At 43.1% G+C, this 72,089-nt stretch overlaps 1 protein-coding gene and 1 pseudogene across 1 annotated transcript; one reads left to right on the top strand and one right to left on the bottom strand.

Annotated features, from left to right (window-relative positions):
• Positions 1–46,037: 46,037 nt before the first annotated feature.
• On the top strand, positions 46,038–49,679 carry LOC114083960 (PDZ domain-containing protein 8 pseudogene; annotated as a pseudogene).
• Positions 49,680–51,801: 2,122 nt separating this feature from the next.
• LOC139705840 (butyrophilin-like protein 10) lies at positions 51,802–70,498 on the bottom strand. The gene is made up of 6 exons (XM_071612742.1): positions 70,387–70,498; positions 59,756–60,100; positions 57,010–57,291; positions 54,814–54,930; positions 53,610–53,630; positions 51,802–51,950 (listed from the first exon to the last, which is right to left on the bottom strand). The coding sequence occupies exons 1-6, from the start codon at positions 70,496–70,498 to the stop codon at positions 51,802–51,804; spliced, it is 1,026 nt and encodes a 341-aa protein (XP_071468843.1).
• Between the last annotated feature and the right edge of the window lie 1,591 nt (positions 70,499–72,089).

Raw genomic sequence — 72,089 nt, 5'->3', positions numbered from 1 at the left:
GAAAAGACAAGACACAGGACCCTGTGTGGTATCCAAAGGACACCTCTGCTCAGAGACTCTGCACAGGTGTTGTACCTGGGCAAGATAAAGAAATGCATAAGTGCTTTATAAACACAAAAACTCAAGTTCCAGGTAATTCCTCTTTGCTTTCCACTCGTGGGAAATCTTGGCCCACATTAAAAAAAAAAAAAAAAGAAAATCTTTAAAAGTGCTATTCATTAAAAGGTGAAACTACCACAATTAAAACACTATCTGGTCAGGTTTAGTGGCACATGCCTGCAATCCCAGTGCCTGGGGAGATGCAGGCAGGAGGATCCCGAATTCAAAGCCAGCCTCAGCAACCACAAGACACTAAGCAACTCAATGCGATCCTGTATATAAATAAAATACAAAATAGAGCTGGGGATGGGGCTCAGTGGCCAAGTGCCCAAGAGTTCAATCCCTGGAACCAAAAGAAAAAAGAAAAGGAAAAAGATAGCACTGTCTACTTGAACAGTAGGCTGTGGAGCAAATCGATGATAAAGTGCGCCCTGGAGAGTGCTGCCATCTGGGAATGCGGGCAGGGAACTGGAATTGTAGGGGTCTGCTGCCAACTCTAGCAGGAGCAAAGTTCCCAATGGAAAATGGATTTCATACCCAGCTTCTTGCACATTTAGGAGTATGTGTTGAAGGGTGCACAGGTTAATTCTGTGGAGAAAACAGGGACAGACCGGGACCCCCAAAGGCCAACTTCTCACTGACAGAACACACCTGAGTCCAGATTCCCTGTTACCCTCCCCTGCTCACCTCACACTCTGGGAGCGTCAGGCTGCGTGCTGCCTAGATATGACCCAGGGAGGTCACCAACAGGGAACAGAAGAGGGCAGGGACCAGCCCTGAGAGAGAGACCCAGGACGATTAGCCAGAGAGGACTGGGTCACCCTCTGCAGCTGAACTCGGGGACCTGCCACCCAACCCACTCCGCGGGACCACGGGGACAAGGTCCACCCGCCAGCAGGGTGACCTCGGGGACCTGCCACCAAGCACTTCCCACCCCGCGGGACTAGGGATAGGGCCCAGGGTCGTCCACCAGTGGCACTCTGGTCGCCAAAGCAAGTGCTCACCGGATCCCGCCAGTCCTGGCCACACTCACCGTTTGGGGACTCCAGGGTGACCCGCCGTCCTTTCTAGGGACCTCTGGTTTCCGAACTGCTCGGGGCCCCAGGTTACGCAGAGTCCCCGGGGATCCGGAGAAGAGGACAAAGGAGCAATGGAGGAAGGAGCTCAGCAAGGGAGAGGGAAAGCCTCGAGATTGCGAGAGCCCGCCCTTCACCTTCCTCTGCGCACCTGATTGGACAATTCCTGTCCTGCTCCGCCTCCAGGTACTGTAGCAGCCTTGAATGACAGCTATTCTAACCCAATCGTTGGCTGATACAGTCCAGATGACAGGCTCTTGGCCCAGCCCTTTTCAGGCAGGGCTTCCTTGGCGAGCTGGGACCTGAGCCTGGCGGGAAACGTTTATATTCATCCTGGTGTAGAAGGCAACAGGGGAAGAGGACTAAAGAATGTCAGCGATATGTACAAATAACTGTGCTGTTCACGATTGGGAGTAACTTGAGAATTTTATTACGATTTAAAATTGCATGACCTTCCTCACCTGTGTTCTTTTAGATGGCTCAGCCCCAGCTATGGAAAGGAAGGCCCTGTTTAATTGAAATGAAATGTGTTATGTATTTTTCTGAAAGCCACATAAAAACAAAAAAGAAACATGTAAAGTAGCTCAGGCATAACTCAGTGGTAGAGTGTTTTTGTAGCAAAGGCAAAGCCCTGTGTTCCATCCCCAGCAAAAATAAATAAATAAATAAATAAATAAATAAAGATTCAAAACGCGAGAGAGTCACAGGTGAAATGGTTGATTTCTTTAATGCAATATATGTAAAATATAATTATTTTTCTATGCAACCGATGCAATGAGGTATTACTGTAAGTGCATGGCCCACAAATGACTGAGGCAGGAGACAGCAACTCTTTAATGTCAGCAACTTTCCTTTATTCTGCAGGGAAGTCAATCCATCAGGCATAGGAGGGCTTATTTTCTGGGTATGGAAATGCCTCCCCAGGGTTACAGGAGTTTGGGTTTCATAGTTTACAATGAGGATGAATTAATCATTGGAGATTGTAGACATGCAGTTTGGCTGCTCAGGGACCTAGTAGTGCAAGCTAAAATTTTAACTCAGGAATGCAGTTGTAAAAAGTTTAAAACTTATTGTCATTGGGAAAAGCTCACAACCAGGTGTTCCCTACTTATCTCTGGGACCCATTGTTACTAGAGCATGACTATTTGCTTTTCTCCTTCCAGGACTCATCTGCAATGGGAAAGGATAAAAAGTCCAGACCCCAGTATTTTAGTATTTGCTTCCTTCCTTCAGGGCCAATTATGGTTGAGCAGGGGTAATGTCTGCTTTTGGTGGAAATGCTGGGGAAGAATCCAAGAAGGGATGAATTTTTGGTTTTTTCCCTCAGTGTCCATTGTAAATATTTACTAATTTTCCCTCCCTCCTCCCAAGGCACACTCTTTTCATTTTTCTTGGTGAGCTCTCATAGGAATGTTAATTTCCATAACCCTTCAATTACTATTAATTAACTACTTGTCTTTATGGTATGATTTCTTTAAAATATACTGTATTCTCTCAGTAGCTCAATGCAAACCAGCCACATTCCATGTGCTCAGGAGTCCAACCTAATCTTTGTGGCTGCCACATAGGTGCATCTGTGAGGTTTGTGACCCCCTGATGTCTCTCAGCAGAAAAGGACCTATAACATCCACCTACTTCTATGCGATAATGAGGGAACATCCCTTCCCTGCCAGTAGCTTGGCTCTAATCTGCAGGTTGTGGTTGTGTGTTTCCTCTTCACAGGAGGAGTGCCCTGTGACTACCAATCACATGTACAGATGTTCATATGCATACCTGTGTAACTCATCACCATCTAATAGGAAACCCAACCTTAAACAAGGGGAAGATAACTCAGTTCCTGTTGGCTTCCTGTTGTTGGCCAGTAACTCCCAGTGAATGTGTTGTTGAACCCTGGCCTCCCATCTGCACTGAGTCTATGTGTCACGTGGCTCTGACTGCAGAACAAATCACTCCATAAGGTACCAGCTCAAGGGTGACTGGTCAGCAATCTGGGCACAGTGGGGCCCACCGGGCCTGTGTTCTACGTCTTGACCAGGAAACTCTGCTTCTGGGGAGAACTGGCTGTTGGCTGGGGCACCTTGGTTCTCCTCCCCATTGTATCTCCTCCTCCATCAGCAACACAGTCTTTGCGCTCATGGAGAAAGAGGGTTCTACTAGGAAGACAAGAAGCACTCAAGACCTTTGGATCCAAGATGCACAATGATATACTGTCAAATTTGTTTTATTCTGTTGGATGCAGTAAATAAGGAATAACATGATCTTAACACTATTGAGTTTTGTTGTGCTTGAATATTAGCTACTTCCCATTTATTTATCTCTTTCTTGATTACTTTCAACTTTCTGTCTTACCTTTCTGGTCAATGGGTCTTAACCTTCTTCTGTTGTAAGATTTAATTTCCAAGTATTTTTTGTTTCATACAATTTTTAATAGAACTGCTTCTTGTTTTCATTTTGAGATTGTTCATTTCCAGTGTAAAAATCTTCTGTTTCTGTGTGTATTCCTCTTGTCATCTGCAACATTGCTGAGCTAATTGAGTTTGTGTTGTGTGTGCTCAAGTTTATGTGAATGCCTTAGAAATTTTCACATATGCTTCCAATATAGCTTCTCATTAGTTTCTCTTTGTTGTTCAATATCCAAACAGTTAAATGTCAAATACAAATAGCAAACTCAGACACACTTTTTTGGGGGAGGGGGTACCAGGTATTAAACTCAGGGGCACTGGACCACTGAGCCATATCCCCAGCCCTATTTTATATGCTATTTAGAGACAGGGTTTCACTGGGTTGCTTAGCACCTCACTTTTGCTGAGGTTAAGATCCTCCTGCCTCAGGCCCCTGAGCCACTGGGATTATAGACATGTGCCAGGCTGCCCAGCCTAGGTTTTGTATCATGTATACATTAATAAAAAGTGAATGAATTTATTACTTTGTAACATGGCTTCCCAATAGCTATTATCAAAACAATGATATTTGGGCTGGGGCTGTAGCTCTGTGGTAGAGCACTTGCCTCACATGTGAGACATTAGATTCAATACTGAGCACTACATAAAAATAAATGAATAAGCAGGCTGGGGTTGTGTCTCAGTTGTAGAACACAGGCCTAGCATGTGTGAGGTACTGGGTTTGATTCTCAGCAATGCATATAAATAAATGAATAAAATAAAGGTCCTCCAGGCTGAGGTTGTGGCTCAGAGGTAGAATGCTCCCTACCATGTGTGAAGCAATGGGTTTGATCCTCAGCATCATGTAAAAATAAAATATTGTGCCCACCAATAGCTAAAACTAAATATTTTTTAAATAAAGGTCCACCAGCATATAAACAAAATATTAAAAATATAAATGAATAAATATATTGTGTCTACCTACAAATAAAAATATATTTTAAAAACAGTGATATTTGTGAATGTAGTTACATAGCAATGTTTGCAATTCAATTATAATGTAAACTCTGGAACATCTGTGTTGTATTGATGTATATAACAATAGTGAAAAAATAAAAAGAATAAATATATTTAAAGTTCTGATTATTTGTTCTATGTTTCTAATAATTTACATGAAAAGGGTATGTAGGTTAATGATAGAATGCTTGACTACTGTGCTCAAGGTCCACCACGGTTCAATTGAAATGGCTCACACCCCCCAAAAATTCCATATCATGCTATGATTCCCTGAAGGGTCACTCCATGCTGAATGACTACAAATTACCTTTGATTTCTCCCAGAATTTTTGTTCTCCTCATCAATGTTCTGGTATTTGTATTTGCAGCCTAAAAGGCAGATCCAGTAAAATCATTTGAATTGCAATGAGCTACAAAAATTTTAGTGTACTTCTGCTGTATTGTGTTATGCTCTGAGTTAAATCAATACAAGTAATAGGTTATAGATTATAGATTATGAAATATAGATTAATGAAATAGCATGGATAATAGGATTATACAAGAAATGTTATAAAATTAGGGATGTTAAGTTACCTTGGTTTGCCCTAGTTATAAGATAGAAGAAGTAACAGTAAGATAGAAGAAGTACTCCAACTTTATGGTTCCTGTGTGAAACTATTATATGAGATATTTCTAAGATGATAAAAATGTGTATTTCTGCACTTTGTGCACCCCCCTGCACTTTTTGTGCCTGCAACTGTAAAGTCCCCCGGATGTGGTTGTCTGGACTTGCTCTGCTAACTGCATTTTCAGCCCCTGTACTCTACTTGCAATTTGCAAAATTAATAGGATGTGATTTTCTTTCTCAAACATTGCAACCACAGAGAGCCTGGCATGCTTCTTTCAGAGAGCTACTAGGGCTCTGTCAGAAGTGTGCCTAGGGCACTGGGGTTGTGGCTCAGTGGTAGAGCACTTGCCTAGCACAGGTGAGACACTGGGTTTGATTCTCAGCACCACATAAATAAACAAATAAAGGTATGGTGTCCACCTACAAATAAAAATATTTTTTAAAAAGTGTGCCTGGCCAGGATCAGATAGGTAAAATAAAAATTCTTTAATTAGCTTCAAATTCAGACTTTGTGTGTTTTCTGAGTGGTCTCCCACAGAATCATGACTCCTTTGTTTACTATACTATTACCTTTACATATTTCAAATTGAAGACATCAAAATAATTAAAAGCAAAGGCCCACATGTTCTCTATTGGACTGAGTAAAGAAATATCATGGAGACTTCTTACATCACATTTCTGTGGACATTCTTGTTCAATGGATCCAGCAAAACCCACTTCTCCTGGGTGAAAGAAGTTCATAGCCACATCCCCAAAGGCAACTGAGTTAAATATATCCCACAAATGTGTCGTTGAGGGCTGTGAGGTTGGCAGCTAATAAGAATCTATACTTGGGGGCTGGGGATGTGGCTCAAGCGGTAGCGCGCTCACCTGGCATGCGAGCAGCCCGGGTTGGATCCTCAACACCACATACAAAACAAAGATGTTGTGTCCGCCGAAAACTAAAAAATAAATATTCTTAACATAATGGTGTTCATATGACTCTGTGCTCTCCAAATACTTATTCTGTGATTTGGTCACCAAAACTCAGAACTCATCACACTCATTTCCTCCAATGCAGGTGTTCCTACACTAGAATTAATTTACACAAAAAAGCAGTACTAGAGCAAGAATACCCTTGTCACTGGAGAGTCCTGGGAGAAAGATATTACCCTGGGCCACCAAAATTTCCCTTTGCAGATTGTGCCTCAAATGCATCTAAAAACAAATTCCAACCATCTGCTTGCTAAGAAGAAAGGACTTCTTCCTATTAGCACTCGTGAACTCATATATCCTCAGAAAAGCCTGCACACAAACTTGAACCTTGCTGCCATATGGGAAATCAGGATTTGGATAGATTATACCACTCTAATGGTGAAGCGTGGCTCATTATTCCTAATGAATTTATATAAGCCAGACAGTATTTATTGGATTTCTTTTTTCCTTCTCAAACTCTACCATCTTGTCCCACTCTTACACCAGTGCTGAGGACATGAGCAGCTTCCCCGCTAGCCCATGCTCCAGGCAGAGTCTCTAACCAGCTGCCCAGAAGATCATATTTCAGATCATATTTCTACAAATAGTGATTTGTAGAAATCATCTCAAATTATTTGATTAGTAATAAACAAAAACATTTTGAAGGTAACAAGTGGCTTACTCCAGATAACATTTTGCCAAGTAGTAAATAAGAGTAATGATCAACAAACAGAACAACATGAAGCTGTCTATTAACTAAAGTTAAAACAGTGTGGGATAAGAGAAAATATAGCATGGATTTAGAAACAACTAATGTCAACAAGATGACACCTTCCAAGGGACACCCCTAGAAAGTTTCCTAAATCTCCAAATCACATTCTGTTAGTGCAGCTTTACCTTTCAGTGAGCTACACACTTTTTATATTTTTATTTTTAAATCTCACTACATTGTCCAGGCTGGCCTCAGCCCCTTGAGGAACTGAGATAACAAGTGAGTGCCACCATACCCAATGGCAAATTATCTACTGAAGAAAAAAGAGTAACAAAGAGCAACAAATTCAAATACACTAAAATTAAGGAAACTAATAAATGAACTCAGCAATGATGCAGAGCATAAAACTCAATCTGCAAAACTAAGGTACATTAACATACACTAATAATGAGTAATCTGAAAAGGAAAGAAAAAAAATACTATGAATAGAAGTTGGGAAATAACTTAGCCAAGAAGATTAAAGGCTTATACACTGAGAACTATAAAATGATCCTGAAAGAAATGAAAATATATACAAATAAAGGGAAAGACAGCTAGTATTCACATTTCCAAGGTCATAATATAATCAAAACTATCCAAAACTTACCTACAAAGTCAATGAAATCCTATCAAAAATCCCAATGGTATTTCTATGCAAAATAAAGGAAAAAAGAATCAACCTAAAATTGATATAGACAATCTCCAATAACTCTGTACTATCATCTGCATAGCTCTTAATTCAAAAACCAGTGAGGGGGGATTAGGAAAGATACACATTTAGAGAGAAATCTGGCATCAGGTGAAGCACTCATCTCTAATGGAGAAGTGACCCACAGCAGGCACAGCACGTGTATTATATAGTGTCTCATAATCAGGAAGTTAAAGACTATAGAGGCATTGTTCTTTGTGCATTAAAAAGTTACAAGACTAGAAACATTCTTGTAGCTATTCTACTGTTGTAAACCTAGGGGCATCCTGTTAACACCTAGGAAGCCCATGGCCAGAGTTTCTGCTAAGTGGGCAGGCGTAGAAGTCACAGCATGGGTGAAACATTGTGGCTTTGTCATATTCAGAATTCTCTATTCCTGGGAGGTGGTGTGTGATCTCAAGGTCAAGACTGATGTGACTCTGTGTCTCTTCACAGAGCCTCTTCAGGCAGGATGTCACCAGAGCAACTGGGCAAATCTTGATCTGGACTTTTACACAGGAATTTCCCAGGGCAAGTGCACCACAACCACAATGCAATCAGAGAACGTTACCTCTCTCCACATCTCCTCCTTTTTCATTTTTTGACCACAAATGTTTTGTTATTATTTGGAGCTGTCAGATTTCTTATCTGAAGATGTGACATCTTATCGTTATAACACAAATGAGAACTAGTAGCAAACACAAAATTCTAGAATTTACCATATTGTATGTTTTAACGTATTCCAAGGATTAAAACCATTGAAGTCATCAAGAATTTCTTTAACAAGCCATGTGGCATCCCCTGAATATCCTGGATGTAGTGAAGGAATTCCATAAGGTCTGGACTATCATAATTTTTCTGCCAAATGCCCATTAGATGACTTTTAACTTTTTCCTAATCCCCCACATTCAAAAAATAAAGTGAACCCATTACATAAAAGAGAACTTTGCTTCAAAATTTTTAATGAATTCTGAAGGACACATCAAGTGTCATAACTTTTTTACACCTACAATGTGCATACGTCAGCAGTTTTGACTCTTACTGCCTCCTGCCCATTGAGGAACAATCCGACATTCTACTTCAAGAGAAAAAGTCTTATTTCACCACACAACAGTCTTCTGTATTCATCAATTTCAATTTTCCTTACAAAAATCTGCTCACACTTAATTCCTCTCCACCTCTTTCCTACTTATGGCTTCCTTCCTGCTTTCCTTTTCCACTTCCCTCTCTTATGTTTTTAGGCTAAGAATTGTCATCAAGAGGCTGGGGCTGGGGCTCAGTGATAGTGCACTTGCCTAGCATGTGTGTAACCCAAGCAGAGCATCGACCCACTTGAGTGGATGAACTCTTGGTGACTGCAAGCATGTGAGGTGTGGCTGGGGGAGCTGGCTCACTGGGGGCTTTCCTGCAGGATTTATGTTTATTTTTGGTTAGCAGAGCTCTATTTCTGCTTTCTGTTGCCATGTCTGGAGCTGCTTTCTTCGGTCATCCATTCTGCTAGATGTTCTACTTCACCTTGGTCCCAGGGCAATGGACAGGAATGTCTATGAACTGAGACCTCTGAAACTGTGCCTGGGACAAACAATCCCCCCTCAGCATTGTTCTTGACAGGTCTTTTAGTCACAGCTGACAAAAAACTGACTAAAACAAGGCCCAATCAACCAGGCTGACCCCAGGCCAATGCCCCCTATACCCACCCATAAGCTTCTCATGTCCTTAACCTCTTGTGTTTTGCCTTCCTTTTCATCTTTTCCAAGATGCAAGAAGTTCGGCCACTGACTTTATGGGATTGGTCTTCATTCTCCATCACACATTTTATAGTTGCTTATTTTATTTGCTTGTTTTTTTTTTGTGTGTGTGTATATGTATGTGAGTGTGTGTATGTGTGTGTGTGTAAGTGTGTGTGTGTGTGTGTGTGTTTTCCTTTAGTACTGGGGATTGAACCCAGGGGTGTCTAATAACTGAACCACATCCCCAGTCCTTTTTTTTTTTTTAACTTTTTGAGAAAGGGTCTTGCTGAATTGCTTAGGGTCTAACTAATTTGCTGACACTGGCTTTCTACTCGCTATCCTCCTGCCTCGGCGTCACTATCTGCTGACATGTAGATGTGTGTCACTACACTCAGCTACAGTTGCTCTTTTATTGTTGTTTTGCTGTTGTGCAGTACTGGGGATTGAACACAAGTTCCTCTCCCATGTAAAGCAAGGGATCCATTGTGGAGTTACATACTCATCGCCTCTATGTTTTCTATTAAGAACTACAAGGGACAACTGCATTGGTCCAAGATGTCTAAATAGCCATCTACACCCTTCACACAGGAACTAGGACACTTGTTGAGACAGAGGCACAGGCAGTAGTGGCTGTGGCAGTACAACTGCTGGGTCTTGGGGAGCCAAGCCATCAGGTGCTGGGTTCCTAGATCTGATCACTGCACATGACACTTTTCCCTTCCCTACCCACAGGGATTTATGACGTTTTGGATTTCCACTGATGCAAACTTGCAGGTTTCCCCAGTACTGACTCCATCTGATCACTGCTAGTGCTCATGTGTGGCTAAGGTGAAGAGTTCAGAAGCCCAGTAACCCACACTGGAAGACACCACTTCAGCCTTCAGGTAATGAGACTTATTTCTGTGTGGGTTAATACCCACTTGCAGTAAGTCATTTTTCTAAGGCCAGCAAACCTTCTTCCATGAGACTTTAGCATGCTGACAAGCATTAGTGCTAAGGAAAACTCGCACACTGGTGAGGGGTTTTCTGAAGCATGAATGGTTGAGATACTCCTCCCAGGTTTCACGAGGAGCTAATGCCTCATGCATTACCTATCAGCACTTGGACCATCAAGCATCATGGATGTGCCCCTCAACAGAAGGGTGCACAGGGCTGTAAGGTAATTAGCACACAAGAGACAAGCAAGGCCCCTACTCTTGCCTGCTCCATGAAAACAACTTTGAGAAACTAGGTGATGTACTTAATTCTTCTCAAGGTGAGTATCCCCTTCTTTCTCGAATTTCACAAAAGACCATCCCTGAGTCTCTCCCAGGAGTATCCCAAGCAATTAGTGATGGTTCCCAAATTAAATGCAGGGTCCACAGAGCTTTAGCTTGTTTCTTGTTAATCAGGACTGAAGCATTTGTTGGGCAGCTATTCTTTCACTGCCTTGAGGGAGGAAGGCATTCAGTGGGTAAAGCCAGTGAACCATTATGTGTAGGGGATGTGAGTACTCATGTGAGGGGAGAAATGGCAACACCAGGTACAAATCAGTAACTGTGGGCCGACCAAGGTCAAACCCATCAAAAAGTGCAGGTGCTACTCAGGTGGTTTCATTGTGCCGTGGAACCAGTCACCAAGAGCAATTATTAAAAGCTGAGCAGCTGTTTTTATTCATGTTCACTCCATTCTGTTTATGCTGTAAAGGTTTCTAACAGCCTCCCATTCACACCACTACCTACAAATGAATTAGCACCCAGGGTGACTTCAACAAACATGTAACACCCCCACTGGACACATAAGAAAAATGGAAACACAGAGTTAAGCAGAGGAGGGCACAGGAAGCCATCCAGGACCACAGAGGGATTGCACTTGATTGCTGATGTAATAAGGGGCAAGGGGCAAAGCTTTGTAGTATCATCAAAGTGAGGTGCTCTTGGTTCCCTCAAAATTATGTGGTTTGGGATAGGGCTGGTAGGAGGAAACTGAAATACCTGATACTATGGATCAATAAGAATTTAATACTATACTATGATGCCATAAAATCCTAGATAATGCACATGGTGCTTAATTACATTATCTTATAAAATAGTATATATAATACACACTATTTACTTACAAAACTGTACTGATCCTATATAGCATACACACACGGATAAATGCACATATATATATTCTATGTACTAGATACTTCTATGCTACATATTAGTGTACAATTTTTTTTGCCTATAGATACAAAAATTCTCAACAAAACAATAGAAAACTATAAATAGAAAGACCTACAATGCAAGATGAGAGATTTAACCCAGAAAATCGATGTGTTTTCACACCTTAAAGTCGAGCTAACACGCACATCTTTTGGGTGCATCATCCTGCACCTCTGAATGTCACAGGGAGATGAAGGCATTCCCACTTTCCATGCACTCCTCGTCTTTCTCTCACTAATGAATTCTGTGTGTCTGAATGGACCTAGAACAACTGAAGGCCTGGAGGCATTTCTTCATTCATTTACCACATTTCATTACCACACATGAATCCTTCCTTCTTTTCAAAGAAAACTGGAAAATTGAAAGCATTACCAGATTTCTTAGTCATCAGGCATTTCTCTAATGTGAGTCCTGATTTGTCTTTGAAGGAAACTGAAAAGATGGGATACTCTTCACATTCTGTACTCCTAGGCACTGCCCTGCATGAGTTCTTTCATGTAACTCAAGTGCTGTAGCATGGACCTGGAATGTCCCCCAAAGCCACATGTGCTGGAGGCTAGGTCCCCAGCTGGTGGTGCTGTGGGTGGAGGACACTAGGAGGGGATGTCTACTTGCAGCAGGTGGACTACTCAGACATGACTTTGAAGGCTATATGTGGTTGGTGGCCCATTACTCCCTCTCTCTTTCCCCTTCTGGGTGCCATGAGCTCTGCTCTGCGCTTCCACCATGATGGTCCATTTCCCAGAGCAATGCGGCCACTCAATTATGGACAGAAACCTATGATCAAGTGAGCCAAAATAAATCATTCCTTCCTTAAGTTGATTTTTCTCATGTATTTTGTCACAGGGGTAGAAAGTGAACAAATGAGGAGAATTGGAACATTGGACACCTGCACCAGATATCATAACAAAAACCTGGGAAAACTGGACACTTCCCATATTCCTCACATTCTCAGGGCTTCTTTCCATAATAAGAAATCCGTGCAGAGGAAGGAAAAGGAACCAACACACATTCAGTTTTGTTTACCAGAGTGAATGAAATGGCTTTGAAGGCGACTGAGAACACTCAATGTCTTACCAACTATTGTTTACACTCAAAGAGGTTTTCTCTCATGTGAGCCCTTTCATGACTCTGAAGGTGATTGAAAGTATCAGATCATTTGCCATATTTTTTTTTTCTACATTCAATGGCTTTTTTCAAGCACAATGTCTTTCATATTTAAAAGGAAGCTCCAGTAATGGGAGGCATTTCCCATTGTTTTCATCCGCAGTGCTTCTCTCCAGTATGAGTTGTTTGATGTTTTCTGAGCATGACTTTAAGTGAAGGCTGTGCCACTCTGTTCACAATCATATGAGTTGTTTCTGCTTTTGAAGGTGAGAGGGCCAACTCCAGGCTTGTCCACGTCCTTTGCATTCATAGGCCTTCTTTCCGTCTGAGTTTGTTCATGTGCATGAAGGTGACCAGACTTAGTCTTCACTTGCATGAAGGTGACCACACTGTTTACATTCATAGGGCTTCTAAGTTATTCGATGTACTGTCAGGTAAGAACTGTAAATGATTTATCCCACTGTTTACCTTCGTAAGGTTTCTCTCCAATATGAGTACTTTTATGTGAGTGAAGATGAACAGAAACAGGGAAGGCTTCCCACAATCTTGACAATCTTGCTTCTCTCTGGTATGAATTGATCCAACTGTTGGAAGGGAACTGGATGTAGCAAAGGCTTTACCACACTGGTTGCATTGCAGTTGGGGATAATCAGAACTAGTGAGGGCTTTCCCAACACTGTTAACATTCATAGGGATTTTCTCCAGTAGGTGTTTTCAAATGGAACTGAAGTAAGCAAAGGCTTTTCCACATAGCTTACATTCCTAGGACTCTAATCCAGTGTGAGATGGTTCATGTTTTGAAAACTCTGGGAACAACTGAACCCTTTCCTACATACACATTCATAAGGTCCATTTCTAGTGTGCTTCATCACTTCCTTTGAATACTTGGGAGAGAAATGAGGGTTTTCTGTACTGCTGAGGTTCATATGTCTTCCCACCACACTTCTCATGTTCATCTGGTTTATAAGCAGACTGAAATATGATGTGCCTATTAAGAAATAATAGCGCCTGGTGCGGTGGCCCAAGCCTGTAATCCCAGCAGCTCAGGAGGCTGAGACATGATTATCTCAAGTTCAAATCCAGTCTCAACAAAAAGTGAGGCACTAAGCAACTCCCCGAGACCCTGTCTCTAAATAAAATACAAAATAGGGGTGAGGATGTAGCTTAGTGTGAGTGCCCGAGTAAAATTTCTAGCACCCCCACCTCCAAAAAAAGAATGGAAAATATGAAGACATTTCCAAATACACTACACTCACACTGATTTACTCAAGCAGATATGTCTTTTTTTAGGTTAAGATTTGGGATCTCACTAAAGGGTTTTCCACAATGAATATCTGTTTTAATTTTGGTAGAGTCTGTCATATGACTTCTGGAAAAATTAAAAGCACATATTTATTTTTGTTTTTCTAATTGTTTTTTTTTTCTTTAATAGATCTTAGACTCTCATTATTATAATACCAAAGAAAGCACAGATTTTGTCACGTCCAAATCATTTCAGAGTAAATGAATTGATTATGTTGAAAAATTGCTTGCATAGCTATTAAAAAAACAGTGATGCATGCCTGTAATTCCAAAGGCTCTGGAGGCTAAAGCAAGAGGATCGCAAGGTCAAAGCCAGCCTCAGCAAAAGCAAGGGGCCAAGCAATTCAATAAGACCTTGTCTCTAAATCAAATAAAAAGAAGTAGGGCTGGGGATGTGGCTCAGTGGTCAAGTGCCCCTGAGTTCAACCCCTGTTACCCCCTCAAAACAAAAACAGTGGTATCAAGAATGTGGTATCAGTACTGTCAGAAAATCAATTATTCTTTATACACTAAATATATATCTTCATTAAGCTTATATTTCTGGTGAAAAATTGCTAAGAATTCTATATTGTGCCTATGTCTTTTGTTTCCTTGCATGTAAACTTATAGGATGTGCTAGAATTCCCTCAAGGGACCCTGCTTCCTCTTTTGAGTAAAATTACCTTAGATTCCTCCATGGAGTTTTTGCTCTGATCTTCAATGTTCTGATCGTACTGTTTACTTCCTGAAAGGAAACCATAAAATCATTAGGAATTATGTATCATCAAAAATATCTAAATATTCTAAAATATCACACAAATGTGTGTTGGAGACCAGAAGAGATTGAAACCATGAGGGATCTCTTCTCTACACACAAGATATTCACATGATTTTGAGGTCTCCAATATTTACTCCATGATTTGTCCAGAAAAACTCAAACTGTCAGAACTTACTTCCGCAAACATATGCATTCCAATATTAGAAAGGAACTACTCAGAAAAGCAATAGAAAAACACCCTTCTCATGGAGTCTTTGTAGGGTGCATGTCTAATACATGGACTAATGAAGCCCTACTACCTCATGTGAAGAAGAGAACTAATATTAGTCCTCCTGACAGTGCACACCCTTAGAACGGCCTACTGACAAAGTTGAAAGTTTGCAGATAGGGAGACCTAAGGATTTGGGAGGGATCCTACCAAACTGAGCATTAACACTGAGTTATAGTATAGTTATAGTTATAGCAGGGAAACAACATGCTATATACTAGATTTCTGCTTTCCTTCAGAAAGCCTATTATTTAGTTATTTTCTTAGGATAAGACCTTAAAGGATCAGGTCCCTGTCCCTCAACTCCTGCCACCCCCTCAAAAAATAAATAAATAAATAAAAATAATTCCTTTGGACAGGCACAGACTCTCTGATAGACAATATTTCATCCAGGTGGTCACAATGTGTTAACTGGGGATTGAGCTCATCCTGTGGGACTACACCAAGAGAACCATTGGTTGTTTGAAACAGATTTACTGAAGGCCTAATGATCAACACACAGAACAAGTTGATACTTTCTTTAAGTTGATGTCAAAACAGAATGGGATAAGTAGAAAGCTACCATGAATAAAAAAAAAAAAAAATCAATATCCCTAAGATGTCATTCTTCCATGTGATATCCATATATAATTTGATATAATCTCAATAACACTTAGAAGTAGTCAATGGATGCTACTTTTCCAAGTGTAATAAGAATAATTAATGTGTAAATGCAGCAGACTGTTGGCTTATATAGTCTACAGTCATGTGCCTCATAATAACGTTTTGCTCAAAGGTGTTTTGGGTTAATAATAGGTCATTATTATTATATTATTAATATATACTAAAGTTGTCTGTAGTAAAGGGACTCCTTGTGTGTGCACAGTGCTGCTGGTATAAACAAACCTAATGTACTGTTAACTACAGTATTTCATAAAGCAAAATGCTGTGGAGATTTTTATCCCAGGAAACATTGAGACCATAAAGCCTAGGTGTGCAAGAGGCTGTGCCATCCAGGATTTGGGGAATACAGAAAGATGTTTGTGCAATGGTGAGGCAGCCTAAAAATGCTCCTCCAGAATGTATCCCTGTATTTATGTGACATATGAATGTACATAAAGGACTTTCTAATTATGACACTCAGAATTATTGTTTCATTCTTACTCTATCTGCTGATTCTGTGCTATCAGACAGAGTAAGAATGAAGCAAGACAGAAACAAATTTTCAGGGGGCTGACAATTATAGGAAGAGCTTAATAATGACATAAAAGGTATTTGAGAGGGAAAAATAAATCACAAACAATGTGAAATGGGACCAAAACTAACTGGTATCTAATTGCAAACATACACTGTTTTCCTCTCTAATCCATAGACTATTGTTCATTAGAGATTCTGATGTGAAAAACAAAACTAAACACTTTCAGATGTGTATAAGAAATGTCTTACAGAATCCAAAACTCTTTTTCACAAAGAGTAAACATTGAAAGAGTAAATATTGAAAAAAATGAGAAATTCAAATACATTAAATAAAGGGAATTAAAAGATAAAAATGGAGGAGAAACCTGTAATACGTGCAACACCACAGAGCAAGATCACAGAGTGAGAGTAATAAATGCACAACTGAAATGGAACACCAGGACGTGGAGCAGAAGGTGAAAGCCACGTGTGGAGAGAGGACCACCTCAGTGAAGAAGAAGGCCCAGGAGAACGGCAAGCACATGGCGTTGACACCCACTGCAGGCCCAGGACCCCTGGGTCAGGACGGAGGACTGGGGAGAGCAGGAGGCTGCCCCTGCAGCAGTATTGTCTCTTGTGAAATTTACCACGACCTGCAGCCCATGGGTTTTCCTGACTATTCCTACAAATTTATAATGTTTTTTCCCCAGAGACACTGACAGTATATCACAGTGAAGATTCTCTCCCTCTCTCTCCCTCTCTCCCTCCTTCACTAGCTCCCTTATGACCTTGTATGCATGCATGCTTACATCTTGCCCCACCTCAAGCTCACTGGTTAAGGCATGGGGACAAGAAAGAGGACATTTTCTACTATTCCCAGAGAACCCATCCTTCCTGAGCCCTACATTCTGAAGAAGCTCTTTCCAAAGGCTCACTCACCTGAGACGTTCTCAGCCAACACGTCTGGGGAAAGAGAACCCCCAGCCCATCTTCCCCTACTCTTCCTGCATAGATCAGGAGGAGGAAGGGCTGAGAAGTGCTCATGAAGAATGGCCCTGGGAGGCCTGAGTGTCCTGAAGACCAGGGCAAGGCCCAGTCAAGAGAATGCCCCTGAAAAGACACCGCACCACCAGCAGAATACCTCCATCACAACAGCATGGCTGAAGGAACCGTAGGTCACACCTCAGTTAACAAGTCCCCAGGTACAACAGATGGAGTGACACAGAGGAAGTGGACAGAAGTCGAGAAACACACCATATACAGAAGAAAGAGAAAATATGAACAGTTCTAGACATGGACAGAGTGAATTAGCCTCAGTGAATGAAAACCCAGGAGCAGCAGTTCACTGCTGAAATCTCCCCCAAATTCACCACAATTAATACATATCTTCTTCAAATTCTTTCTGAAAACTGAAAAGGGGAAAGCACTTCCACAATCACTCCTTGAGGCCAAAATTGTGCTGATTATGTATAAAAAATTGCACATAACTGTCTTTCATGAATACCTATGCAAAAATCTTCAAATAAATACCAATAAACCGTCTGAGGAGATTCATTTAAGGAATACACATAAAGACCAAGGAACTGTATTCTTGAACTGCAAGATGGTCTCACACTTGAAAATCAATTGGTGTGACACAGGATTTGCAACATGACTGAAACACAGAGCCATCTCACTTGGTGCAGAAAAAAAACATTTGAAAAAGACAACACACTTGTACAATAAACAGCAGAACAAATTTGGTCAAGAAAGGGGTTACTTCAACATAATTAAGTAATACCTGGAAAGCAGAGAGGACCATCATGACCTATGGTGAAAAAAAAAAAAAAAAAAAGCTTTCCCCTAGGATTAGAACATAAGATGTAAATCTCATCAATTCCCACAAGAACATGCAGAGCACAAGTCTCACAACACTAGATTTGGAAATGGTTTCTGGGATGTTGTACCATCCATGAGATTAATGAAAGCATAACAGATCAATTTGATTTCACCAAAAACACCTTTCAGTCCTGTCATTTGCAGCACTGAGGCTGGGACTATGGCACCAAGTTCAGAGAAAGAAAGCAGCACACAAGGCCCTTGTGTGTCCCCCTCACAGGGTGAGCTACAGAGTGATTTCACAGAAAGTACAAGATTGTCACCAGAGGGAGGACAGGGTGGGAAGACAGGTGGGACTCACCCACAGAGACAGCATCCACAGGCCCCAAGATGGAAGGAGTCAGAGCAGCCTCTGCACCCATCACCTCTCTCCATCATCCACAGCAACCAGCTCACACAATGTGCATTTGACTTATTTCTGGCTTCCCGCTCCCTAGAGTCTCTACTGCAAAAGAACAGGGACATTTGAGGTTGCTCCTTCACTGCTGCTCCTACCAGAAAGCCTGCTCACAGCGGGAGATCAGAACCTGAGAATTTGTGGGGCTCCAGCACACCCACACATACACAGAGGCCTCACACAAACCTCCTCACAGGGCCATGACCACTCAACTTTCAAAGGCTGAAGTGATCATCTGCATGTCATATGTCACAGTGGTGGTTCCTGGACCCCAAGCCATTTCCCAAAGTTGATGTATCCCAAATGAGTCCACATGTAGGTCCTCGTGCACGCTGCACTGCAAAACTTACAGCAACAGGACAAGTGGTGCTTAAAACCTGGAAGCACCCAATAAATAGGAAGATGTGTGCTCAAGGCCAGCAGTGAAAAAGTAAGACACAAAACTCAATAAAAATCAATTAAAAGGGGCTGGGGTTTGTAGCTCAGTTGGTAGAAAAAGAAAAGAAAAAAATTCCTCAATAAAAATGAATTCATAATAAAAAATCAACTTCTATATATGAAATAAAATACTGAAATGAAATTAAGACAAAATTTCATTTATAAAAGAATCCCAAAAACAAATATGGAACAATAATAAAAGCAATAATATATAGTACATAATATATATGCTTAATACATGCATGATAATATAGAAGACAGCAGTCTGAGTATTACAGCTTGGATGTGAGGTGTCCCCCAAAAGTTCATGTGTGAGACAATGCAAGAAGGTTTGAAGGAAAAATGATTGTGTTATTTACTTTAACCTAATTGGTGAATTAGTCCCTGATGGGATTAACTGGGTGGTGACTGGAGGCAGCTGGGGTGTGGCTGGAGGAAGAGGTTCATTGGGTGTGGCTATGGGGGATATATTGTATCTGGTGAGTGGAAACCTCTATCTCTGCTTCCTGATCACCACACAATCTTCCCCCATGATGTTCTGCCTCACCTTGAGCCCCAAGACCCAATGCTGAGCACTGGCTGCCCTCCAGGCTCAGTTCTGCAGAGAACTGAGGCTGGAGGGGTACGAACAGCATGACCATGTGTTAAAGCAGCAGCCCCAGCACAAATGTCCACAGGCCCTGGAGGAGCTGAGCTCTTGATGTTTCTTCTGTTTTCTTTCCAGCTATTTCCTCACGGAATTCTGTCAAAACTCAGGCTCAAAAAAAGCTGAGAGAGACCCTCTGAGTACACTGAGCAACTAAACTACTGTCTCCAAAAATACTCTGGAAAGTCACTATACATAATAGCAAACAAGAGCAAACTTTGAATAGAGGGAAAAACTAATTTCAGAGGAACCATTATAATATTCATATACCCACTTTTTGAAAGCAACAAAATAAAAAAACACACAATAGGAAAATACATCTCATCAGTGGAAAAAATGCTTGAATTAAACCACTATTGAGGGGTGGGGATATAGCTCAGTTGGTGAAGTGCTTGCCTTGCATGCACAAGGCCCAGGGTTCATTCCCCAGCACCAAAAAAAAAAAAAAAAAAAAAAAAAATTACTGACACTAGACTCATTAAAAAGACTTAAAACCCACTACCTTGATCATTTAGATGCATGACCTACAACAGTTCAAAACACCTGATAAACAACTGAGAGACTCACAAGGAAACATGGCGATAGCAATCATCTAACAGTGAGTGACAGATGGAGCACACAGGAGAGCACTCAAGATGACAGTCTGACTCAACATCACACCCACTACAGTGTTTTCATGGACACATCTAGGGCACTTCAACCAAGAGCAGCAGAGCACACATCCTTCTCAACATCACAGGAGAGTCGCTAAGACCAGACACTCTAAGCCCCAACAGGCGTTAGTACAGAAGGCTACCAAATCCCAACATGGCACCAGGAACACTGGAATTACCATGGCATCAGTAACAGAAACACAGCTGGGGGACCACCAGATATCTGCAGGTCAAATCCCAAAGTTCTAAACAGCACATGGGTCAAGGGTGTCTCAGGATCAGTCTGAATATTTTAATGGAAAAGAACTGAAACTGCATCTTAGGAAACTTTGTGGAACAGAGCACAGGCAGGGCTTAGGGGGGATTAAAGGTGCTGAAGGCTTACATTAGAAAAGAAGAACTAAAATCAACTATTAAAACTTCCACTTTAGGAACTAAAGAACAAAGAACAAGGTGAACATACATCTGATGCTAGCATATAAGACACCAATGAAACTGCAATCTTGAAATCAATAGAATAAAAATCAAAAGCGGGTTCATCATGAATATCCTTGTAATGACACACAACAGCAAAGTAAAGAAAAAGATAAAAATTAACTCAGTAGAAAAGAAACTCAGTAGACTATTATTAATCCTACAGAGAGCAAAAGAACCATAAAGGAATATTATTAAGAACTGTGTGGCCACAATTTGTGAACTCAGATATACTGGACTGATGGAGTGCTTTAAGTCTCAAGACATGTGGAAGGTTAACATCCTCCGAACTCTTGGCACACCAGAGCAAGCAAGAACAGCACACTATTCTCAGGACACACTCTGCTGACGTGATCAGACTTGCCACAAGTTCCTCTTAAGACTGAGTCTTGCTTTACGCGTACTCTGTGGTTAAAATTATTTTGGGGAATATTCATGTTAACTTGTTCCCCTTAAGTTGTGATTAATCATTGGACTTAGATCTAAGACAGAGATTAAAGAAGTAGCTTGTGAACATTGCATTATTTTAATGTTATTCTTGGTATCTTGCTTATGGTAACCTCAAACAACTTGCTTAACTCTAACACAAGGGATATATAATGTCTGGGTTGCTTAAAATAAACATCCTTAGCTTTCCACAGCTCTGGGTCCCCTGTGTACTGTTTCTGGTCTCGCTCAATTCCTGATCTTCATCACTGGACCAATTCTTGGAGAGAAACAATCTACCACAAGTCACACAGAAGGAGGAACACACAACATGGACAGGCTAATGAAGTGATAACTAACCATCATCAGAGGAAAGGCCTGGCCCAGTAATGTCATGGTGGATTCTGCACCACACTAAGGAGGAAATGAAAACTACCCTTAATTCCCTCTAAAAGGAAGCAGGTAACACTTCCAACTCATTCCTCAAGGCGTTGTAGCCTATGTGATATGCCATGATGTGAACAGTTTCTGGCAGCCAAGCCACAGAACCTGCCTAGACCACAGATGGCTGGATTCGGCAGACACAGGAAATAAGAAACAAGAGAAATGAAGAAATGAATTGCATGCATTTTGATCAAAGTGTGGAGAAGCAGCTTTTTTGTTTCTCTAGCTTCATTTCTTAAATTCTGTGAAATCCAAGACCAGGATGGCTTTGTTGAGGAAATTCAGAAAACTACTTCTACAAGTGGAAAGAGTAGACGAATATCTAAGAGTAGCCAAATGTCCAGAAGTCTCCAACACCTTGTAGAGAACACCATCAGGTAGTATTATAGTCAGAAGGTCCATGCAAACCCCAAAATTCACAAGGTGCAAGGTGAACTCCAAGTGGAATGGTATTAGGAAGGGGCATCTGGGAGGGACATGGAATTAGATGAAATCATGAAGGATGCTCATGAATTATTAGTGTTCTCATGTAAACATGTTCTGTGCACGCAGCAGAGATGTCATTTAATAACAATTTTCATGATACTGAATCAATTTGTAAACAATGATTATATTTTGATATTTCAGGCAACTGCCATGTTTGCCTCATAAAATTTATTGTTAATCTTCCAAGTTCAGAAAACAGGAAACAAAACAGACTCTCCACCATCAGGAATTCTTAACTGTACAAAGGAACCAATATTCTCATGGATCCTTGTAGTCTGAATTTACCTACTAAGGTTTTGTGAATATCTAATCACTTTCTTCAGCAAAAATGACAGATGGATCTTTTTTTCTAGTACTATTCCTGAGTCTAAGACCTGTAATTCCATTTGAAATCAAATTATTAAAAAATTGAGGTCTCTAGATATTTCTATACATGCTCAGAAGAAGCAGAAAGATAAGAAAGAATTTGTATCAAATAAAACATTAGGTTTTTTTTTTTTTTTTTTTTTTTTTAAATCTACTTCTTTTTACCTCTTTAGAATATTTTACCATGCTCAGCTCTGAATACATACATTTCACGTTTAAGGGAAACCTAGGTCTCTAATAGGTGAGCAAATTATTTCAAAGTGATAAACACAGAAAGGGCTGGTGCTGAGGGAGCACAGATGTGTCAGGCTGAAGGGGCAACGAAGGTTCCCTGAGAACTGGACATCCTCCTACCTGGTCTCGATCACAAAACACTCCATGATCACCCTCCCAAGAGACCTGGACCATGACTCCAGTCTTTGAGATTTTTCAGGTTTGCACAGCACTGCACTGGGGTTTTCCTCCTACACAACTGTGAGAGAATGCAAGGGCAGGAATCACTCCTGACCTGGCCCCTCAGCACCACCATCCACAGGCTCACTGTCCACCTGTCTCCAAAGAATGGGGATAGGGCTTGGGAGACAAAGTCAGAAGGAGGAAGCTCTTTAGTTGGGGCCTGTTCAAGGAGATTCCTCAGCCCCAGGGGTTTCAGCTGCTCCCCTGAGAGTCAACACCCCACACCTCAGGCTGTCCTCTAGGAAGGCTGACCCAGGGCCTGAATTTGCCTGCTTCCTGCAGGACACAAGGTAGCTGTGGGCACCTTTGGACAGCCCCAAGAAAGGACAGGAAAGTAGTTGAGGACACAGGACCCTGTGAAGAGTCAAAGGAAATTTCTACCCAAAGATTTTACATTGTCTGTGCTTGGGGAAGATAAAGGAAGACAGGAACAAAGTCTTTTAACAGTGGAGTTCCAGCTGACTGTCCTCTGCTCTCACCACATGGCAAATTCAGAAACAGAAAACAAATCTTTCATGCTGTGCCGCTGGAATGCAGTATGAGGAGCAAGGAATTGATAATGCTGTGAAGAGGAGGGGGAGATACATTCTGGAAATGTGAGGAGAGGTTAGGAATATTAAGGTTGTGCCAACAACCCTATCAGGGGCTGGGTGGGGAAAGCAAGGTGACTCCTGGGGAGAAGGAGCACAAATCCTCAGATCAGCATCCTCCACACAGGAGCCCTACACCTGAAGCAGGATCCATGAGGCCCTCTGCTTTCACTACACACTGAGGGCCTAGGGCTGGGGTCCAGCTGGGCAGAGAGGGTTCTGCCAAAGTGGCTGCAGACCAGGCAGCATACTGAGAACCCACCTGCACCAGCCCACACCATGTCCTGAAGGCATCAAGGGCTGAGCTGTAGCAGCATCTGACTCAGGTCTGGGCTGGCTGGCTGACTCTGGGGCTGACAGTGGGAGGCCAGAGTCCAGCCACAGCTGGTTCCCACCAGTTCTAACCATCCCACTTCCCTGAGCAGTCCAGGCCCCACACACTCACCATTTCCTGCCTTCTGGGGAGTCCTGACATCCTCCCTGGAATCTCATAGCACCTGCAGGTCACAGGGAGATAAATCTAAGCCAGAGTCACTTGGGCCTCACACAGCAGAGAAGATACAGTCCTGGAGATGAATTCTGAGCTGCACAGGGTGAGAGATGAAGGCCTCTGACTGTGGAAGGCCACCTCCTCCCACCAGCTGCCTCTGACTGCCCAGGGTGCCACAAGACCCCTGCATACTCCAGCCCACATACATACCCTTTGGGACCCTAAGTGACAGGAGATGTATTAGACTCCTGGATAAATGAGGCCAGAAAGACACGGTCTTGGCAAAAGCACTTTTCAGGCAGGGTGTCCTTCCTGCAAGGGGACCTGCCCCACCAGGGGAACATTTCTACTTAGGCAGAACTGTCTTCCTGCCTTTCTGGGTACAGAGTCACAAGCCTATATGAGGAATTACAGCCTTGGTGTCCAATGCAGCCAACCCTGACCTCAGAGATGGTAAGTGCCAGGTCCGGCCTTACTGAAAAGGAGGGGACAGGCATCCATCACTTTAGAAGAGGCTGGTGCTACATGACCAAGGCCTCCAAATATTTTACCTCTCAGTCAACTCATTTTCAGTCAAAAAAATAAAAATATAATCAGGAAATACAATTATTAAATGCATGAAAAACTAATTATATGGTAATAATAGAAAGAATTCAATAAAAGGAAAAGCAAACACTTTAAGGCACCTGCTTCTCCCACAGTTCAGAATGAAAACCAACTTGTAGAAGGGTAAACACATTCCCAAGTTGGGAGCCACACAGTCTGACTGCTGAAATGTGGCCCCAGGAGGGCTCATTCCCTGCTGGCCAGGAGGGGACATGTAAGCATTTACCTCTGGAACCTCCTATACCCCTTGTCCTTTAGGTTTTCTTAATAAGATAAATTCAAAAGAAAGAGAATGATATAGTCACATCTATTAAAAGGGGGTCTCTCCATCAAACTGCAAGAGGAGGCAAAAAGGCTGCCCTACCTCAGGGCAGATGTCTGCGGTCTTTACAAAGAGAAATAAATTCATGTACAGAAAATATTAAAAGAAAAAATAAACAACCTCACAAATGAACTAAACATGAGAAAATGAGTGAAAACCATTTACAAGAACATGGAAATACACAGAAAAATGTTCATGCAAATGGTATTCAGTGAAAAACTATATCTAGTCACACAAAGTAAACACAGACAGACAGGTAAGAGGGATAAACACACATGGATGAATGGCCAGAGAGCTGTTCCACACACTGCACTGCAATTTATCCATAACCACGATTTTCCAATGTGTACATACTTATAAAGTGGGCCAACTTGGGGACCAAATTTAAAAATAGAATGAAATTGTAAAGAACATAAAAGTTACACTGGAAACAGGTGAGGTTCTGGAAGAAGGAACTTGGGAGGGACCTAGGAGACCCACGGCCTCAGACAGCAAAAGGAGTCTAGCCAACTGAGGCAGAGAACCCACACAATGCACGTTACAGCACCACAGTGGTAGAGCACTAATGGTTAACATTCAGTTACTGAAAACTCAAATCAGACAAAAACAAATAAAATTCTGCTTCCTCACAGCTGGTTAAAATACAAGGAATGACAGAAGGAACTGGCACTGTACCACCTCTCTGCACAGGTAGGGGGAGCAGGGAGAGAGAGAGAGGAAGCCTGCCCAGGGCCACGTTGTCCCTATTTAGACAGGGATATATGGGTTTACAGATTCTTACTAAACTAAGCATTAAAAAATTATTTCAAGACTTCTCTGTTCCTCTTTACATCAAATTACTCTATGCAAATAGTTGTTAACCGATGCCATAAAAATCTTTGATTCAATGAAGGAATGAAATTCTTTGCTGGGTACAGTGGAGCATTCCTGTTATCCATTCAAATTTAATATTTCAACAGGAAAATCTAGGTACTCCTTTTCAGACAATAAACATGTTATTTAATTGCTATATCCCAGATAATATTTGGTAACCATTCATCATATGTGACTTCTATTAGGAATTCCTAGTTCTGTCAATGTTATCAGTGTTAAACATTCACCTGCAGTTCACAGGGTACAGAACAGACCCATCCACTTCCAAAGCCCTGCAAACTACAGAGCTGATGTTTTGGTGAATTTTTGTAATGAACCAATTCATTTATCACAATGAATTGGGTTAATATACTCACTTTTTGCAACCATATTGGAAGAAATCTTCCCTGTTTCTTTTCCTAGGTAGCATTCCCAAAGCCAAGCCCTGGAATTCTATTTCAAACCACTCTCCCACCCCCACTTTCCCATAAAGAACACATCTGAAAGGAGAAAAGGGTACTGTGCAGGCCTGTAATCCCAGTGACTCCGGAGGATGATACAGAAGGAACATAACTTCAAAACCAGCCTCAGCAACTTAACAAGGCCCTCTTCAAATTAGTGAGGTTGAATCTTTGTAATAAAGAAACCGACCTCTCTACCACACTTTCTTCTGGGGCATTCATATCTGCAGCCACACTGAAACATAAGTTTTCCCTTTTTCTATTCCCAGGTAGCATTCCCAAAGCAAAGTCCTGGAATTCTATTTTAAATTAGCAACATCCACTCCTCTCCAAAAAAGAAGGCATCTGAGAAAGATGGTAAATTCACTCTTGGGAACAAAAACATTCATAAGTATTTTTAACTAAGGGAATATAAGGCCAAGTGTTTCTTTCTTTTCTGTTTCTAGCCTTCTTTTTTTCCCCCTGAATTGTATCTCTATCTTACCCTTTAGGGATACTTTCTAATCAGCTCTACTAATAAACTACATTTTACAGTTCATGAAAAACTGACACTAAAATAAGTGAGCCAGTCTTTCCAAGGCAACAAACCCAGGGAGCTGCAGCACCACTGGGCACTGACCTGTCAGACTCCAGCTTCAGGTCGGGCTTCTGTCACCAGGCACATCCTCCCACCCCCTCCTGCTGCTGAAAAGCTTTGTAGGGCTTTGCTCCACCTTGCTGGGGTCAGTTTCCCCTGCTCTTTAGGATAATTGTTCTTCCTTCAAAGCTATGAGCACATCTAGAGGGCAGGAACCATGTGTGTCATGTTCCCTCAACACCAGCATCTCACTGCCTGACCTGGGTATCTCTGACTGCTCCCCTGGGAGGCTGCTCCCCACACCTCAGGCTGTCCTCTAGGAGGAGCTGATGCAGAGCTTAAAATTGCCTGCACCCTGCAGGGCACAGGGAAGCTTAGGGCAACTTGCAGCAGCCCCAGGAAAAGACAGAACAATGACTGAGGACACAGGACCCTGTTCAATATCCAAAGAACTCCTCTGCCCAAAGGCACCGCACAGGTGTCTGGGTCTGGGCAAGATGAAGAGAGGAATAAGTACTTTTTAAACTCAACTCCCAGGTCATTCCTCTCTGCATTCCACTCCTGGGAAATGTTTGTGCATGTTAAAAAATAAATAAAATAAAATGTTTTTTTTGGTTTGTTTGTTTGTTTTGTTTTTAAATATCATTCATTAATAAGTGAAACTACCACAATTAAAACACTGTCTATTTGAATGTAGACTGGAACAAATGGCTGGCAAAGTGTGAACTGGAGGGTGCAGCTGGCATCTGGGAATGCGGGAGGGAACTAGAATTTCAGGTGTCTGCTGCCAGCCTTAGGAGGAGCCAGGTTCCAGAATGGAAAATGGATTTGATACCGTTTCCTGCACATTTAGCAGTATGTGTCTGTAGGACTCATAATCCTGGGGAGAAAAGAGGGACAGACGGGGACCCCTAAGGCCAAATGTCACAGTCAGAACACACCTTAGTCCAGAACCCTGATCCTCCCCTGCTCACCACGCACTCTGGGAGCATCAGGCCACATAAACTGCCCAGATTTGAACCAGGGAGGTCGCCAATAGGGAGCAGAAAAGAGGGCAGGGACCTGCTGCCCAGCTCACCCATGGGACAGGAGCCCAGGGCGACCCGCCAGAGAGGACTCAGCCATGCTCTGCAGCTGACCTGGGGAACCTGCCTCCCAACGCACCCAGCGGGAGGGACCAAGGGCCAAAGTCAAGGGCCACCCGCCAACAGAGACTCGGTAATACACTGTGCAGCTGACCTCGGAGACCCGGCATCTACCACCCCCGCCGCGGGACAGAGGGATAGGGCCCAGGGCCACCCGCCGGTGGGGACCCGCCCCAAGCTCCGCAGCTCACATGCACTCGGGTCCCCAAGGCAGATGGTGACCGGGTACCGCCAGTCCTGGCCACACGCTCGGCATGACTCGCTGACCTCCTGAGGATCTCCCGGTACCCGAGCTGGTGAGGACTCCGGCTATGCAGGGTCACCTGGGGATCCCGTAAGAAGACTCCGGAGCAGTGGAGGACGAGTTCAGCAAGGGAGAAAAAAAAAAAAGATGCGAGATTGTGAGAGCCCGCCCTTCCCCTCCGCCTACGCACCTGATTGGACAGTTCCTCCCCAGCGTCCCTGATTGTCCGCCTCCAGGCACAGACCCAGTCTTGAGTGACAGCTACCCTAGCCAATCAGTGGCTGAAACAGGCCAGAGTGACAGATCCAGGCTTTTAGGCTGGGCTTTCTTGGGACCTGACCTCGGCTGGAAACGTTTGTATTTAGCCTGGTGTAGAAGGCAACATCTAAAGAGGAGGACTTAGGAAGGTCAGCGATATCTAGAAACCGTGCTGTCCACGATTGGGAGCAACTTGAGAATTTTATTAAGGTTTCAAATTACATGACCTTCCTCACCTGTGTTCCTTTCAGTAGATGGCCCGAGCTATGGAAAGCAAGGCCCTGTTTAATTGAAAAGAAATTTGTGTCATGTATTTTTAAATTTTTCGGAAGCCGCACAAAAACGTTAAAGAAACAGGTAAAGGGGCTGGGGATGTGGCTCAAGTGGTAGCATGCTTGCCTAGCATGCGTGAGGCACTAGGTTCGATTCTCAGCACCACATAAAAATAAAATGGAGATATTGTGTCCACCTAAAACTAAAAAATAAATGTTTAAAAAAACCTACAAATTCAAATTTTTTTTTTTTTTTAAAAAAGAAATAGGTAAAATAACTCAGGCATAGCTCAGTGGTAGAGTGTTTTTGTAGCAAATGCAAGTCCCTGTGTTCCATCCCCTTCAAAAACACAAGATGATTCAAAAAGTGAGAGAAAGTCACAGATAAAATTGGTTGTGATTTCTTTAGTGCAATATTATGTAAAATAACATTGCTTTTCTATGCAATTGATGCAATGAGGTATTACTGTAAGCACAGAGCCCACAAATGACAGAGGTTGGAGAAGGGAAGCAAATCTCTTTATTCTGCAGGGAAGTCAATCCATCAGGCCTGGGTGGGTTCATTTTCTAGGTAGAGCAAATGGTCCCCGGGTTACAGAAGGACTTTGGGTTTTGTAGTTTACAATGAGGGTGAATATTAATTCATTAGAGACTGAGGTTGTGCACTTTGGACAGTCAGGGACCTAGTTATGCAAGTTAAAATTTTATCTCAGGAAGGCAGTTGTAAAAAGTTTAAAACTTGTTGTCACTGGGAAAAGCCCACACTGGGAAAAGCCCGCAGCCTGGAGCAAGAGAAGGGGACCCAGGAACGAGAAACGCCCCTCAAGGGTGGGCACCACATGACATTCTTCCTCCAATAGGTCCCATGTCCTGCCCATATCCTAAAGCGTCCATCACCTCTCAGTAACTCCAAATGCTAGGAATGAAATGTTCAGCACATCAGCCACTGGGGAAGATTCAAGGGTCAAAACACAACAGTAATCTTGAGGACTTGTGTATTTAGTGAAAGTATAAAATATAAATATTATTTTTTAAGATTCATATAAAGATATGGATACATATTGATAGCAGCAGTGAAGTGGAGGCAAGTTAGTCTGGATGCCTCCAAAGATGACTTTCTTTCTGTAAAGCTGCCCAATCCCAGTTCCTGGTACATAGAAGTGATAAATAGACATGTGTAAAATAACTCTGTGCACAAAGAAATGAATAAGCCATGTTACATCTAATGTAAATTTACATTTTGTGTTAGCCAGAAGGTACAAGGTAGAGAAGACCTCATGGGCAGAGGGCACACCTGTGTGATGGCAGAAGCCCAGGAGCAGCCCCCCTGTTAGGTCACGCCAGGAGAGCCCCCCCCCACCCCCCCCCAGCCGTATGCTAGGGGACCACAATAGCACAATTACTGAAAATCCAAGATTTTTAAAAAGTAGGAGTGGATGTAGCAGCAATGTAGTAATTTATGGATCTTACCGAAATCACGACCAGATTGTGAGGCATTAGGGAGAGAATTCTACAAAAATATATCCAGGAGGCTTATGACAACAGTTCTAGAGCAGAATTTTAAATACATAAAAAATAAAGAAAGGAATTGGGCACATTTTTATAATATAAAGGGAAGTGTCAGGTGAGTGATGAGCTAATGATGATGTGAAATCCTGCTGAAAATGAGGCCAGAGGGGATACATCAATGAGGGGGACAGGGAGGTGGCTAGGAGGAAGGACACTATTTATTCCACTCAACCATAAGATAGAAGGATAAGGAAATTGTTGATTGTGTCTGGGAGGAAATGAGGTCACTTAATGAGAGGTTATGTGGTGACATCAAGAAAGGCATTAATGAGCAGAGTTTCACATGGCGAATTGTGAGAAGGAATGTGGATAGGGAAATAGAGAATGCTTATCAGAAATAACTGACAACTCTGATGTCGCTGGAATGGATGGTGTTCCGTATCCCTATGTGCCTTGAATTCTCCATCAGTACCTGACAATCTGCTTGTAGGAAAAGGCAAGCCCACAGCTCACCCAGGGTTAAGGATTTGCCTTCAGTTCTGAAGAAAGAGCAAAACACCTGCTAGTTTTCACAAGGCCCTGTTTGAGGTCACAGGTGGAGATTTCTAAGCTTGGTGGAGATGAAAACGTAGACTGCACGTGGTGCTAGATAAGAAAGAAATCTAAGAGTCCGGGAATCGGGATTCTCTTAGCTGGCATTTAATTGGAGCAATTTCTAGAGGGGGAGCACCAGGGTGAGTAAAGCCCAGTAAAGTCGGTGTGACCAGAATGCAAAGCGTCTAGGCCTTCTGCACTTCAGGTCTCCTGCCCACAGCTCTTGCCTGGGATTCCCTGGTGACCGCACTGGCTGCAGGGGAGCGTCCAAGGAGTGGAGCGGAGAGTACCCTGGAAGACGATGAACAGCACCCGCCTTCAAGTCTCCGTGGCTTATCTTTATTTATTTGTTTTTACTAGCATTCTACTCAACTCCCAGAGCCTATTTTTTTCCAATTCTTTTCTGTTACAGTAAATGAGCATTGAGGGCTTGCAGATATGCCTGGCTGACATTCCTTCACACATATCCTCATTCTGGTTTATCTCTCCTAATCCTGCCATAGGAATATTCCTAAAATTCCTCTCAGTACATCACTCCCTCCTTTAAAATCCTTCAATGACCTCTTATGTTTGCATCACAAGACACATTTCGAAGTGTGGTCAGCTTGGAAACCTTCATGACATTTTCCTTTTCTCTTCTCCTAAAATGCCATATCCATGATGCTTAGGTACAAATCCTTCCTGTCCACCAAATTCCTTCATCATGTAAGCCCTCCCTCTAGGGAACAAGCATCTCTTTGTAAATATAGTTAAATTCCCAATGTTTCTCACTTGGAAGGCACTCGGTACACAGGAGCCAGGGAGGGTGTGCTGGAGCATGCCTGTCTATTTCCACTCCAGTTACTCAGAGTTCCAGAACACCCTCCCGTGAGCCACAGCTCCCTGAAGGGCATTCCTCCTGTAGAGGTCAACTTGCAAACTGCCTTGGGAGGCCTCTGTCACCCCTCAGTTACTGGTTACCCACTATTTTCTATTTTGGGGTCACTAGCAGGCCTGTGTTTTTTTTTTTTTTTTTTTTTTTTTTTTTTGTGTGTGTGTGTTGGTTGCTGGGGATTGAACCCAGGGCCTTGTGCATGTGATGTGAGGCAAGCATTCTATCAACTGAGCTATATCCCCAGCCCTCAGGCCTGGTCATCTGGTCATCAGCATTAGGTTCAAGGTTCCATTTAAGGGCCAATATCCTTCTAATTGTTTTATGACATTTACAATCCCTATGTTGTTATTTGGATATGGTTTAAGGTTCTGTAGAGATTCCATAAATAACATGAGCACTGAGACTTTAAACCTCTCACAACTCTCAAAAGCATTCTTCAGCATCAGTTTCAATTACTCATCTACTTAAAGAAATAAGGGGATGCTAATACTGGAACAATTTGCTTCATTGTAGTGACATTCTGACTGTGGCGAAAACCCACCCAGTTCTTTTCTATAATAAGCTATTGGTGCCTTAATCAGAGTGTGTTTGCCTTTCAAAGTGAAACAACAGAAACCAGAAATCCTAATTCCATTCATTTCAGCAAGTCTTTGTGAAATTTCCACCTTGAGCTTCAGCTTTTTATAACACACTTGCTGCTGTGATTCAAAGATTACTTTGCAAAAACCAATCCCTGCCGACATGAACCACCACAGGCCATGGGGAGCTGATGCTGGTGTGTACTGTTATTTTTTTCAGGGGAGTTGATCTAATTTGAGTGAACCCTCTCTGTCTTTACAAGATTTTTCTGAGGCACCTGGAAATAGAGTGGGAGGAAATAGCAGGGAAACTACATTTCCTCATAGAGGTTTTCAGTGGAATTTGCCCGGGGCCACCTGTGTCCTCAGGAGTGCTGACAACATTCCTGGCAATGATTAATGGTAAGGGTAGTGTGGGTGCACACACCCCAGGTGGCCATGCTCAGCTATGAGGAAGTTGATCTGCAGGTTCTGCCAAACAGGTGCATTGACCTGGGCATCAACAAACATTCCCAAGGGCAAAGTCTACACAGAAACACTTTGAACTGGAGTGGAATAAGAGCCATGGTAAGTCTGTGTGGGGAAGGTGCATGCGGCCTTTGACTCTTTACCTCCCAGGCAAATGGACTATGAGGTCATAACCTGACTCACAATCTCTGGTGTAGCTTCCATGTGGAGACTGGTTTCTTTCCAATATTCTTATCTGTAAAATGTTGCTGATAACATAGGTCGAATACATTTATTTTGAGAATAAATAACTAAATGATGACAGAGATCCTTCAGCTACCTCTCCCCATAGACCACTAAGATGAACAGTTTTCATGCACCCAACTATTAGTACAAGAGCTTAGAAAATCAGGCAAGAGACCATAATGCCTGATTTTAGTAGAGCACAATGAAAAAATGCATTGCAAGTGGTGTCAATGAGCCCCCTGCCCCAGCTCCATAACCCCAGGGCACAGAGGCTTCTCATCTGGGGGAGAACAATGGAATTCTGTCCACACCTTAGACTCAATACTCAGTACCAGGCCCATGCAGTGAAACCCAGTAAAAGGTAAGGACCAAAGAACCCCTAGTGCCAGGCCAATCATTCAGAACCAGTCACCAACAACAACAACATCAACAACGAAACTGCATATTAACACAGGTTTCCATAAAGCAAGAATGCATAAGAGTCATAGACATTTAGGCACCCCATAATACAGACCACCAAAATATATAAAACAAAGAAGACCAAAACGATGGAAGGAACAAAAGGTTCTACAATAATAGCTGCAGACTTCAGCATCTCATCTCAATAATGGACAGGATAGCTTCACAGCAGAAAAGTTGAGAAGCAGTGGACTCGGGCAGCACAGGAAATGAACGAGTTATGACACAATTTTCATTCTTTTCAAGTGTGCTTGGGATAATTCCTGGGACAGAGTGTATGTTAGACCACAAATTGAGTGTCCATTGATTTTAAAAGATATTAAATACACAAAGTATCTTCTACTAATACAACCTGATAAAGTTAGAAATCGATGATAAGTGGGGAGCAATGGTGGGTGTAGTCCCAGCATCACATGAGGCTCTGGCAAGAGGATCACGAGTTCAAAGCCAGCCTCAGCAGCTTAGTCTGACCCTAAGAAACTTAGTGAGACCCTGTCTCAAAGTAAAACATAAAAAAGGGCTGAGGATGTGGCTCAGTGGTTAAGCACCCCTGGGTTCTATTCCTGGTAAGAGGGAAATCCACAAAATTTTCAAAATTAACAGGTCTTTCTATAGAGGGGTGGTAAAGTTTCCAACTATAATTGTGGGGGTATCGACTTTTCCTTGCACTCTGTCAGCTTTTTCTGTGTCTTGGAGAGCAGAGCCTCTGGTCACTATGCATGGCTCTTCTGGCCCCTTCCATCTTGCCTCGCTTTGAGGTCTGCTATGTCTGAAACCAACATAGGTGTTGATGCTTCTGATTGGTGTCAGCATCACGAGTCTTTCTCAACCCTTTGATTTGAGCTGCATGAGATTTACATTGTAAATGGACTTCTTCCCAACATACACTTAGATCTTGCTTTCTGATCCATTCTGACAATTTTTGTGTGGATCTTTTCTTTCTTTCTTTCTTTTTTTTTTTTTTTGTGTGTGTGTGTATGTTTATTTTGTTGTTTTAGAGTTTTCTGTTGTCTGTCTTTCTTGCCACCATTTGGATAGCCTCTTTCTGGGCTGTATTTTTTTCTTTTATTTTATTAGCCATGCATTATAGTTACACTTAACATTAGGATTTATTTTGACATAAATATTCAAGCATGGAATATAATTTGCCCCAACTCAGTCCCCAGTACTTCCTTTTCCCTCCCCTCCTCCCTTTCCTATTCCCTTCCTCTACTCCCTTGGTCTTCCTTTTACTTACTTCTGTGTTTTATATGAAGGTGAATGCACTGTGGTGTATATTTTTTTAGGACAGTTTGTTGGATTTCATGGCCCTGTTCCTCCCTTTTCCCATCGGCCCCTCCACCTCAGTCCCCTTCCTCTACTTACTGATCTCTTCTATTTTCATGGGACACCCCTTTCAACCCCTTACTTTTCTCTGGCTTCCATGAATGAGGGACAACATCTGACCCTTGACTTTCCAAGTCTCCCTTATTTTACGTAGGTTGATGTCTCCAGTTCCATGTACCAGCAAATACCATGGTTTCATTCTTCTTCAGGGCTGAGTAGAACTCCAGTGTGTATATAAATGACATTTCTTTATCTATTCATCTGTTGATGGTCATCTGGGCATTTTTGTCTCTTAATTGATGTAATCAGAACATTGATGTTTGAGGTGACTGTGGGCATAGTTGGCAATGTCTACAGTAGTTAGCAGTGTCTCTATTTCTTGCTCTTGCTCTTTGCTTCTATTTTCGACTTTACTGTTTTTCTTGTTTTTGTGATTGGAATTCAGTATCTTACAATTTTGTTTTTTCTTGCCTTTGGCATGGGGGACCCAAAGCCCACAAAGTGTGTCCAGAAGTTTCCCAACTAAGTCTAGCCTCCAGATCCCACCTCTGACCTGTTGATTTCTGCCTCTGACTCTGTGTGCCCTGTGCTGTCCCAAAAAAGACTTCTGCGCTGGGTGAGCCTGCAGCCTTCTCCCTCCCACAGGGTCACTGCTGCAGAGGAGTCTGCCCAGGATGAACCACATCTTGAGCCTTACGCATCTGCCATTCAGATGACATTTAAAGGAGATTTTGGACTTGAAGTTGGTGCTGGGACACGTTGACCTTGGGAGACCATTGGAAAGAGATGAGGTATTTTGCATATGAGAAGGATGTCCGTTTTGGGGCCCAGGGGTGGAATACTATGGTTTGGACAGTTTCATCCCCATGAGCACACATGTTAGAATTTAATACACACTGTGTCCATTTCAAGGGTGGGGCTTTGGTGAGTGACTGGCAATGGGATAAACAGGACCTTGGGCCCCCTCCTTCTAAGCGACCTTTGCCCCCTCTTTAGATATGAGCACACAGTGTTCTTACAGTCTGGAAGACACAGACACAAGGCACCACCAGAGAGCAGAGACCAGGCCCTTACCAGATACCCAGCCTGTGGGCTCCTTGGACTTCCTGCCTCCTGAACTGTGAGAAATACACTTATATGTCTAAATAAATCATCCAGTCTGAGCCATGTTACTAGGGTGGTGTGAGTGTGTGAAGACAGAGGCTGTCCAGCGGGTCCTTTAGCCATGTCCCTGTCATACCCTGCCAGCTTGATTTTTGGGAGCAGAAAGAGGGCAGGCTCATGTTAAGCTTGACCTCTCTCTCCCAGAAGCTTCCTCTCCTCCAAAGACTCCTGTTTCCTCTAGTGGAGAAATACATTTAGAAATCCAGACCTGGTGACCAAGAGCAAGCACTGCATCCAGCTGTCTGAGCTTCCAGACCTTCCATTCAGACAATAGGCCCGTGCACTGTCACACGCACACACACACACACACACACACACATACACACACACAAGAGCGTGTGTTTATACTTAGGCCCATTGGTCTGTAGTTTATATTTGAATTTTGGTTCTTTCTGGGCGAGCAATATGTGATCCATGCCCTCTCCCAGCGCTAGGCAGGGGGGTGAGCCGCCCCTCGGTCAGCCCAGGGCCAGGCAGGCGAGCCCTCCACACCCCACGGTGCTTTCTGCTGCTGAGCAGGGGGGCTCAGAGGGCTGTGCATCCAGAGCACCTTGCACTTACCATGTGTTAGTCTGTGACGGCTGTTGGGACAAAATCCCAGTGCAAGGCGGGAGCACTGTGTGTGCACGTGTGGCCTTTACACCCTGCCTCGCTCTCCTCGCAGAGCTGTGGGTTGTGGGCAGCGCAGCCCCTTCCTGATGTGTACACGGGCAGCCGCTCTTTCTCACTGTGAGAAGCCTGAGTCTCTCCTTGTTCCTATCATCTATTCACTCATAGTTTAAAGACTAGAATGCATGAAACACATTTCAGAATGCTCGCCTCAACAGGGCAATGAGCACATCTACTAAGGGGAGCTCCTAGATCTGCTGTGAGCTCATACCATTCACGTACGATGGACATGAATCTGGTATTATTTGATCAATGCTGCATCACCAAACTTCAGAGACCACCCCCACTTTCTGCCAACTTTCTGTGGCTCAGGGTTGAGGAGTATGGCTGGGGACTGGCTGAGTCTCATAGGGTTGTTTGGAGTGGAATATCCACTTTAGAGGGTCACATCCCCATGCCCAGCAGGAGGCCTCTGCTCCTGTCCTCCTAGTCCTCTGCGCAGGACCACCTACAGGTCCTCACAAAGCCAGGACGAGGTCTGGGACAGGCCTTGGATGCTGTGTACTTCTTCTCTCCTGCAATCTCTAAGCCACAGCCTGTCATCCAGCAGGGGACATCCATGCAAGGGAATGATGCAGAAGGAAGGCAGAAGCCTGGGAGCTACCCTGGAGGAAGGCAGCCAGGCTGCAGGAGCTGGTGAAAGAGGTGCAAAGAGTGATTTCATCCCACCAATAGGTCCTCGAGACCTCCTCCAGAGACAACTGAACATTTTCCTACTTCAGGGTGTCCACTTAGCAACCCCCCTCAACAGTAGGCGGTCACCTGATTTCTTTTTTTTTAAGCTTTTAAAAAATATTTTATTAGTTTTTGATGGACATTTATTTACTTATATGTGGTGCTGAGAATCAAAGTCAGTGCCTTGCACATCACCTGATTTCTTTACCACAGACCTGCTTTTCCTCCTCAAGAATTTACAGAGAGGTCAACAGTATGCACTCTTTAGTGTCCATTTTCTTTTGCTGAGCACATGTTGGACCCTCATTCATATTTTCGTGTCAATGGTTCTTTTTAGCTGTCCAACACCATCCACTATATAAACACACATGGTCTATGTATGCATTTTTCTCCTTGAAGTTGTGTTCTCATAAACCACACTTAGGTTGATTTCCGTTTTTCATTATTCTTTATAAAGTTCCTATAAACACTCATGTGCAAGACACTAGACACCTGTACACTCAGTCCTGTAGAGGATGTCTCTCAGAGTGACACTGCTGATCACAGTTGTAAAGAAATGGCATTTTCCCAAAGCCACTGTACCAGAGATGTGAGTTTAGTTTCCTTTACAGCCTCATGTTCTTTACCTTTAATCAGCCAGACTGTGCAGTGCTGTGTATGTGTGGTGACACATGCTTCACAGCATGGACCAGGCAGAGGGGCATCGGCTGCATTTGGGACACACAGTTCAGAGCCATGTGACAGAGGATCTGAGGGGATACCACCGACAGAACCACAGGCAGCCTGCAAATGGGGAGACCACCTACAGCAGTGCAGGGGAGACCACATACAGCACCACAGGCCACCCGCAAACAGGGAGACCACCTACAACAGCTCAGGCCACCTGCAAATGGGGAGACCACCTACAGCCCCACAGGGGAGACCACCTACAGCACCGCAGGCCACCTGCAAAGGGTTAGTCTGTTGTTGACAGTACTCGGTTTTACTCGGTAATATTAAATGTGTTGTCATGTTCAAGATACTGATTCTGGTGTGGTGATGGCAATCAAAGTCATTAGCATGTGGTGTTGAAAAGTCCACAGCTTATCCTCAGTGACAGAGAAACACCTTCCAGTCTGTGTGTTGTGTGATGAGAAGTGCACAGCACTGATTCTGCTAAGGAATCTGCCAACTATTTTCAGAACTTCAAACTCAAATCCAGGAAGAAGTGGAGAACTTGTTATTTATTAAAGCCCAAAGAAATCACAGGAAAGGGGCTCAGGAGGGCCTGGGGACCAAGAGGATCAATGAAGATTGCCCCTAGTCTCCCACAAAGCTGAGAATGAGCATGCAGGACACTGCCAGCACCCTGCTCTTCAGAATCCAGGAGGGGCATGCCTGTGCACCACCGTGGTCCCTGTGGCTGGCCGCTGTGGCCTGGTGTAGTTGTGCTGTGGGGACCTGCAGGTAACCGCTCACACCTTCAGGATGCTAAGGCCATTCGTCTTTTCGGCACTGACAGTCCCAGGGTAGAAATAAGGCCTCAGTGGCTCGCTTTTGAAGTTGCTCTTGAAGGTGAAGAGAATGACAAACTCGGTGACATTGTAGAAAGAGATCAACCCTTTTTCATACTCCAGAAAAACCCCCAGCAGTGAGAGGGGTTCTCGGGTAACCACTGTGCGGGGTGTGGCAAAAGCTGAGCACTCGCCGTTCTGCAGGCGAAGAATCCAGAAGCCGGTTTCAGGACAGGCCTTGGTATACTGGCCCTTCCGCCTGACGGACTCCAAGCACAGCCCGACGGCCCACATGCTTTTGCCTGCCACTCCCACCTCCCAGTAGTGATCTCCACCAGAGAAGCGGTTCCAACCCAGCACACCCACCAGTGTGTCAAATCGCTCAGGGTTGTCGGGAACGTCCTGCCTCTCGGGCACATATGTCACACATTTCCCATCATCTGTCACGGCCAGGTAAGGGTGAGCGGTGGCTGCATCCAGTGTTATGTCTGCTGTAGGGGAAGAAAGTGTACCCATTAACTGTCAGGCAACTCAGAGAGCAGTGTGCCTGTGTGAAAGGGCCAAGCGCATGGCCTCGGAGGGTCCTTTAGAGATCCAAAGAGACAACACAGACCCCAGCAGTACACACTTGCCCGTGGTGTCTTCCATCCCCAAATCTCCTCCTGGGAGATGACATCTCCAGAGACCCCAACCTGAAAGGGATTTGCAGGGTTACCCTCAGGTGCAAGGGCAGGGCTGAGACTGGACACTGCTCTCACCTTGGGACCGGTCTTAAGCAACCTCAGAGTGCCTCTGCCATGTCTGCCCCAGGACTATTATGCCTGGCAGGGGTGTAGGCAAAGCAAAGCAGGAGAATAGGGATGTTTCAGAGGGACAATGCCAGGAGAAAGCCCAAAGAGCAGGACACTGGCCCTTGCCTCTGGAAGAGAGATCATGCTCGGGATCTTGGCCTTTTTCTGGATAAGAGGGAGAGAAATCAGAGAGTGGAAAATGGAGAGAGCGTGTATTCACAACTATTCAGGGAAGTGTTACTGTAAAGGAAAGGAAATGTGACAGGAGGCACCAAGGTGTTGCGTCAGGAGAGATCGTGGGTGAATCTCCTGCGTGTGTTTGTTTGCAGACAGGAGGAAATGGCACATGAGGATGTGGCAGAGGGGGTGTGGACGTGACAGGCGGAGGCTTTGAGAGCAGAGGGGACAGCGACCAAATCCCCACTGCATCAATCATCTCTGGCTCTGGAGGATCCGCGGTGGTGGTGTGGGTGGGATCAGGACAGTGAGGACTTTTTCTTGCCCAGATTTAGAAGCTGCGTTTCAGAATGAGGAGGTCCCACCACAACTCTGCTGGGCACACCTGGTGCATTTGTTTAAGGCAGTTTCCTAAATTGATCTTTCCCAGACAGTAATTTGGTTACTTACCATCAAGTTCATATTTCCAGAATCAAGTTATTTGAGAGTTGAAATGTGTCTTATGGATTATTTGAGCAAAATCTTTTTATCTTCTGAGGTAATTCAGAGAGGTTAGATGGCAAGGCAAAAGTCATCCTTGCCACACATTTTTCCCCCATCATATTTACCTGCAAATCTTTGAATCTTCTTTAGTTCTAAAATGAGATAGAGACATGCACAGTTAGTTGAGCCACTGGGCAGGGTGGGGGTACAGCAGGTCAGCAGTGAGGTCACTGGTCTTACTTACCAGCTTCCGCAAGGCGTTTTCTATGTGCTGCAAGAAATAACAGAGCAAGGTCAATGTCATGAGGGATGCCGGCTCGTTCTGAATTCAACCCACCAGAGAAACACAACTTACCGAGTTCTTTTTTGACTCTACCTAAAAAAGAAAGAGGTAAAAAAGTATGAATTTCTGAAATTCCCAGATGTTTAATCCTAGGTCATGGCTCTCTGGGTCTTGGAGGATGTTGGTGGACATCAGGTGAGAGCTCTGGAGTGTGAGGCCCAAAGACTGAAAGCCCACCATGTGCGGGGTCTCTGGCTGCACCCCACCTCACCACCTGCTCCTGAAGCCTACGTAGCGAGGCCTTCTCTTATCAGCCTTCAGTGACAGCTGCCTTGGTTCTGTTTCTAGTCATGGATCCCTGAGTTGATTCCAAAAGTTTCCTGCCCAACTAGCATGTTTTCCTGAGTCTCTGCATTAGATTGAGAGCGATTTCCTGTACTAGGGTCACTGGGATGAGGGTGACCATGTGTCCAGGTACAGGGAAACTGACCTGCAAGGTGCCAGCTGTAACTTCATGCCAGAGGCGGGTGCCCGGGGGAACAGAGGCGGCCTCTCCAGCACTTCTGCACAGGTTTTACTTCTTGATTAATTATAAATACGGGGTAGTATTGCTAAAGCAACAAGTGCTTATTTCATCAAAGAATTAGACAGAAAGTTAAGACAATCCCATGAGGTAGCCATCACCCTGACACAACCACGTTAAAATGTGTGGGTGTAAATGTATCCAGAGATTAATGAATTGCACTCCATGAGGGATCTCTTCACCATCTCTGTGGACACAACATCTGGTTGTGCAGCAGGAGGGAGACCCAGCGGCTCCTCTCCTGGCCCTCACTTGGTTGCCTGGGGCCTCCTGGCCTGCCTGGTCCTGGGTCTCAGAGGCTGGCATCCCCTCCCAACACCTCACCTCCTGCCTGTCTCCCTCATCTCTGTGGAGGATACTCCTCTGGTCTTCTGATGTCCTCTCTTGCTTGTGACAGTGTATTATATACCCAAGAGTCTGCATTTTGATTTTTCTAAAAAGTTCCATTTTCTGTATTTTAGGTTTACAATGTGATGCTATGAAATACATATAGACAACTAAAGAGTTGCTGTGGTGAAGCAAATCAGCAGACATATCGCAGTCACTTGTGAGAGCAACAGCTGAAATCAAGCCGTTTGGTGAACATTGCTAGCAGTTTGATTTTACCAGCCGGAGCTCCCTCACTGCAGGCCACATCTCTAGACGTGTGGGCTCTGCTCACCTGCTTCTTTTTCCTTTTACAAACATCCCCCGCCTCCTCTCTTCTCCCTGCTCCTCAAAACCTGTTTGGTTCTCTATCTGTGTAGTTGATGTCTCTGCTTTAGATTCCACATAGAAATGAGACCAGGCAGCACTTTCCTTCTGTCTACTCCATTCAGCCTAAAGTCCCCCGGTACTGCGGTCCACCTGGATCATGAGCATCAGATTCTCCTCTTTCAAGGCTGAATATCTCACTGCGCATATGTGCCAGCACAAGGGGAATGGTCACATCCTCTGCTAATGGACACCCAAATAGTCACCATATCCTGGCTGTTTTGAATCATGGGATAGCCTTAGGAGGTGGTGATGTCACCTCCTTAGGGTACAGACACAGAGGAGGGACAGCATAGTCACACACTAGACCCCCTCTTACCTATTGGAATCTCCATGGTGTCTTCACAATGGCCAATCCAGCAGTGGGGGGAGCACCCTGTCTCCACACTCTCCCCAAAATTGTTATGTATTTTCCATGATCATCACCCCAATGGTGGAAATGGAATTCCTGTGATTTCAGCAGATTCAGTCTCTCTTTATTCAGAATTCTTCCTTTTGTTCACCATCCAGGGGAAAAATGTGAGGATTTCATGCCCTGAGTGCTGTCTACCTCTCCTGACTCATCCCTTCTACTACTTCTTTAGCAATATCTTTGCTTGATTTTTTTTATCTTTCTGTTTTTCAGTGCTGGGGATCAAAGCCAGGGCCTTGTGCATGTCAGGCAAGAGCTGTACCACGGAGCTACAACCCAGCTGTTCTGTGGTCCAACTACAGTTAAGCACTAAAGTTAAATGCTTTGCTTCTTTAGTGGTCAGGTTTCTTGTTTTGTGATAGCAGAAGATCTGGTTCTTTGCATTGTTGGCAAAATCCATTAAAATATTTTCCTTATTTAAACCAGATATTAATTCATTTCTGCTCAGATCAGTTGAGCAGACAGACTGGAAATGTAAATGGATGTGGAGTTGTTTCTGGACTGGGGGCCTGAGGCGTATGTTGCACCAGGGGGACATGGGGCTTAGGCACATGTGATGAACTTCATTTGACAGATACCTTCTCTTAGTAAAAAAGAGAAAAACCTGAACAGGACTTTGCAGCCAGAGTGAGGTGTGCTGGGAAAACATCCAGGCCAAGATCATTTAATCTTAATTTCTCCTCAAGTCCAAGATGAGAAACACTGTGTGTGAGCCCTCAGGAATGTCCTGTGCTCTTTGTAATGCAGAAGTGCCCTCAAGGGCTGGAGGACACGGGAAGCACAGCTCTGGGAAAGCTGAGCATGGCACAAGCCGGGTGGACAGCCTCCTCCCTCCATGGGGTGGTGGCCTGGTGGGCAGTATCTGCCATCCGTAGGGTGGGAACTGGTGGGCAGCCTCCTTCCTCAATGGGATGGGGACCTTGTGGGCAGCCTCTTCCCTCTTATGTCCATGGGGTGGGTACCTAGGGAGAGGCCAGCTCTCTGTTTGGGCAGGGCATCGACTGAAGGGAAAATGTCTTGCCCCAGGGGCTCTAGTGAAGGGATGCTGCGCCTCGAGCTACTCTTCCCTGAAACTGTGATGTCCCCAGAACTGTGAATCGGCCACTGAGGGCAGAAGCACAGTTCATCCGGGTTCATCAGATCAGCCAATTTCCTGGGTAAATGTGAGATTGTCACGTTCATGGCTTACCTGTGGAGATACCTTCCTAAACACAATGAGCCAGTGAGACATAAAATGCCGAATAAGACTTACCACATTCTTCTTCTAATTTAGCTGAAAATAAAATAAGAAAAGAGAATTGGCAGACAATACTGATACTGTAACTTTAATATCAGATGATGCTTTTATTAGTCTACATGATAAGTTAAGGCTTTGGTCATATGACATTTGTGGTAGCCAAATATAATATTTTATGACTATTTCAGGTTCTGGCTGGGTCAGTGTACCTAGAGCAGGAAGGTGGGAAGAGGCCACCAGGCTGATGGTGCCTTGTGGTCTCATGACAGTCTGAACGGGGCGGCTCTGCTCTTTTCACAGGAAACTCAGTAGGTTCATTTTGGTTCCCAGGGTCCAGATACTGCCCAGGACAAGAACCTCTTCTCTCAGCTCAGCACCACGCCACTGAGGCTGGCCATAGCAACCACAGTGTCTGGAACTCTGTGGAGGTGTTTTGAGGCACATGTCCAACACTGAGAATGACCCTAGGTCACAGCTGACATTATTATAGCCACGTGACAGGTGGAAACTGTACCCCGGGAGGCTAAGCATCTGCACAGTCTTGGAACTTATTAGATATGGAGACATAATTTAAAGTATATTCTGATCCCATTATTCATCTAAAAAGAAAACAAGAGCCAAACTATCACTTACTTCTCTCGCTCTGAGTGAGAGTAAATGAAAGAGTGAGTGAATGAATAAGGAGTTGAAGTTAAAAAAAGAAAACTCGGCTCACACAGAAATTCTCTCTTGTACTGGAACTGTTTTCATTACTAAATACCAAACTATTAGATTTCTAAAAATAATAAAAATGAATGTATTGAGATTTTGAAGATGAAACACCAAAGCTACATTATTATTTCTTGACTCTCTAGAGCTATTTATTTAGATGAGAGCATGTCCCTAATTGGGTTCCTTCTTTTTTCTTTAAGATTGTAGCTGTTCAACATCTAACTTGTTCTCTACCAACAAGAAAAAATATGTTTAGTATTCAATATCTACTTGTGATAACACTTGCACGTGAGAACGTCAATGATTTGCTCATTTTCAAAGCCAATGTTCAAAATTCCATTCCTTGAGCACCTTTACACGTGGCCAGCAGGTGCTGTTTCCAACCACTACCCTCCTTACAGCCTGCCCTCAGTCTCTACGGTCAGATCACCTGGCTCACCTGTCCTCCTCACACCCTTCCCTGGGTTTCTGCAGCCAGATCACCTGGCTCAACAGTATTTCTCACAGCCTGTCCTGGGTCTCTGCAGTGAGATCACCTGGCCAGCAGGTCACCTAGCTCACCTGTCCTCCTCACAGCCTGCCCTGGGTCTCTGCAGTCAGATCACCTGGCTCACCTGTCCTCCTGACAGCCTGTCCTGGGTCTCTGCAGTGAGATCACCAGGCTCACCTGTCCTCCTCACAGGCTGCCCAAGGTCTCTGCAGTGAGCTCACCAGGCTCACCTGTCCTCCTCACAGCCTGCCCTGGGTCTCTGCAGCAGGATCCCTTGGCCACTTCTGGTCTGCACCTGTCACGGGCTCCGCCACACCTTGCTTCAGTTCATGTGCTATCCCCCTTTATCCGTCTATACCTAACAACTTTCATCATCCTACACATACTTATATGTATTTTTTGAAATATGGAAGAAAGATATTGTGGTTGTCTTAAAATACTATTTTAGGTCATTTGGTGTGTCTGCACATAAGGCTTTCTTGCTATAATAAAAGAACATCAAGTGTGGTATATTCTAATATTCCACAATTTATGAGTTAAATGGAGCTGTCACTTACCATTCTCGTCTTCTGTTTTCTCTGTACAAAGCAACAAAACACACAAAAACAATGCTATGTTAGAAAGGGTCCTAGGTTCCTATTCTCAGATAATCTACCCCAGCCAGTGGCATGAAGTGCAGGTCAATAGGAGATCAGTGAACATAAAGGAATGATCATGAACCCTGAAGTTCTGTTAAGTTCAGATGTTGTAAGACAGGTTAGCCCTGGACCAAGAAATTTAAAAGAGCTCAAGTCTCCTTGATATTCTCCTTGGTGTTCTGAAAAATAAAGAGCAAATAAAAGCAAACACAGCACACGCTGCAGAGAAGGCCACTCTTCCTTCTGCTGAGGGCTGTGCACCAGGCACCCTAAGCAGGGTGATCACTGGGACTCACAGGAAGAGGAGAGGGGTCCCACCTTCCACAGGTGCAGAGCTGCATGCAGTGGAAGTCCAGTGTCCACACAGCTCAGGGCCTGGAGGACACTCAGACCCCTCCCTTAGCTAGAAAGGGCCAGCATTATGGGGGAGCAGAGTGCACTTGGAAATGACCACAAAAGGGCATCTCCTGGGAAAGAGGACAAGTAGCAAGTGCAAAGTCCTGGAGGGCACTGGCTCACTAGACAAACACCCCCTGGAAGAACAAGGTTGAGAGACATCAAAACCCAAGCAAAACAAAGGCGAGTGCAAAGAAAAAAAAGTCGGGCTTGGGGGAGGCGCCGTCCCCGCCTCCTCCCGCCCTCGCCCCGCCGCCGCCGCGGCCGCGGTCTCACCGGCCGCCCCCGGAGAATCTGAGGAGGCGCGGGCCGCTGCAGGCTCAGGCGCCGCAGCGCGCGGGCCCAAGTCCCGGACGAGGCCCAGGGAGCCGCTCGCCCCGACCCCGCCGCCCCATGCCCTCAAGATGGAGGCAGCGGGGGCGGTGGCGTGAAGAAAGCGGCGCTGTGGGCGCGGGAGTAGGGGGCCCGGCGGCCCGGGCGGCGGCGGCGGGATGGGGCTGCTGCTCAGGATCCTGCCGTCGGCCGTGCTGGGCTCCTTCCTCACGCTGCTCACCCAGTTCCTGCTGCTGTACCGCAGACAGCCAGAGCCGCCGCCGGACGAGGCGGCCAGCGCAGGCGACGGCTTCCGCTACACCAAGCCGGTGCCGGGCCTGCCCCTGCGGGAGTACCTCTATGGCGGCGGCGGGGCTGAGGAGCCCTCCAGCGGGGCGCCCGAGGGCGGTGCGACCCCGGCCTCCGAGACCCCGCCCCGCCGACGCGGGAGACCTGCTACTTTCTCAACGCCACCATCCTGTTCCTGTTCCGGGAGCTGCGGGACACCGCGCTGACTCGCCGCTGGGTCACCAAGAAGATCAAGGTGGAGTTTGAGGAGCTGCTGCAGACCAAGACGGCAGGGCGCCTGCTGGAGGGGCTGAGCCTGCGGGACGTGTTCCTGGGCGAGACGGTGCCCTTCATCAAGACCATCCGGCTCGTGCGGCCCGTGGTAGCGTCGGCCACCGGGGAGCCCCATGGCCCCGAGGGGGAGGCGCTGCCCGCCTCCTGCCCGGAGGAGCTGGCCTTCGAGGCGGAGGTGGAGTACAGCGGGGGCTTCCACCTGGCCATCGACGTGGACCTGGTCTTTGGCAAGTCCGCCTACCTGTTCGTCAAACTGTCCCGAGTGGTGGGGAGGTTGCGCTTCGTCCTCACCCGCGTGCCCTTCACCCACTGGTTCTTCTCCTTCTTGGAGGACCCGCTGATCGACTTCGAGGTGCGCTCCCAGTTTGAAGGGCGGCCCATGCCCCAACTCACCTCCATCATCGTCAACCAGCTCAAGAAAATCATCAAGCGCAAACACACGCTGCCGAATTACAAGATCAGGTTCAAGCCGTTTTTTCCATATCAGACCTTGCAAGAATCTGAAGAAGATGAAGAGTATATCCATATACACCAGTGAGCACTTGCTGAAGGACGTCTTAAAGTTACGTTGTTAGAATGTAGCAGATTACTCATTTTTGGATCCTATGATAGAGAAGCAAATATTCATTGCACACTTGAGTTGAGCAGTGGTGTTTGGGAAGAAAAACAAAGGAGTTCTATTAAGACGGTTGAATTAATAAAAGGGAATTTACAAAGCGTTGGACTTACACTTCGTCTTGTTCAGTCAACTGATGGATATGCTGGGCATGTCATAATTGAAACTGTGGCCCCAAACTCACCTGCTGCAATTGCAGATCTTCAGCGGGGAGATCGACTCATTGCTATTGGAGGTGTAAAAATTACATCGACACTACAGGTGTTGAAGCTTATCAAGCAGGCTGGTGACCGAGTCTTGGTGTACTATGAAAGGCCTGTTGGCCAGAGCAATCAAGGTACTGTTCTGCAAGATAATTTTGGCCAGTTGGAAGAAAACTTTTTGTCAAGCTCATGCCAACCAAGTTATGAAGAGGAAGCTGCAGGACTTGCAGTGGATGCTGAAAATAGAGACCTTGATTCTGAATTTGAAGATTTGGCAAGTGATGTCAGAGTACAAAACGAGTTCAAAGATGAGGCACAGTCATTAAGTCATAGTCCCAAACGTACTCCAACAACACTTTCTATTAAACCTCTTGGCGCTATATCACCAGTTTTAAACGGTAAATTAGTTACAGGAAGTCACCCACTACCACCAAAAATTCCAGCCAAAGAAGGAAATAAACCGCCAGCCCTAAAAACTTCTGAGGTACTAGACCCAGCACAAGTGTCAAAACCCACCCAAGGATCCACTTTCAAACCACCTGTGCCACCACGACCACAATTAAAAGTTCCTTTGCCTTCTGCTGACACCCCAAATCAGGCTGAACCAGACATTCTTTGTTGAAAAGCCAGAGAAGGTGCTTCTTCCTCCTCCTCCTGCAGATAAATCTGAGAAGCAAGCAAAAAATGTGGATCACATAGAAGATGTGACTACATCTAAGCAGTTTATAGCAAAGCAAGAAATGACTAAAGATTTTACTTCAGAAGGTTCTTGCCCTACTAAAGACAGTTCGGATGACCATCAAATGTGGGAGTCATCAGAAATTCTTTATCGGAATAAGCTAGGAAAGTGGACAAAAACCAGAGCATCCTGTTTGTTTGATATAGAAGCCTGCCACAGATACCTGAATATTGCACTGTGGTGCAGGGATCCTTTCAAGTTGGGAGGTCTCATCTGTTTGGGGCACATTAGTTTAAAACTTGAAGAGGTGGCTTTAGGATGCTTAGCTACATCAAACATGGAATACCTTTCAAAATTCAGACTGGAAGCTCCTGCACCTAAGGCCATGGTCACTAGAACTGCTTTAAGGAATCTGAGTATGCAAAAGGGCTTCAATGACAAATTTTGCTATGGTGACATTACTATTCACTTCAAATATTTGAAGGAAGGAGAACCAGACCACCATGTAGTTACTAATTTAGAGAAAGAAAAAGAACTCCATTTGGTTGAAGAAGTTTCTATCCTGCCTAAAGAGGAGCACTTTGTTGGACAGATGGGTTCATCAGAAAGTAAACATAGTTTCCAGGATACTCAGTTCCAAAACCCAACTTGGTGTGATTACTGTAAAAAAAAAGTTTGGACAAAAGCAGCTTCCCAGTGTATGTTCTGTGCTTATGTTTGCCATAAAAAAATGTCAAGAAAAGTGTCTAGCTGAGACTCCTCTTTGTGGAGCAACTGAGAGACGAATAGACCGAACCCTGAAAAACCTTAGGCTAGAAGGACAGGAACCCCTCTTGGGCCTGGCTCCTCGTGTTGATGCCGAAGCTAACAAGTCAGTTAATAAAACGACAGGTTTGACAAGGCACATTATTAATACAAGCTCTCGTTTGCTAAATTTACGTCAAGTCTCTAAAACTCGCCTTTCTGAACCAGGAACCGATCTCGTAGAACCTTCACCAAAACACACACCCAACACGTCAGACAATGAAGGCAGTGACACAGAGGTCTGTGGTCCAAACAGTCCTTCCAAACGAGGAAGCAGCACAGGAATAAAGTTAGTGAGAAAAGAAGGTGGGCTGGATGACAGTGTTTTTATTGCAGTTAAAGAAATCGGCCGTGATCTGTACAGGGGCTTGCCTACAGAGGAGAGAATCCAGAAGCTGGAGTTTATGCTGGATAAACTACAGAATGAGATTGATCAGGAGTTGGAACACAATAATTCCCTTGTTTCTTTCAGCTGCTTTGGCTAAATCGGGTGAAAGACTACAAGCTCTCACACTTCTTATGATCCACTATAGGGCAGGCATTGAAGATATTGAAACTTTAGAAAGTCTATCATTAGACCAGCACTCCAAAAAAATAAGCAAGTACACAGAAGATACAGAAGAAGACCTTGATAGTGAAATAAGCCAACTGATAGACTCGCAGCCATTCAGCAGTATCTCAGATGACCTATTTGGTCCATCCGAGTCTGTGTAACCAACAGGCTGTGTCAGCTTTCAAATGACTGGGGAAAAGATGCATCTAAAGTACCATGGATACAGCCATGTTTCAGTTCTCTTATAATGCACCTCAGCCTGCTGCTCCAGTTATTTACTTGTATAAGAAAGAACAGGAATGAGTTTGTTTTCCAGTAAAAATATGACCAGCTCATTAATTGGTTGTTTTGGGTTGCATTTATAGCTATGCTTTTTTGGGGTTTATACTGGGAATTTATTTTTACTAATTTATTTTTAACTTTTTCTAATTATGTAAGCTAATTTGTCACATTTATGTATGTGTGGTGTCTCACTGTGTTATTTTTCCTTCAACTTAGTTTTTGAATTAGTGTTAAATAGGATATTGTCCAGACTCTTAATATTTTCATTTCCATCACGGTTATAACAACAGTTTTGCTGCATGCCCAAATTGACAACAGCAATCTTTGAGGGAACAGGTTTTGAATCTTTTTGTTTTGTTTTTTGTTTTGAAGTTTGTCATTTCTACTTGCTTGAGATTTTTGTTACTTTGGGGCTTTGGGGGGCTTTTTCTTTTGTTTTTGCCAAATATAACATGGAAGCAGATGCTGCAGTTTTAGTCTGTTATGCTGATTTAGTAAAATTATTTTTTACATATATTGCTTGCTATCTATGCTTCTGAGATTTTTGTCTAAAGCTTGTGTGCAGCTGAAGTATAGTAGATACACAGTGATGAATCTGAAGGGCTTGCATTGATAAACAAAATAGGGAATAATAGAATACAATTGGTCAAGAATTTTGTAGAAGATAACAAGATTACTGAAAATTAGTAGCCAGTAGGGTTTTGAAATATTTTTTCAAAATTTCAATTCTTTCCTTTTAAATGGAAGTCCTAAGCATTCATGATTTTTTTTTTTATCTTCAGTTCTCCCATAGGAAATAAAGCATGTACAAGGATATTTAAAGTTTCAGAGGACTGTTGTTAAATGACTATTGATAATTGGTTTTGTTTTAAAAACATTCTCATGTAGGAGTATATATTGTGAAGGAGAGGAGTTATGCAAAGTGTATTTATTGCTTCATCTATTTTACAGGCTTAAAGGAATAGTGATCATTCTGAATATTTCTGTAGTGCAGACTGTCATTCTTTTTTTTAGAAAGAAAAAAAAATAGACCATATACATAGGAATTGGAACCAGTTCTCTGAAAATGAAGATCTTCTCTGATACTGGTCCACTTATTGATGCCAGTAACACATCTGAGGGAAAATGTGTAAACTTGACCTCTGTTTGTATACCTTAATAGTTTGGGCCTATTATATGCCTACAAAATAAATATATATATTTTTCCCCTTTAAAAAAAAAAAAAAGAAAAAAAAGTCCCTGAATACAGAGAAACTGTCAACGTTATGCATGTCTTAGTACAAGTGTCTTAGTACAAGACATGTTCTTAGTACAAGTCAACATGTTCTGCCAAGAAACGAGAGACCCTTGGAGAAGTCAAATGCTGTCTGTGTATGTGGGTTGACAGCTTGTCACATAATACAACACCAGTTATGATTAATAGCAATGAAGAGTTAGAAGAAAAGAAGTGTGAAAATTAATCAAATTCTGGAGTTAGTTTATAAACAGAAGAAATGGTAGAACAAAAACTCATAAGTATACACAATTATCATTTATTCATGAAAATAAACCAATAAAACAAAAAACATATTAAAATTAATAAGAACTTTGAAAATAAAAACATATTTTCAAACCTGATAAAAGTTAGAACAAATGTGTCTCACTGTAACTAATTTAAAATGGAAAAAGTTTGTACAGTGTATAAATGATTATACTACCAAATATGAATTTTAGCTGATAAGTAATTATATAAAGACTAGTTTAGAATATTGATAGTTTATTCTATGGAAATCAATCATGAATATAGTTTTTAGTAGATCAAATATATTTTTCTATGACATTTTTCGCCAAAATGAAAGCAAACACCGCTCACCTCTTTGTTTTTTCAACAACTCTATAAAACAAAAACAAAAACAAAAAATGATAAATAATATGCAAAAATAAACGCACAACTTTCAAAATCAGTCAGGAGAAATTACCCAGGAAGCTTTTCTGCCTAATATCTTCCAAGGTGTCTCAGTAAAGAACTAGCCAGTCGTCTTAGATGGGGATGAGGGCCCGCCCAGGAGATAGGTGCTGGGATTGATCCCAGTGTCCCTAAAGCCCACGTGTAGAGCCTTTGTTGCCAGCCTGGCGCAATGTGGCATGTGGTGGTGGGTCCTTAAGAGGTGGGCCCAGTGAGGTCCTCAGGCCCCCCGGGGTGTGCCCCAATGGGGAATATGGGACAGGCCCCTCCCCTCCTCCGTCACATGGCCACCAGGTGGGTAGTCTTGCCATGAGGTGCTGCTTTGCCACAGGCCAACACAAAGGCAGCTGCCCAAGTGTGGACTGACCCCTCCCAGTCTGTGGGCCTGAAGCATCCTTTTCTGCTGGTAAGGTGACTACTTCGGGAGTCTGAGGAACACGTCAGGAGGCATGGATCTGTTGTGGGCTGAGCCTGGTGGTTACCAGTGACTCCAGAGCAGCTGGACTAGCCCACAGCAGCAGTACCACTCCACCTGGTCTAAGTCTAAGTAAGTCCCATTTGGTTATTGTGCAGAGCTCAGCGTGGAGCAGAGTTCAGCCTGGCTCTCTGCAGGGTGTGCACAGTGGAGACATGGACAGGGCCAGGGCTCGCAGGCTGAGGCAGGGGTCTAAGGAGACCAGCCTTCCCCGACTGCTGCAAGAAGAAACCCTAGGCTTTGCAGAGTCGTCCCTGAATGCTTTTCATGGATCAGCCTGATGACAACACAAACACCAGCCCCACAAGGTTGAGGGTCCAGCTGGGCCAGAAAGAAACCTACAAAGGCCAGGAAGAGGGAGGCGCTGCCCGAGCATCTGCACCTGCTCTCCTCCCTGTTGCTGGGAAGGCGGCCACAGGCCCAGGAGCAGAGCAACACACTACAGGCCAGCTTTAGTGGAGCTCTGGGTGGCGGCCAAGGCTCAGCTCCAAATCCTATTTTTAGTTTTCATTTTTTGGTACTGAGGATTGAACTCAGGGATGCTTCATCATTGAGCCATTTCTCCAGCATTCTTTATTTTTTATTTCGAGACAGGGACTCACTAAATTGCTTAGTGTCTCTCTAAGTTGCTGAGGCTGGCCTCAAAACTGCAAAACTGCCTCAGCCTCCCCAGTCACTGGGATTACAGGCATGTGCCACCACACCTGGCTGTGTTCTGAATTTTAAATGATGCACCATGTTCCTTTCCTGTATTTTTATGAGTTTACTGCAGCATTTGGCACTTTGATTACACATACTTCTCTGTGTAATCAAAATTTGGTATATTGTGGAGATAATGATCCAACAACATTCAGGAAGAGTGGCATCGACTAGTTAAACAAGAGAAACTCTGTGCATGTATGAAAAAGTAACAACAATCCCCATTATTGTGTATCACTGTGATGCACCAATAAAAAAGAAAAAAAAAAGAGACTCAGAATCTTTTCCTTTCCTCTCTCCTTCAAAATTGCCTGATCTTTTATATTATTATCAATCTTTGCATGAGGGAAAACACATGAATGACTTCTCATATTGTTGCTGGAGTTCACTTTCAAACCCCAAAGTAGACATTAAAAGATTAAATGTCCAAAACTTCTGTGGTTCATTTCCCCACAGCAGTGTAGACTGTGATCAAAATGAACTGAAAATTACCTACTTGACATGTGAGAGCCAAGAGCTTTAAGGCAGGGTCACTGGCAGAGAAATAGGAGGCCAATTCTTCCAAACTGTGAGTCCACACTGTGATTCAGAGGTCAGAGGCAGGGAACCCCCCCCCCCCAAGCCCCTCCAACAGCATGAGCAGCGCTGCATCCTGAGGGAGCCCAATGTGGCTTGTTGGATGTGTGGGGGTGGTTGTGAGTCACCTATACTGCAGTAGCCTGGGGACACCTTGAAGGCATAGGACCCTCTTCCACCATCTCCCACTGAATATTAATCCTCAGATGCATGATCAAGACCCAAGCAGCCTCTCCAGGCACTCAGCCTCCTGAGGGTCCCTGCAGGGTGCCCTGCACTGTGGCCCTGTCCCTACATGGAGCACAAGGCTCTCTGCCTAGCAGCTGGACCCACTCACCGTGCTGCTCCTTGAGCAAACCTGCAACAGACACAAACAGACCCATCAGTGAGACTTGTTTGCACTGAATCTTCTGAGTGGGTGGCGTGTGATTATATTAGATTGGCTAATTTATATTATATTAATTGGACAAATATTCTAAATGATTAGTCCATTTTTTCTGTTGTTCTATGCACTTCCAGTCTTGGCTTTGTATATTCCCATTTTTGCTGTTTCCTAACAGCCAGAAACCCAAATATGCCTTGACACAAGGAAAGTTCCCATATAAACAACAAACAAACAGACAAAAAGCCCTGTTTTCACAAAGTTTCCTGTGACCCATGGGCAGAGGAGGCTGCCTGGTAATTCTGGGGCGTCTGGGATGCTGACAACCACCCCCCCCAGTCAGCAGCAAGCAACTTCTCAGGAGGGCGCCTCTTCCCTCCCTGGCTTTGCTCCCTTGGATTAGCCCCCTGGCCCTTCCTAAGTCCTGCTGGCAGGGGAGTCACCCTCAACAGGCAGGACTCGCAAACACTAATCCAGCCAACTGAGAAAAGGACTGGACAGAATCACAGACCAACCCTCCAGGAGCCGCTGGGAATGGCTGGCTTCAGCTGTGCTCCAAGTAACTCCCAAGAAACACTCAGAAGTTAGAGGCAGCAGAACAGGTGACCCTAGTGAGTGGCTCTGCTTGGAGAGAAGCTACCCTGGAGAGGGGTGGTGCCTCAGGCAGGCCAGGCCCTGGGTGACAGTGGTCACTGGTAGTCTTGGTGCTCATTGTCAACCGCAGTCTTCCATGAGTCCCCAGGACACACAGAAAGCAGCAGTAGGGCCCTCCCATTGCCATTTCAGGAGGGTATATGACTGTGATAAGCCAGGGTTTCCATCCCAGGACATGCACAGAGCATTTCATCATCCCTGGGCACACTAATGAATACCTCAATAAATAAACTGGTCTCCAAATCTACCAATTTAAGGGTAGACCACAAAAGTTCTAAGCATATATGCTGTTTTTATGAAAGAGCTGATCTTGACCCCCAAACTTCATGTTCTGGTAACTATGCGAGGCGATAAGGTGATGATGGACTAACTCTTCCTTTTTACGGTGTTTCCTGCCAGTTCTCAGTGATGCAGGGGACCCACAGTCCACTCCTGACTTGTGGTGACTAGTGCCCTCTGCTTCCCAGGAACCTGAGCCACCCCTCCCCACACACTTCCCTGTTACTTTTGGCTCTTCTGGCCCGCATCAGCAGAGCACAGGTGACCACCAGGCTGACTTCCAGGAGGACCAGGAACACACACAGCCCCATCGTCCAGGACCAGTCCTTGGGAAACAAGGCACCTGAAACACACAATCATCAGACTGGAGTCCAGCTGGACAGCAGGGGACCTGGCTGTGGGGTGACTCTCCAGGAGCCTTCTCCAGACAGGAGGAGCTCAGAGACTCTGAGCACCCCTGCCCTCTGCTCCACTCCAGGGAATCAGGAATCCTGAAGGTGTTCCTCCTTCACAGCATGGGGCAGAGACCAGAGGTCATGTAAGGGATTATGAAGATGTTGAGACATGTCCAACATGTTATGATAAATCAACACAGGGTATCATCTAGATTTAATAGTGCTTACGATTATATTTGTGACATGTAATTATTTTATAATAAAATGTTACTAATAGAACACAGTTTTCTCCTTCCATGTGGATCTCCTTTCTCCTTCCTCGCAAGCCCTGATGTGGCCAAGTCTTCTTTACCTGGTTGTTTTCACACATGTATGCACATGAGTGAGCCCAACAACATGTTGCTGAGGGGTAGGGGGAGCTCCTCTGAGGGCAAATGAGGAAGTTTGATCCTTTCAGAGGGTAAATCCAATAGGTCGCATGGACCAAGTCCCAGAGACAAAACCCTTACATGCCCAGGAATCCTTCTGAGAGGAATGACCACTGGTCCTTTAAATAAGCAGCCCTGGCCGGGCCATCCACACCTGTCTGCAATAACCTTCCCTGAAAATTGGTCCCGAAGACCTCCTCACTCAGGAATTGCACTCATGTCAATAAGATGCTTTCGATCTAATCAATCAATGACTTTTAGTTATTATCAATGATTTTAAGTTCCATATAGAAGCATTTTTACTATTATCTGAAGACACTTTTTAAATTTTCATCTTCCATTTTTTTTGAAGAGAGCTCTAGTATGATTACCTGAGCATTGGTGAGTTTGCCTCTCTCACTTCCCGCTCACAGTGAGCTGCCTCAGCTGCTTTCTTCACTATGAAACTCTAACTGGGAGACTTGGTTAATTTTTCCTTCTTTAATTTTGCTTTACTGAAATTGCAATTAAAAAAAAAAACACCAGAAAATACAACTCTACTGCTCTGATATATGCTTTTGTCACATTCTCCTTTTGAACCTGGAATTTTCTTCCATTATGTCAAACAAATGTGGGTGCTTGAACTGAAGCACCCGAGAAAGGGCATTTTAGTTGATGGGATTCTTAGGAGCCTTCATCAGTGAACAGGCAGTGCCACACCTGAGCTGAGCCCTTGGGAAGTGATGGGGACAGGAGAATTAAGACACAAGTCCCCCTGGGTGCCACACTACCTCAGCCAGTGGGATGCAGTCCACCATGGTGTAAGAGTCAACAGGGGGACTGCAATGCACAGGGGCTGGAGTGGATTCCTGGAGGACAGGTCCCTGCGCTGGGACTTGAAGGACCAGTGGGGAAGCTTGGTGAAGGCTCCCAGAGGACAGGAGTGTGGGGTACCCTGTGGTCGGGGCGGGACAGAGAAAGGAAGGAAGTGCAGAGTTGAAACGGAGGTCATGAGAAGGCAGACGAGAGGAAGAGCCTGTGGACCTGAGTCACTGTCATGCCCTGACTGGGCAGAGGGACAGAGAGCCGCAGGAGAGTAGTCGGGACCAACTCTTGTGGAATGCCCACTCTGGCTCTGTGCTGCCCAGGTGAGTTCCATCAGTCACTCCTCAGCCTTCTCATGGCGCGCACACCATCAGGAGCCCTATTTCTCCTTTGGGAACTGGCAGGGAAGGTCAGTACCCGTCCAAGATCCCAGAGATGGTGGGTAGCACTGCCAGGATTCACATTAATTAGTCGGTGGCAGAACAAAATGTTAAAGTGTTCTGAATGATTTTCTCCTGGGCAATAGTTAAAGAACATCTTGAGGAGAATCTGGGAGATTCTCTCCCATGTTGCATGGGCTTTGAAGGCTTTTGCATATCCGTAAATTCATTTTCATAAGTAAAATCATTTCTTTGCCAATAAATGGGAGCTGAGGATGAGATATGTTTTCACTAAGACTCCTCACATGGAAGTCACAGAGGAATGGACCAGAACCTGGCCCAGGTGACTGCCCAGGTCTTTGCTCGTCACACCTGATCAGCTGCAAGGACAGCGTGGACTGTGGAGGGAACTCACCTGCCAGAGACACATGTGCTTCCTTCTGCTCGCCGAGGAGTGGGTTCCTTACAACACAGGACAAGTTTCCTGTTGACCTCTCGTCCACTGTGATGGATGCCTGCACCTGAAACGTGCCAGGCTCTTCCATTCTCACTGTCTCATAGTCTTGTGTGAAGTGCAGTCCCTGCCTGCCCTTCCACTGCACCTGGGGCTCGGGGTACCACCCCGTGGATGTGCAGGTCAGCCTGATGCCCCAGGCTGTGTCAGGTTCCACGTGAACACGAGGAGCCATGCCCGTGCCTGGAGAGGGAAGGAGGCAGAGAGAGCACACTGTTCCAGAAATGTCCAGCTGTTTCACATGGACCAGTGAAACTGCGATTGCTCGTTAACCTCTGTGAACCTCAACTCTGTGTTTTGTTTGTGTGTTTTGTTTTTGTGACAATGGGGTAAAGTCACACAAAGGGTTTGGAGGAGGAACAGATTAAGACCGCAATTTGGCCTTTACTAGAGTACTTCAGTTCCTACCAGGTCCCTTCCTGCTGTGTTTCTTTCCGTTGTTCCCCTTTGAGAACTACATGTAGTTAGTAAAACCCATTAGTCTATTTGCAGCCAGTGGACACACATGAGCTGGTGGCTTCAGATGTCAGTTGCAAGTTGTCCACATAATTTCTATCACCCTTCTCCTATACAACTACCTCAGATTGAACTTCGTATGGCCTTGGGCCAATATGGCAGACACTAGCCACTGTGGCAAAGGAACCTTGAAAGATGTCTATGCACCCCCCCGATTAGTAGCTTCCCCCTCTGAACTGCATCAATGGATATACCTGCTCAGAGGGGGGCTGCCTGTCTCAGTGCCCTTGCTGTTGGGAGTGTCCTAGAGGCTGGCCAGAGTGCTGTCCCTGGACATCATCTGTGTGTCTTGGTAATCACGTTGCCATAGGAACTGGCTCATCCTTCCCTCACTCTCTCTCTCTTCAAGGACAGGGGTGCAAGAGCAGCAGTGACTCATCTCCCAATGTGAAGATGAAGGCTGCACTGGGGGAAGGCTGAGGATCAGGAGTAAACGGAGGTGGACACACACAGTGAGACCCACTCCTCCTGCCTTTGTCCCTCCTCCCAAGATTTGGGATGACAAGCAGCTGTCACTTGTGCATAGTGTTTTGCAGCTTAGTGTGTACTAACACTAACTTATCCAAACCATCACAGTGTCTAACAAAAACTAAAGTAAATTTACTGGTATTAAACAATCACTTTTGTGGGCTGAATCATGTTCCTCAGAGGATATGTTCAAGTCCTAAACCCAGTGCCTGTGAAGGTTGCTGTGAGTGGAAATAGTGCCGTTTTAGATGTAATTCCTAAAAATGAGTCTACATAGGTCGTATTGGAAAGGTGGGACATTCGCACAGAGCCAAGATGGCATGGCGAGATGGAAGCAGATCTTAGAATGGCGTGGTCACAGTGCAGGAAGTGTCTGGAAGTTGGAAGGCACAGGCCTCTCTGTTGGATTACAGGAGGATGACACCTTGAGTTTGGATGTCTTCACCCTGGAAATGTTTTCAGGATATATGTGCATAAAGTTGTCAAGTTAGGAGAAAATTTAGCAGAAAAATCTGTTTTCAACTGGTCAGTAATTCTTTCTCCTAGTCTTCTTTAATTTGGGAAGAATCAATAAGTACCCACCTTTCACTGTGCAAGCGTGAGTTCAGGGGTGCTCATGGCCTGTCCAAAACTGTCACTGAATATAGGGCAAGGACATGGCCTGTCAAGGCACACTGCAGGAAGAGATCTCCTCCTCTTGGGCTCCCTGTGACAGACTGGGTAGTCCTCTCTGAAGGCCAATTGTGAGGATAGCAATGGAGAAACTTATTGCCTGAGATTGTCACAAGGTCCCATGACAAGAGCAGGGGCAAAGCTGTTCAAACTCAGTGTGAGCCTGAAGCCTGGACCCCTCCACACCTGCTCACCCTGGCAGAACTGGCAGTGCTGTGGGCGCAGTGTCTGGGCAGAGCTGGGATCTGACACGAGCTCAGTGCAGGGATCCAAGCAGACAAGAGTGTCATAGGAAGATGGAAACAACCATGTTGGACTGGGGAAGAGCAATTCCTGATGGTCGGTGCATCTGATCTTTCCTGTCTCCTTCCATCTCCTTCTGGATTTTAGAAACTAGAGTGATATCTTAGACTAAGATGTGCTTCTGGGACTCCTCGGAAATATCATGGCTGGGATGGAGCTCAGTGACAGAAAATGTGCCCATGTGCCCAGCATGATTGAGAGCCTGGGTTCAATCCCTAGAAGAAAGGAAAGAAAAAAGAGAGGGAGAAGAAAGGAAAGGAAAGGAGAGAGAGAGAGAGAGAGAGAGAGAGAGAGAGAGAGAGAGAGAGAGAGAAGAAGAAGAAGAAGGAGGAGGAGGAGGAGGAGGAGGAGGAGGAGGAGGAGGAGGAGGAAGAGGAGAGGAAGGAAGGAAGGAAGGTGAATGAAAGAATGAGATATACTAGATTCTCTCCTTTCTCCTCTTCTTAATTATGTTGACAAAGAAAAGGGTTGCGACTATATTTCTCTTACAGCCTGAGACCATTGGAATAGACTGGTCAGATGTTTTCTTCCTCTTTAACACTCTTGAAATTCCGTCATAGGATTTGCCTAGACTAAACCTCCACTGTCCACTAAACCCAGTATTTATCCTAGCAAAGTATAGGCAGAACAAAAAAACAGAGTTAACGTTATACAGAATATAAAGAGTTTTCATTCCAGAGAAGTTCACCTGTGACCAACACTTTGAAATGTGCTTCATTGTGGTAGGTGGAGCTTAAAAAGAAACATCTGTAGTCGCCTTCATCTGCAGGATGGATGTTGCGGATCCTCAGGGCCACTTGACTCCTGGTGATGTTCTCCCTCAGGATCTCTGCCCTCCCTTGGTTCTCTGGGTGCTGCTGGTCCTTGTCCTGGGAATTCCTATAGTTATGTACCAGGCCTGATTTGTTTGTATGGCGCCATGTCACCTCCATGTTCTGAGCATCCATGGAAGGGCTGAGGTGACAGGAAAACATGGCCTCTTCTCCCACCATGACAATGATGGGTGAGCTTGGTCCAATCACAAGGAACTGCCCTGAAAGTGATCAAGAAAAATAATAGAGCCTTTGCATAGAGTGTGGCACATAGCCTGAAGCTAATTTTATAGAACATTTTTAGTGCACCTGTATTTTGATGATAATCCATCCAATGAGGTCAGGCAGGGAATTTCACACTTGGATAATCACATGAGCTGAAGAATTTTACACCTGTAGCATCTGTTGTGGTGCTTGTTAAAATTTGAATCCCCAATGGCACCCAAAAGCTCATGTATTAAAGACTTGGTCCCAAGATGGTGGTGCTATAGGGAGGTAACAGAAACTATAGGAGCTGGCACCTAGTTGAAGGGAGTGGTTCTATCCTGTCTTCAGCCTCTTGCTCTCACTCTGCTTTCTTGCTGCCATTAATTGAGTAGCAATTAATGCCCTCTCTGCTGTGGGTCTCTGCCTCACCACCAGCCCATTCAATGGAACTGGCTGACCATGAACTGAAACCTCTGAAACCATGAGTCAAAAAAAAAAATCTTCCTTCTCATAAGTTGATTTTCTCAGGCATCTTATAACAGCAAATAAATTAAAAAATGAACTAACTCAGAAAAACAGTAAATAAATTAAAAAATGAACTCAGAAAATAGGTACTGAGAAGGGAGTTATTGCTGTGACTATACCTCAACACATAGTCCAAAATCCTTTGAAATTGGTTGTTGGAAGAAGTTTGGAAAAGGTTGAAAGTTTCTATAGAAGTCCTATAATGTTGAAAGTGGAACTTAATGAAGGACTCTTCTGATAGGAGCTCGGAAGATTGAAATGCCAATAGGCATATGGACAATAAAGACTTCATTCATTAGGCTTTTTTTTTAATGTACATATCTATGTTTATTTTTAATTGACTTTATTTTTTAAATACATGACTGCAGAATGCATTTAAATTCTTATTACACACATAGAGAACAATTTTTTCATATCTCTGTATATAAAGTATGTTCACACCAATTCATGTCTGGGAATGAGCACGCTGTGGGGAATTGGATTAGCAGTCACATCTGTTACATTCCAGAAAATAACCTGTCTAAATTTTACCCATGCTCAGAGACTATGTGTGAGGTTGAGTTTAAATATGATGGAATCATTGATCCAGGAGAGAGAATTTACAGCTCACAGCACTAAGGCAATGACAGGGTATTGTTGGCAGTTTTTAGCCAGGTTCAATTCTGGGAGCCAAAGGCAGAGCAGAAAGATTTGAAAAACTTTCAATTGGGGCAGAAAGGGAACATGTTTAAGTTTGTGACCAAGGAGGATGTGATTGCTGAAGAGATCAGTGTCTATAAAAAAAATACAAGTGCTTCTCATAGGGACACTTGGAAAGATGTCTCCAGGGTATCAAGAATTGTACAGACAACACACAACACAAACTCAATGATGTCAAAGAACAAACTCACTTGAAAGACTGCTTTGAGAAAAGAGGCAGGAATACCCTGTTCCAAAAGGACCATCTAGGAAACCGCTTTCCCCAGGATTCATGTCAGCATGCTCAACTAACTAGGAATTCAGAAGTCACTGCAGCCATAGTCCCAGTGGGTCCAGCTAATGCTTGAGCTGGCAGCAGTTCTTGGCATCGTTTATGGGGTGCTGGTTCTGGAGGAATGGAGAATGCAAAATCTATGGGATCATGGGGGTTTCCACTGAGATTTAAAAGGGAGACCAATAAGCCAGGCTGGGTGGGACAGTCTCAGCTTCCCTGAAGGGTTAATGTGTTAACTGGTGAGAATAAGGAGGGACACCAAAGTTGTTATGTTGACCACAGGAAGTTGGAGATGCCAGGAATTTGGGATGTTAGTCAATAAAAGCACCAGGCAATAAAAAGAATCAGCCCAATACAGTGATCATGTGGGATACAACTGGCAAGGTCACACAGCTTGCCAAGCCCTTTGGACTCCACACACTGCCCCCATGTGCCCTGGATGCCTAAAGGATTTAGGGTTTGCCATCTGGATTTTGATCTTGCTTTGGTCTGATCCCTTCTTTCTCTTGCCCATGTGAAAACCACATAGCTAACAAACCATGCCTAAAAATCTCCTACAAACGAAAATGAAAGAAAGATGATAAACATAGTGAAAGCATGTGAAATATAAAAATCCCTAGACAGTTAGGTACACAGAAGAGAAGTAGAACAAAGATCCAACCTCAACAAAATAAACCCCATTGAAACAGTAAAGTTACCAATATAGTAAAACCTCAAATCCCAGAGATGAATGAGAAGGAAAAACAAAGAATATTTGCAAAAGAAGAAGAAGAAGAAGAAGAAGAAGAAGAAGAAGAAGAAGGAGGAGGAGGAGGAGGAGGAGGAGGAGGAGGAGGAGGAGGAGGAGGAGGAGGAGGAGAAGAAGGAGAAGAAGAAGATGATTTTAAAAGTGCAGGCATAACACATTATTTTTAAAAACTAACCTTGAATTTAAGTAGACTAAATGCTCCAACTAAAAGATAATGACTGAATGGCTATAAAAACAAGACCAACATTTGCTGGCTATAAGAAACTCACTTTAAAAATGAATATGCACAGAAAGTGAAAGACTGGAAAAAAATCTAAAATATCAATTTTTTTATTATTTATACGTTATAATCATCTTTTTATAAATTATATTATTTTATCGTTCTGGAAATTGGAGGTCAAGTATTTTCTAGAAATTGATGGCTGTCAACCAGATATTTTGCATGTTGTGTGAACATAAGTCAAAGATAAAATAGAAAAGAAAAAGTACCTCCCAAAATAGAATTAAAGACAGAAACTTGAGAATAGCCCTAAGATCTTTAGTTGTCAAAAACAAGAAATAACTGAGGCCTGGAATTGTAGTATGGAATAAGATGTCCTCTCAACAAGTCTCCAGTGTAAAGGAAAGCAGTCTTCCTCCTTCTCACTCACCTGCACCTGGCCAGGGAAGAAGGAGGGAGAGCAAGCATGTCCAGCTGCCCACACAGAAGAACTGCATCCTAGCTGGAAGGTCCCAGTGCCTGTGGGACTGTCACAGAGCACAGTCCTGAGATGCAGTACCTACATCCCTCTCCATAAACAATTGCTAAACAGAAAACCAACTTACAACATCACTGAATACTGGAAATGAAAGTAAAGTGTCATGCAAGTGGACTTTGATCAAGTTGAGTCATTCTTTTACATGTTAAAGGACCGAATAAGGAAAGAGAAGAGATACACAGAAGTCATTATGATATGGTAAAATCCCTCCCAGCACCAAGGAAACGGACTCTAATATCTTTTTCCAGACTTTGATTTTTGTTTTCTGTTTTTGATTGGTTTGCTTGTGGAGACATTTTTTATTGGTGCATTATAATAATACACAATGTTGGGATTCACTGTGACATGTTTGTACATACACATATTATGATTTGCTTCATTTCTTTCCCCAGTACCACCCTTTACCCTCCCTTCTTCCCTCTCCCTAATTGCCTTCCTCTAGTCTACTGGTATCCCTTCTATTTCTATGAGATCCCTTTTGTTTTGTTTTGTTTTACATTTTCCTCTCTAGCTTCCACAGGAGAGAGAACACACACTTTGACTCTCTGAGGCTGAATTATTTCACTGAATATGCTATTCTCCAATCCTATTTAATACCTTTGCACTAAAAAAAGATTTCCTTTTCAGACAAAATATGGTTCACAGACTTCTACATTGCTGCCCTAATCCTAATGTGTACTCAAAGTTAAATAATCTGATTTTTGTCCTTTGACTGGTTCCTTTAGAAATTCTTTATAGCTGTATTATTAAGAGAAATTGCAAAGATAACGTTACATTTATGAGTGATGTATATGTTTGCTTGTGTTTTATTTAAGGATTATAAGAATACCTTTGGTCTTCAGGAGATAATAAAAGATGGGCAATCTGAGATAGTTTTTCTCAAAAACCACTCATGATGGTTTGACCTTATTCTTCTTGTTCTCTAACTATGTAAATACAGAATATGAACAGATATGTGCACAGAAATTTTGTGATGTCACATAGAGTTAAGAGTGTACCTCTAGTTAAAAGCAAGCTAAAATGGATCCAAATATTAAAAAAAAAAAAAAAAAAAAAAAAAAAAAAAACACATGGCTTCATAAGGTTTACATAATTATAAGCTATGATTTTATTCTTAATGAATATTTTCTCAGTTATTTGAATAATCTGTAGTCCTTAATTCATAGAATATTTAACATATATGTCTATTTATTAAATTAATATATATGTATTTGCTTCTTATAATTTTCTTTCAACAGAAAACACATAATTTATATTCCTTATACAGGCATTTATCGAATGCTCTGCTTTTTATAGTTACAGATATTTGAGAAATGTATTTCACTATAAAAATTTTTTCTTTCAAGAGATAATATCACTATCAAGTAATCTCTAATTCTCAAATTATTGTACAAACTTTGATAAGATAATAAACAAATATAATTTTGTCTACAGAAATATCCATATTTCAATATATTTTCATTGAGATTTTTTTTTCATATCAAGGTACAATAATTTGTTTAGATTCTAAGACTTATAGAAATTCTTCCAAATTATAACCAAAAGAAAGAATTCTAAACGAAAAGAAGATACTTCCACAGAGAGGAAACATAAATTGGAGGTCCTACAAAGAGGAAAGAAATCCTCTTTGGGAAATATAAGGTTGTTATATTCTAGATTTTTCTACATAAGGAAATCCTTACATCATTATCTATTATCTAGACAGATAATAGAGAAATTTAAAATAATTGAGAAACTGATTTATGTATAACTGGACTGACTGTAAATATAAACTAATCAATTCTAGTATATTTTAGGCTATTTCCCTGACCTTATTATGTTGATGTGAGCTAAGATTTTATCCATATTTTGACATAATAAAGACTTATTAAAATGTTAAGTTTATTTCCTTTAACTAAGGTTTTTATTTACCTAGTGATTCTTAATGTTTAAGAATTAATTTTAGTGAATAAATTCACATCCTTAATTAAACAATCAATGTTTTAAAGTGCTGACTAAATTCTAACTTTGACTTTTCTCCTTGGAGACTAAATTTGATTCTTGCATATTACTTGTATTTGTTGGATGTTTATGGGATTTTGAAGAACATTTAATTAGGATGGGTGTTCTCCAAATTAATGTTGCACATTAGTTTTGAACAATAAAAGTTGCAAACTTTGATGGAAATTCATTGGTATTATATAAGTTCTCTGACTGGACCTATTATCCATAAATAATATAGTAAGACTCATATACTACTCCCTACAATGGGAAGTAACCTTAATCATATTTTTAAAAAGACAATTAAGAGACACCTATTTAAAGGATAATATTCTGAGATATGGAGATATTTTGAGACCTTCTCTCAAAAAGAGATTGAGGGATCTTTTTGAATTGTTAGAATGAATCAACTAGTCTATATACTGGGAGATTACAATAATCAAATGGTATCTCATTTTCTTATCTAGCCTCAACTCTATCATCAAAGAAGGCCTTAAAAATTGCCTACTAGAAAGAAAGATCGAAGGGAACTTTTCAAACTTAATATAGACCAAAACAAATTCAGGGAGATTTTCAAGAAATCCAAATTCATGTATTATTTCAAAATTTATGCCAAATGTCTAATCTTACCTAGAGAAATATTATGCTATTACTTAGCTAAATTTTGAAATAGAAGGCAATTTTAAAACTAGATTTAAGGGAGATTTATCTTAACCATGTCCCAGTAACACAGAATAGGGACAAATCTGATAGTCTAACTGAAGTACAGACAACCCTCCAAAACAGATATCCAACATATAAACAAAATGCCTAAAAAAGAATTTTAGTAAGCCTTTAGAAAAATTCTACTATTTTCATAGAGATACTTAAAGGGACAATACAGAACCTAAACTTATAAGGGGCCACCTATTTTCAAAAGATGAGTCTATTGTCCAGTTAGCCATCAATATTACAAAGGATTTACATAATTCTAGCCAAGTTTAGGTGTTGTACCATAGTTAAATGGAGCCCAAGTGAAGAAGAAAAATAAAGGCAAACATACAGACAAAAAGAGATTAAAGTTGTAATCTTACCACAAGAAAAATAAGATTCTTAGTTAAAAATTTTACTCTTCTTCTAATTAAAAACAGCTTTTGAGAGCCTCTAAACATTAAAATGGAGTCTTAAGTCAAGCCCTGTCAACAGTTTGTCACTGTGGAAAATAGCCCTAAAAATAGTTACTCCTAAAATATTAGACAGCCATAAATAAATCAGCTCCATAGCCAATGACTAATTTTAGTAATAAATTTAACATAATAGAGCTTTTTTCAATTTTAGTGCTCTGAGATGATACCCTATATACATTAATATTTTTGAAATTAGTAAAGTCATGGATTATGCATGGTTACTGGAGCTAATTTTGCTACATTAAGTGGAGTTATTAAAGATGTTCATGCATATGTTTCTTTATACACAATTGTTTTGACAATAATTCCTCAAGATGTCATTGCTAGTTCAGTTTCATACAAATTCTAAATTAGGTCATTGTCTTAAATCACACTATTGACTTATTTTTAACTATTAATATTTGAGATACTAACCCTCCATACTTAAGTCTACACTAAGTTTGATAATGATAATGACAGCTTTTTTTTTAGATTCATAGATAAAAGACTATTCATTTCTTTTCTCTATTTCATTTTTTAGTAATGGTAAAAACAAAATATCTTCTCTAGGCTTATTTAGCATTTGACTTTCTATTTTGGATAGATGTTTACATAATTTCTCATGCCCCTAGTAAAGACCACCACCACTCCTAATTTAAAAACTCTGTCTCTACCTTTATTCCAAATTAAGATAATTGATTAAGTTAATCTAGAGCTAATTTCAAAATATAAATTTTTGTATACAACTTATTGTATTCTTCATTTTTGATAATTCTGTTAAAGTCAAAATCAAGTCATACATTTAGTAAATGCTAAATTTCTATTTACCATACCCCCTAAATTGACTTTTGTCAAGTCTCACGACCAGCTGAAGATAATAAATCTTTATCATTTAAATACTTGTACTATTGTCAATAATTTATACTAATGATATTATGATATATGTCAGCATTTCATTCAATGCTAATATATTAAAACAGGGAGAAACAGGACCCCACAGGGTCACAATAAATCTTACAAAATATTTTTAAAAATTTTTCTTAATTGTAGTATTGAGTCTTACTGCTGCTGAACATGATTCAGTATATTAAATGAAATTTCAAAAATAGAGTTTAACCTGGTTATTATGGAAAGGTTAAAACCCTGACACAGAAAAGTAAATCTCCCAACTGCGGAGTTTACATCCATGCAGCTTCATGAGCTTGTCAGGTAAGTAAAAATTAGGATCAAACTTCTATAGGCCCATTTCTCAGGTCCACCTTTAATATGTTTTGTGCTGTGGACTGGAAAGTCCACCTATATAATCAGATTAATTGTCCTGACTGTAATGGTCAGTTACACCTATATGTTGATCCTGTGTAAACAGGCTGTCTGGGAGTATCTTTTGAGAAAAAGACAGCATATGAGAAAACTAAGCCAGCCAATCATGCTGGTCCTTAGAAATTAAGACTATATATCTGGACAATTGTCAAAATAGAATGACTATTGAAATAGAAACTTCCTATATAGGCCAGGCATTTACAGACTGGTCTCCTAGAATTGACAAGGATAATTGCAGAAGCCTTAACCCTCAGTGAGATGGCATCCAACAGAATGTCTGGTGCTTCTGCCTCCAGAATTTTTACATTACTGACCTAAAAGACTCCTTAATGTGATAATTGAGAGAAAGGATGGTTAAAAAATCCTGTAGCTTATAAAAGGTACAACTTGCCTCATTCCATCCCTAGTTACAGTAGTGGAAAGGACATTGATCCTTCATCAACTTTCCTTCATCCTATTGCCAGCTAGCATGCAGAAGTTAACATTCAGGCTTTGAAACAGGTGCATGCCAATTAACCAGACCTAGGCAAGCTCTTGATTTCATGATCCTTGAAGTGAATACTTAAAACATTATTCATTGTTCCTACAATACAGCATTTGTGGCTATGTTTTAAAACAATATGTGATTTTTAAAAAATAATTTTACTTAAATTACCTCCAAGATCCCTCATAGTCAGATAAGTCCTGATGGAAGAATTGAAACTAAGTTAAAATCCTCTACAAACCATTGTAATGAATAATGTGAATGAGCCCTCTGCTCTATGGTTTGTGGAAAGGCTTGAATGTCATGCCAAATAAAAATGTCTATGTTACTATGGTCAAACACAATGCTTCCCAATAAAATTGGGAAATGATTAAGAATCTTCTGATGAGTATTTGACAGAATAATAATAATAACCTAGATCTTCCAAAGTTATGTTATTGAAATGATATGTTTTCTACTAATTCTTTTTGTGTTTCAATAGTAGATCATGACAACCTTGGACCAAGAATCCAGTGACTAAAATATATAATTCTATAGTTGCCTTTTTTCAAAAAAAAAAATATATTAAGAAAGGGAGAATAAGTTTGGAGCTGCCCTGGATGCAGATGCCTTTAAGTCCTGATGCACCGGGTTCTGACCAATTACTGTCTTCAGTCCTGCACGGCAGTGCCAGGTCGCAGTAACTTGGGCATTGCTCCTGCTAAGAAAACAAGGCAAGGCTCCAGGTGTAGGCGACACCTTGCTAGGGTTGAGTTACACTTACCTATTTGTAATCCTACTCCTTGCCTCATTTGAATGGCTTCTCCCCAATGAAAGGGTTCAGCATATGCTCTTCACTCTCTTTCTTGCCTGCCTTGCTCCCCTGTGGGAGCTGCAGCTGAGGAGTGGTCAGTGAACCCAAAGAAAAGGTACTTTCTGAGCCTGTGTCTTTATTTATTCCTCAAATTCACTTGGAGTGACCCAGATTGGTTTAGTTGTGAGACGCAACACCTATCTATTTTCTTGAAATTGACATAACTTAATTCTTCTTTATAGTTGAATAAGACTCTTTGTATATATGCACCACACATTCATCTGTTGACGGACATCTACGCTAGTGCCATAGTTCGGCTATTGTGAATTCCACAGCTGTAAACATGGATATGCATGTATTGCTATAGCATGTTGAATTTAAGTTTTTGGGATAAATACTGACTAGTAGTATAGCTGGGTCAGATGATGCTTCCATGCCTAGTGATTAGAAGAACTTCCACATGGATTTCCAGAGTGACTGTACTAAAGTACAATATCACCAACAGTGTATATGAGTTTATTTACCCCCATATCCTTGTCAGCATTTATGATTATGTGTGTTCATGATGCTTGCCCTTTTAACTGGAGTAGGATGGACTCTCAGTGAAGTTTTAATATGCATTTTTATGATTCCTGAAGATGTTGAACATTTTTTTTATGCTTGGCCATTTAGTTTTATTTTTGTTTTAATTTTGTTTTTAGAGCTCCATGTATTTGCTTTTTCAATATATTTTAATAATAATAAATAATAAAATAATAATAAAAAATGGCCATCACATTTTTATTTGTGCAGTGCGAGGCCATCACCTCCAATGTCAGTGTGGTCAGGAGCTGTGTGCAGAAGTGCAAGGACAGCACAGATGTCCAGTCCCCAGCATCCCTGTGAGGGGTCTTCCCTGGCACTGCTCCAGGAGATGAACCCCCACCTTGCCTCTAACCTTGAGGAGCATGCATGAGTTTGACCTCCCGTGGTTACAGGTATTTCTGGCTCAGGCCACCTGCACCTTGCGGCTCAGTGGTCGAGTGCCCCTGAGTTCAATCCCTGGTACACTTCCCCTGCAAAAAAAAAAAAAAAAAAAACAAAAAAACAAAAAACAAACAAACAAACAAAAAAAAAACATTTATAGCCTGGCTAGAGAAAAAATAAAGAACTTTCCAGGAGAATAAAATGAAGGAAAGGTCAGTGAGCAATCACTTGCTGAAGCGATTTGTGCAGATGAAAGGGAATGCTGTGCTAACAAGAAGACAATAAGGAAACATCATGGAAGGCAGCGCAGAGGTTGGCAGGGCTGGCCCTCTCCATAGGAGCAGAGGCCTGAAAGGGAGTGTGTCTCAGAGAAGGCACCTGGTGATCTCCACGGGCTGGCTGCCCAGGCCCTTTTCAGAATTGTGCTTCCTACTTTCTGGTAAAGCACTCCATGGCTACTTCCAGGGCACAAGTACACCCAGGTCCTGGTCATACTGACAGTAGAACTCAAGTGGCATCTACATGATGCTGGTTGTGTAGGCACCAACGATAGAGTCATGGCAGCTTTAAGTAAGATTCTGAAGGGCAACCTGGGATGCCAGGCTAACGTTGGCTGCAGGAGGAAGTGTCCTTGAGATCACCCAGTGCGGTGATGCCTGTTATATCAATGGGGATGGGGCCATCACCAGGACTGAGCTTGAGTAAGGCCACTAGCAGCATGCACTCGCAGACCTGGGAAGTCCCAAGTGTCAGTGCAAAGCCTCAGGGAGCATCTTCTTGGGATTTCAGACAGCAAAGCTGTGGGTGTGGTGCTGCCCAAGGCCCTGTGGGCCCACTCCCCACCACAAAATCAAGATTTTGAGACTGGGCTTCACATAAATGCAGTTTTCATTGTGAGGCAGGATAGGCTCTGCAGGCCAGGGTTGAGTGCTATGGTTTGAATATGCTTTGATCATGCATCCAACAGCCCACCTGTTTGGACTGAGGTCCTCAGGTGTTGATGTTGGAGGTGGTGGAACCTTTAGGAGATGGAGCCTGATGAAAGGCAATTGGGTCACTTAGGCACTGGTCCTGGAAGGGATGATGGTCTCCTAGAATGAGTTTTTATTTTTGTGTGTGTGATATTGCATTGTTATGAACAGAGAAGGATAGGACCCTCCCACTCTCTGCCTTTCTCTCTCTCATGTGATTTCTTCTGGGTTCCTGCCGTAATGCCATCCACCATGAGGCCCTTAGCAGAGGACAATCCTGTGGGAAGAACTGATCTTGGACTTGCAGCCTCTAAAACTATGAGCTAAATAAACTTCTTCATCCTGCATTGTACAGCCTCAGGTTATAGCAATGAACAACAACATCCTAACAGGCACGTGGTGACATCACATGAGCTTCGACTGGCAGTTTCCTGATTAGTGTTGTTGAGTGCAGCTTATGCAGTTGTCGTCCATTTATATGCCTTTTCATGACAAATGTTTATTCAAATAATTTTCATATTTTTGATGTCTTTTAGTGCTTTAATACTGAGTTGTAGGAGTTCTTTATTCATTTTTAATATGATTTTTCCAATTGCAGCATTCTTTCAATTTTCACTGTGTTCTGAATGCCAGGCTTTTAAATACGGATGTTCCTCAACTTACAATGTAGCTGTGGGATGAAACTCCACTGTAAGTTGAGGTACAGTTATCATAGCTGACCTTCCGAGCACCTTAGCATACATAGCTAAGCTCAAAGTTCTTCCATTAGCCTAGCAGTAGGCAAAGCCATAGACATGAAGCAATGTGCAAATAGCTCATGCAAATCTAGTGAGTGCATTTTAATTGGAGAATTTAATTCATCTACCTTTGAGGTGATTGTTGGTAGGTAAGGTCTTGCTACAACCATTGTGCAACCTGAGCTTTATTTTATTATAGTTACTTTTGGTCTTCCTCCCTGCTACAGTATGGATGTGAGGTGTCCCCCAAAATTTATGCTAATGAGGAATATTCAGGGGGGAAATGATTTGATTATGAGAGCTGTAACCTAAAGGCTCACTTGGGCTGACTTACTTTGGACCCAGAGCAATGGACATGGCTGACTGTAGACTAAACCTCTGGAACTGTGAGCTAAAACAAGCTTTTCCTCCTCTATCTTCTTCTTGTTAGCTGTTTTGATCACAGCAATACAAAGCTGACTCACTCTGTCTCTCTTACGATCTGACCTTTGTGGTTTGGTGATTGTCTCCAGTAGTATGTTTATTCCTTGCTTATTGTTTGTGTGTTAAAGAATTTTGGCATTTATTTCAGTCTCCTAATTTGGCTTTGATTTTGCCTTGTTT

This window comes from Marmota flaviventris, chromosome 5 (assembly GCF_047511675.1).
Source record: "Marmota flaviventris isolate mMarFla1 chromosome 5, mMarFla1.hap1, whole genome shotgun sequence".
Taxonomy (NCBI): Eukaryota; Metazoa; Chordata; class Mammalia; order Rodentia; family Sciuridae; genus Marmota; species Marmota flaviventris.
This window is presented reverse-complemented; position numbering and strand designations above follow the sequence as displayed.

Excerpts from the sequence above, each read along its gene's own strand:
- LOC139705840 (XM_071612742.1), bottom strand. The coding sequence starts at position 70,498 with ATGCTGCTAGTGGCCTTACTCAAGCTCAGTCCTGGTGATGGCCCCATC. Across the intron at positions 60,101-70,386 it reads CACTTCCTCCTGCAGCCAAC|GGCAGTTCCTTGTGATTGGA; the intron begins GTTAGCCTGGCA and ends GATCACTTTCAG. Across the intron at positions 53,631-54,813 it reads GCGGGCCAGAAGAGCCAAAA|GTTTGCTCAAGGAGCAGCAC; the intron begins GTAACAGGGAAG and ends TGTCTGTTGCAG.